Here is a 59,410-nt window from a genome sequence, read left to right as displayed (position 1 = left end):
TATACCATATGCTTATCCTAGAATTATTCAAAGATATCTGACAGTCTGTTACACTAGACAAAAATATCTTCTTTTGTGATCTGGCTCTTTGCGCTTTAAGAATCTTTTGCTGGCTAATGAGAAAATATCTCGGCTTCCACGGTGCCACGGTGGCAAAGTCAGAGCTCCGTCCCGTAAATGCAGGTGGTCTAGCTGTTTTATGCTCTCTCAGTTGTATACCAACAGAGAAACTGTAGAGTTCAACGTTTTTGTGCTAATTCTTCTCTGAAATAAACATGCGAGCAGCATATATATACTTGAATTTGTAGAACCGACCAAAGCGATTCGAAGACAACGCAAGGATTATGAGCCTCTCCAAACCAGCTCCAAAACTCATAAAATTTTTAGTCAGAGCTCCAAAACACACATGATGTCGTGGCACATATACTATTGTTTCAGGTATCATGGATGTGATTTCTTGTCCCAAGAATGATTAACTAATAAGATCATTCTATACATACACTAGCTCGTAGACACTTATCTCTAATCATACACTACTATATGCTTATTCCAAAATTATGCAAAGATAATTTAGTGTGTTAGGACACTTGCTTGGCGAAAATATCTTCTTCGTTTTCTCTGTAGCTTCAGGAATTGTTATGCTAGCACATGACAAAATCATGTCTCAGTTTAGTTTCCAGCATTGAGCTGAAGTCAGAGTAGTCCTGTTTGCAATTACCAGTTTGCTAGTTTTATTTACATTTATTCAGTCATGAAATGTTTTCGTGATGGTCATCCTAGCCTCTGCATCAACACATTACTCGATCTGAACCAAAATGGATCTATAGTTGCTCATGCTAATCAACACTATTAGTTAGCACCAACACACAGCAACACAAGAAGCAACATGGAGGTGGTGCGAGGGCTGACTGTGTTGAGGCGTGGCCCCATGTGACACTTGTGGCTTTCGAAGATTGCGTAGGATCGCTGGTAAAAGGGGCAAATCAAAGTTGTTAGTGGCCTTCCCGTTGCCCCTCCAACTCGGGCAAAGTTTGTTAGACTGACTTCAACAAGGATATGCAAATGCATATATCCTTCCGCCGCGGCACTGTGCATCGACGAACGGTGCTCCAACAGCACAGGCAAACGGCGAGCCATTTTGCTTCGCGAGGAGAGAGGAGAGCTAAAAATGAATCTCCTCTCTCCTCCTATGCATTTGTCCGCTGCAGCTCGGCAGGGCGGGGGCGGCGCGGGGACGGCGCGGGGGACGGCGACCAGAGGCCCTTGAGCGCGCGCCTGGCGCCGGCGTAGGAGCGGTTGAGCTGCGCCTGCTCGCGGCGGCGCTCGCGCGCCGCCATGGCGGCCTCCCGCTGCAGCTCGGCGGGCGTGGGGCGGCGCGGGGGACGGCGATCGGAGCCAGGCGAACTTCCATCGTATCCGCGACGACGTGGACGAGCACCGGCTGAGGCGGGGTGGCGCACCGTGGTGGTGCGGGGACGGCAACGGCCCAAACCCCGCGGGGGGCGGCGCCGTAGAGCGCGGCGCTGGTGGGCGTGAGCGGCCTCGCCCCCTCCCTTGCTTGATGGCCAGCCCCGTGGAGGAGCGGAGTGGAGCTCCGCGGCGCGGGCCAGCCCCGCCGCGGCCGGTGGGCGCGAGCTGGAGCTCCCATGCTCCACCGCCGAGCTCGAGGCCGAGCCCGAGGCCGCACGCCGGCCAAGCTTGAGGCAGGGCCCCCGCACGCGCTCTGCTGGCCCGGCCGCCGCCACCGCCGAGCTCGAGGGAGGAGGGCTGCCGCGCCGCGCCGCCCACGACGGAGGAGGGAGCAGGGGCGCCACGAGGGACGGATGGGCGTGCCGCCATGCCTCCGTGGCCCGCCTATCTGCGACCGACATCCGCCGCCGGGAGCCTTGCGCGGAGCAGGGGGAGAGAGGCCGGGCCGCTGCCGCCTTCGCCTCGCCGTCGCAGCATCAGCTGGAGCCTGGCGCGGCGAAGCAGGGGAGGCGGAGCCGGGCGCGTCGTCCAACTCGTCGTCATCCAGCGCGCCAGCGAAGGAGTGGGGAGGACGACGGGAAGGTGGAGCTTCGGCCTGTCGAGATCTGGCGAGCAGGGGTCCGGCCGCCGTCCTTTAGGGGCTCCGGCGCGATTGGAGAGAAGGGGGGAGGGATGCGCCGGGGGGAGTGAGCCGCGGAGGGAGGTGGCCGGTGGCGGAGGACGAGGCACGACGAGGAGGCCGAGGCCGGAGGAGGAGGTGGCCGGCGGCGCCGGAGCTCGAGTGGGCGAGCCTCGCCCTCTCCCCACGAGCTCGCCGGATTCGGATTTTGCATCAGCTCTGTTGGAGACCGGAATTTTTGCGTGCTCCATCCAACTACTGTACACGAAGCAAACTCCTAATTGCCTCTCCGATTTTGCGTTGCATCGTTGGAGTCAGTTAGACTGACCCCAACAGCTCATGCAAAGGGATAGGCAAATGAAAAAATGTCTCTTCAGGCGACACTGTGCACAATGCATCGCTCTCCAACAACAGAGGAGGCAAAGCGTGAGCCATTTTGACTTTGAGGAGAGAGGGGATGCAAAAATAGATTCACTCTCTCCTCTAATGCATCTTGCCGGCCCCGCGGGCAGGGGAGTGATGGCGAGCGGCGCTGGTGGCGGAGGTCCATTTGCCTCTCGGAATTGGCACTGCTATTGGAGTCGTCTATAAAAATTATCTCTTCTCATCACTGTTCACGTCAGGCAAACTCGGTTTGCCTCTCCAAAATGCCTCTTGGCTGTTGGAGTCGGTCTTAGATGTGGGCTTTGCTTGACACCCCGTTCCACGATCCGCTGTTACCTGGGCAGACCGGGCCACTTGTGCGGCGTGGGTTCTTTTTCTCAAATACCAGAGCCAATTTCAGCATCGAAATTGTAAGGTAGATAGAGATAACTCAGTGGTTGGAAGAACAACAAAAAAAAACAGCTCTTTAGAATCCGATTAATGGCCCGAAAGGTTTATTATTAGCAACGTCAAATTACTAATAATCAAATGTGCAGGATCTCCTCGGTGTCAAGAGGCATTACGTCATCAAATTCGCGCTGAATGGAATGCTGCCCGTGCCTGACCTGATGACCTGATGAGGAGATGGAGTCTAGGGATGGTACCCTGCCTAAGGTTGGGCGGCCAACTGGCTAGCCTAGTCCGATGGCACTCCCACTCGAGGTCGCTGGTTCAATTCCCAGTCGGGACGAATTTTTTCGTGGGCAAAAAAATCCCCCTCACTGTGCTTGCCGCAAAACTTGGCCCTCTCGGGCATGGGCCAGAGTTCGGGGGATTTTTCCGCGGCCGGGTGAAGCCGTGTTACTTCCTCTTAATGAAAAACGGTTGGGGTCCGTTCACCCCTCCGGCTGCGTTTTTTTAGGATGGTGCCCTATCCCTAGAACCTCACCTAGACGGCTAGACGTTGGCCCAGCTAATTGCAGTGGCAACCTGCCAGCCTTCAACTCAATTACTCGAGTATTGTTTACATCTCAGCTACTCTTTTTTTTCTACGCCGTGTTTAGTTTCCTGCCGTGTAAACACAAAAAATTTTTACGATGGAATCTTACTAATTTGAAGTATTAAATGAAGTTTATTTACAAAATTTTTTGCACAGATGTGCTGTAAATCGCGAGACGAATCTAATTATGCTAATTAATCTATGATTAATCAATAATTAGCGGATGGTTACTGTAGTATCACTGTTGCAAATTATGGATTAAGTAGGCTCATTAGATTCGTCTCGCGATTTACATGCTATCTATGTAAAAAGTTTTATAAATAGACTCCATTTAGTACTTCAAATTAGTAAGATTCTTTCGTAAAATTTTGCGTTTTTGCGTTTACAGGGTGGGAACTAAACATGACCGAAGTTTTGATTTGAGATTTTGTAGATAGGCAGGTGTACATGTATTAGCAATGCTGTGACCTTTTTCATGATTCTTTTTCAGGGCCTTGGGAGGGCTGTACCTGGCTGGGAGGCTGAGAGCTGAGATGTTGGTCTTGACTACCCTATCAGCAGCCTCCCACTTCCATGATTTTAGGATATGCACAGGTAGGCACCAGCAGTAGGCAGCCATTGGGATGGAAGGTCCAAGGCAATGACGTGGGCCTTTCTTCCTTCCCCAACTATATAAGCCAACAAGATGCGCTCGCCTGACCACACCACGGCAGCAGCAGAGATGCAGATCCGGCGATAGCGGCGGCGGGAGCCCTGGTGCTCGGGTTACCCACCCTCCGTGCCTCTGTTCATCCATCCGGGAAAAATAATCCGGGATGATGAACAAGCCGAGGGGTGGCCAGGAGAAGCGCGGGGGGGGGGGGGGGGGGGGGGGGACTCGGCAGGGTGCTGAGGAAGCAGGTGGCCAGGCTCTGCATCATCCGGGAGTGCGTCATCATGCTCCTCTTCTACCATGACTGATCCACTGATGCCTTTGCGGTTCCTCCTGGCCATTGACTACTTTGATTGGTTCTATCGGTTGGTTCCTTGATGTACCCATGTACATTGGGTCCTTCAGATATGTATCTGTACCATCTTTAACTTTTCTGGGTTTGTTGTTACTTTCTACTCCTAAGTCCGACAATGGCAAGGATGTACCGCGAAATGTTGGCATGTATCTTTTTGTGTGTTTGCTCTATGAGAAATGCAAAACAGAAAACTTGTGTCCTACCTTTTTGGCTTTCTCGTTCGGTTTATTGTTCATACACTTGTCTGAAAATTAGCTAACAAAATAGCTTTGCAATGCTGCGTGCCGTACTCTGAAAAATGCTAACAATGCAGATCCAGGATTTTGTCTTTGGGTCAAGTTTTCTTTTCTAGCATATTGATAATTGATCCTTTTGCGGGAACGGAAAAGGAAGCTGTTCCCCGCATAAGCTCTGAAAAATGGCATGAGAAGTTACTGCTACGTAAAAGTCAGTTCGGCATCTCCTCAACCCTCCAGCCTGAAACTAGCGAGTCTGCACGAAGCTTTGTTTATTTAAGTTCAGAGATAACTTACTAGATTAATGCAAACTGACCCGGTTTCAGGATTCATGGAATCCATGATTTTTTAAACTACCTGGTCGGCGCGACAGGTATTTTTTTGTCGAGATCGGAGACAGAGCTCACGGTAGGGATGCAAATCCGGCATCCACTTGGTGTTCTTGCTTCAGGATTCATGGAATCCATGTCCACTTGGTGGCAGTATCGTGATGAAACTTGAAAGTAAGAAGTTTTGGTCGTTTTTTTCGGATAAGGAAAATAGGGATTCAGCTGATGGCCCATGGAACCAGATGCGTCACTTCTTCGTGGGCTCGGCCCGTTGTCAGCTCGTGTCACATGGGAATTTTTTCTTTTTTATATTTAAAAAAAATTAAAATTTCAAAAATATAAGTCGGTTTTGGAAAATTTCAAAAATATACCCCGGTCGCCCTATGGGGGGCGACAGGGCTCAAATGTTTTTTTTTTCTTCAAATTTGCAACGAAATCCCTGGAGAAAAAAAAAGAGGGGGCCTGTCGCCCCCCCAACGGGCGACAGGCCCTGTCGCCCGTTGGGGGGGCGACAGGATCCTGTGTTTGGCCAACAAAGCCTATTGAATTGCATAAAATTCCTCCAGCGTCCGAAGATTTATTGTGATATATTTGCAGAAGGATTTGGAAATCGAGTTCGAATTATCATGAAATTTACGGAAGGTGTCGGATGTCAATTTTGGTGGGTGATGCGGCCTCTAAAGGATGACACTAGAGAAACTACTTTTCATGTGATTTCGAACTATAAACTTTTTTGTCAGCGCGGATGTCTGGTAGATGCAGATTTCACGTTGATTTACACAAACCTATAATGATTAGAAACTAAAAACGAGATCTCGAAGCAATTCGGACGATTTCGATTATCATTTATTTGTACTTATTAGTTACTTCTACCAATAGAGCTTAGAAGTTCGAAGTAATAATTTCTTGGTTGATTGTATCCTTAACCATTTCTTTTTTTTTACACGAGGAACTCAACATGAATCCACTAATTGCTGCTGCTTCCGTTATTGCTTAAACCCTGGCCACCATTTGCCGCCATTCCCTTTGTCATTTGAGCCTAAAAATTCAGAAAAAAAGAGAGGGGTGAGGATAAGAAAAGCGGCGAAGCTCTGCCGAATTGCGTACTCCTGATCTACAGGTAACTTAAAAGCACACATGTAATTAATATAACGATAAGAAATAAGAACTAAGAAATGCATTACGTAATGTGAACCACCAAATTTTACATCATAATACAACGATAATGAAACACACATCACACATGCAGTGGCATGTCAGAACCCGTTGCAAACTACGGTAAACAGATTCCTAACTAACCTAACATGCCTTAGGTAATTTAAAAAAACAGAATAAACACAATGATACAGCATGTCACTAGCACTAGGGTAGTCCTAGTAGCCGTACCCCCACGTAGCAAACTGCGTTGAGCCTTCTCCGCAGTATCCACCCATTGCAGGTGGTGCAGGAGGTGGTGCCGGAGGCGCATGGCCCTTCTTCTTGTGACAAGGGCAGTTGCAGTAAGGAATAGTACATGGTTCATCCTGTGAAATGGCTGCATTGCTGATATCATCAACTTCGTCATCTTTGTTACCCTCGCTCACTTCCTCATAATGGTTCACCTTACATTCCAGATCAAAGATCTTTATCTGGAGGTACTCGATGAACTCCTGAACAGAATCAATTGGTGCAGGATCTATTGTCTTATACTGCAATAACAATAAGGTACTATCATAATTCTATTCTAATGTATAATTATTTTATTTGAAAAAGTCCGTAATAGTACTCAAATTGTAATACTAAACCAGTGTTCTAAAGCACCAAATCTAATTCAGCTAATATGCTAATTAAATTAAATTGTTATACAATATCAACGAATTTATACGAAAGTTACCGGTAATTCACAAGTGCGAAATTCGGCAGAGCTTCGCTGCTTCCCTTCTTCTCACCCCTCTCTATTTTCTGGATTTTTTGAGGTCAAATGAGAGGAGGGAATGAGGGGGAGGCCTTATATAGGCGGGCTGACCCGGTCGCCCGTGGGGGGGGGGGGGGCGACAGGACCCCCTATCGCCCGCAGGAGGGGCGACCGGCCCCCCTGGCGGGCCCACTGGCCTGTCGCCCCTGGGGTGGGCGACAGGGTCCTGTCGCCCGTTGGTGGGGCGACAGGCCCCCCTCTTTTTTTTTTCTCCAGGGACTTCGTTGCAAATTTGAAGAAAAAAAATTACATTTGAGCCCTGTCGCCCCCCAATAGGGCGACCGGGGTATATTTTTGAAATTTTCCAAAACCGACATATATTTTTGAAATTTTATTTTTTTTTAAATATAAAAAAAAATTCCTGTCACATGGCTGGGCCGGCACACCAAGCGGGCCATGTGACGTGCGAACGCTCCGGCAGTCGACCCGGCACCGGTCACCTGGTAATTACGCCGAAGTTGTTTGCGCAAAAAACTTGTATTGTTTTGGTGGAGATGCTACGAGAGTATTATGAGTATTAAATTTTTTGATATGATAGATAAGAAAGAAGAGAGAGTGTCATAAAAATATGAGAGAAATATCATCTTCATAAAAGCAGCTGATTAGGAAAGTTTCTTGCAATTAATAGGGCTGCCACGTATGTATTTCGGTGACGTGGTGAGACAGTGAATGAGGAGAGAGAAGGAAAACATTTCTTGATTGAGAAACCGTGTCGGCGTGCGCAACGAGGAGGCAAGAAACCACCAGTTCCGCGCTGGGGCGAACATCCCGTTTCCACCATTGTGGGCTCACGTTGCAGCCTTCGCCGCCGTAGCCTAGATTGGGAGAGGAGAAGAGTGGCCAGAATTTGTTTGGGGACTACATAGAGAAACGCTGCGTTGGGTGGAGTAGTTTCATGATAGAGTTTCTAGCTGATTTGGCAGCTATAGAAACGGGGAAGTGATTTCAAGGTTGGGACTGCCCTAACGCTTCTCTGCCTCGGTTATCTAGTTCACAGTTTTGGTAACTGCGCGATGACACTCCATATTGGGACTGACCTTCTCAATGCAAGTGTCATATGAGTTTCATTCTCATTAAATGACATGCCAAATAGACAAAAGTGATGACATGACATAAAATTGAAGAAGAAAGAGAAGAATGGAGTTTCATGGATATAAACTTGGTGGGCATAGTTACCAAGTGCCATGAAACTAGAATGAAACTCCATGAAGAGCATTTAAATTTCATCAACACACATTCATCTATTGGTCACATGGTATACTTGATCATTAATACCAATCAACAATTAAATATGATAATTTATCTATGAAACTGTGTGACGAAACTATGCATTGAGAGAGGTAGTTTCATTTTAGTGTCAAGATGACATAACATTTTTTTGTAACCATGTGATGAAACTATGCTCTAAAATTGGCAGTGGTCCTGTTGACCACTGTTGTGTGGGGAAAAGTGTTAACCTCTGCTGCCTAGGGAAAGGAAGTGGAGAATGCTGCAATTAGACCTATACAGAAAACCAAAATCGAGGAACCGATCGGACCAAATCCAAATAAACCGAAATCGAATGTCTCAGTTCCTAAGGCCAGTCTCAGTGCACAGTTTCATGGCACAGTTATCTAGACTGAAAACTAGATAACTGTGCCAGATAAGTTTCATGGTGATGAAACTCTTCTCACATCTCATGAAACTCCAACTTTCTCTATCCTTGCCATATCAGCAAATTTGATGATATTTAATGCTATGAAACTCTCTATAAAACCCCCATTAAGACTGACCTAATTCGTTCTCCGCAACCAAGTGACCAAATTTTCCTTGGGTATTTCGGTTAGTAGCCTCGGTTAAGCGAAATGCATGAGAAACCTAAACTAACCATTAAATCCCATAAGACATTTCCGGTCCAAACCCAATAGCTCAACCCCGAAGCTAACCCTAGGTATTTAAATAAACTGCTTCCCATCCAACCCGGGCACCAAGCTTGAGCAACAACAACATATATAGACCAACTGGTCTTTACGGTGGTTCTAGACAAAGTAGTCTATAGACTACAACAAACTTCACAATGTGTACTCACTTGAAACAATAACAATTGGGCTCCATGAACATTAACAAAAGTCCTACAGGTCCCATCTTCTCCAACCATCTTCCACCAGCGCACACAAGTGAGAAAGAAAAGTAATTTTTTATTTCTTACAGTCCGGCCATTGCGCTATGGTCGACCACGAGAGAATCTTTCCTATAGACCGGTTATGTAGTGTTTTGTGTTTATGAACAAGCCATAGGATAGCATTTAGGTCCTGTTTGGCAGGGCTCCAAAAGGAGCTCCAGCTCCGGCTCCATGCGGAGCCTTGCCAAACGGGATGGAGCACCGCGGCTCTGGGGATGGAGCCCCGAAATTTCCGCTCTCTGAAGCAGAATGGTGGAGATAGAGCCACAAAATCGTGGCTCCACGCGGCTCCACGGAGCTCCTCCCGCCTTGACCACCTTGCCCTCACCAGGGCTCAGGAGGCGGCGGCTCGGGCGGACGCCGGGAGGCGCCGGATCAAGTGGAGGCCGGCAGCGGCTCGGACGGAGGTCGGGAGGCGGGAGGCACGAGCGGAGGCGAGGGGGCGGACGCGGCGCAGAGAGGAAGGAGAGGAGTGGGCGACTGGATAAGGAGGAGAGGAGGAAAAAAGAAGAGGGAGAGAAAAAGAAAAGGAGAGGAAAAAAATGAAGAGAATGAAAATGGAAAAGGAAAGAAAAAATAAAAGAAAAATATAGGGAAGGACAATTTAGACATTTCAAAATTTCAATCCAATATGTAAAGCCATTTTCCCAAACATTTTCCAAAACAGCTCCAGCTCCACTAGAGAAGCCACTCCACTAAAAGAGCCGGAGCTCTGCCAAAATCATAATAGTTATCAAGATCATAAACTAGATAATCATGACACTTCATATTCTCTCTCTTCATAAAATTTGATGTCAGCAAATTTAATATTCATGATACTACTATGAAATTTTCATTGAAACTGATCTATGTTCGGTCACGACACGAGACCGAACCGAAATAACCGAGATCGAATTAACTCGGTCTCCATAATTTGAACTAACCGACCGGTTCGGTCAAACCAAATACCCACCGTAGCTGCAATGAAACACCACCGCCTTGGTAATAGTGGGGATTGAGGCCACGCGTGCTAGCTGCCCGAACTGGTGCTGCTCGTTTCAGTTCACACTTCACACATTTATCCACCACCATGCCGGCATGCCGGCCAGTCTCCCCAATCTCAGGACGTGCATGGCCTTGACCCCAAGGCGCCGTCAGACCCGCAACCCGGCCGGAGCGCGCCGGGGAGGTCGTAGGTGGATGGAATGGAAGCCCAAGCGCTCTGCCGATTTTCCCTCCGCCGTTCTGTTCAAACGAAACGAAGCTCCGTTGGAAAAAAGATTCGAATTCCGCGCCAGCATTCATATCTCAACGAACCCGCACCGCACCGCATGCGTCTCCGCGTCCCGCCTCCCGAAGTGCCCGCCCGCGTCCCGCCTCCTTTAAAAGGCAGCCCCGGCCGCCGTCGCGGCAGATCCCATCCATTGTTCCAGACCACCATTGCCGAGAGTCCGAGACCTAGTCCTCGGGCCTCGGCCAGTCATGCCTTGGTCCAAACACTACTACTCCGCGGCAGATCCGCCGCGGCAGACCACCGGCGGCGGCGGCGGCAGCGCTAGCGGCGAGGCGAAGGGCGATGACGACAGCCTCCTCTCGCTCTCGCTCGGCGACATCTACAGCCGCAAGGCGCCCGCGGCGAGGGCGACTGCCGATGCCGGCGGCCTCCGCTCGCCAGTGGTGGAGGCACCGATGGTGGCCGCGGCTGCACCCGTGTGGCCCGCGGATGTGCTGGGCCCGACGTCCGCCGCCGCCGCGGCGGCGGTCCACTACCCGCCGCTGCGCTTTGATGCCCTAGTGGGCGAAAGCAGCGGCGCCTTCCCAGCAGCGAGTACTGTCCCGGCGCTGGCTCGGATCGCGACGATGTTGTTTCCCCGCGACGGCAATGGCGTCGTCCCCGCCCCGGCGGGGCATGGCGACGGCGACGGCGACGGCACTCCGCCTGCAGCATCCACGAAGCGCCCCGCGAAGCGTTCGCGCTCTGGTCGCCGCCGCTCGAGCGCCACCTCCGGCCATTCAGGAGCGGGCGCGTCCGCCCACGCCGCCAAACAGGCGGGCGACGACGACGCGACGATCGAGGTCGAGGGCGGCCGCCACGTGGTCCCGCCGTACCCGTGGTCCACGGAGCGCGTGGGCGTGCACCACTCCCTCGCCGAGCTGTCGAGGCGGGGCGTCGAGGCCGTCACCGGCGAGCTGCAGTGCAAGCGCTGCCACGACCTCCGCGTCGTGACGCTCGACGCCAGGGCCAGGTTCAACGAGCTGCACGGCTACATCTCGCGCAACGTCCAGGCCATGGACGACCGCGCGCCGCGGAGGTGGAAGGAGCCGGCGCTGCCGGACTGCGAGAGGTGCGGGCAGAGGGGCAGCATGCGCCCGGTGATCCCGGCGGACAAGCACCGGATCAACTGGGTGTTCCTGCTGCTCAGCGAGATGCTGGGGGTGTGCACCCTAGAGCAGCTGAAGCACCTCTGCGAGCACACCCACCAGCACCGCACCGGCGCCAAGGACAGGGTGCTCTACTCGACCTACATGGAGCTGTGCAACCAGCTGCTGCCTAATGGGCTGTTCGACATGGAAGCGGAGAGGAGGAAGAGGGGCCGTCCAAATATTGTTTAAGTTTCGTATATGTAATACATGTAATGTTCCTCCTGGTAGGATTTATGAATTTATAACCAATATATATATATATATATATATATATATATATATGTAAATAGTAGTGGCTTTTTCCCCCTTTCTATCACAAAAAATGTGTCTTGGTTTATCTATGGACTTCTTTTTTTTGACGGAATATCTATGGACTTCTCATGATTGATTGTAAGTATAAGGTAATTATACACCTGTGCCTTAAATTGCCATGTAACATTCCTCGGTTAGTTTTTTTCCACCTTTTCAGGTGCTCTAAAAATCAAATGCCGCTAGAAAATCAACACGGCATGTGCGCCGTGAACCATTCACGTGGCAGCTCTCTTGTTTTTCAATCTCAAAAGACAGGCCTTTCTTTGCACCGCTGTTGAGAGTGAATTTCTAAATATGTTGTTATAAGAATTTTTTTTGACACGTTTATCCCATCATGATAGTAACAAAATGCCTCGAGTAGTCGAGTACTTCTTGTTCCATCGGCGGATAGTAGACAGTGCAGCCAGCCCGTAACGTGCGTAAGCCGAAATGTCGGCCCAACTGCGCTAATAAAAAAGAAATGTCGGCCCAACCAGCCCAAACAAGCTGGCAATCGGCCCACCCCGCCGTATCCTCTTGCGGTCAAAGACGACCCGTGATTGTTCAGCTCAGAACCGCGTGGTATAAAATCACCGGCGGCGATGCGGATTCTCTCCGGCGTCCTCGATTCCTCGTCCGCGCTTCTCTCCGGCGTCGTGGGCTCCGCGTCTGCCGCGTGCGCCCGCCTCGGGTTCTCGCGCGTGTCCTTCGTTCGGGCGGACCCCTCAAGCATGCCGGCTCCCGCTTGTAAAGCCGCCGCCGCCACTTCCTCGTCTGCCGCAGCCGACGACGGCGCCCAGAAACCGTGGCTCTTCGTCGGTCTGGGGAATCCCGGAAGGATGTACAAAGGGACTCGCCACAACGTAAGCTCGCAGGCTCCCTCCAATTCTTTATCCATCCCGTCGTGGGTAGGATAGGATAAATCTAGCTAAGACGGTGATGCGCGAGGGGGGCAGCCTTGTCTGCTCCAGTTACTATTTGGGGGAACGCCAGTCGATAATCTTAGAATAGAGCTGTACTTCGATAAGGATGGGCTGTCGATGATATAGGATTCAGCGGATGCGGTAGTGGGGAATCAGGTCAAGAGTTGGGGGAAAGATAGGTTGCACAGCTCCGACACTGGGCGTATTTGTTTGGCCGGCCTTTGATTGACAACAGCTGCTGTTGACTGTGGTGCTAAGATGGTATTCGCATCAAGCGATTTATCTATCACGACTAGCTTGGCACCCAAATCCTGCTTGCATAGCTGACTTGAGAGGGGAGTAAGGTTTGCGATACCTTTTTAATTTGCTAACACAGACCATTTGTTTTTCCCACTGGCGGTTGACACTTGACAATAAAAATTATTTCCTTATAGGCTCTTTTTCTCTTGGTGCTCATAGCATGTATCCCGTATTGGACAGAACTTTGCTCTTCTAAGGAATTATGCTGTTTTAGCTTTTATAAACCATAACCTCCATAACCTTGTTGGAGCTAACCACTTAAAACTAGTCGACCATGAGTAAAATTCATGAAAGATAAAGCTCTAGTCCAAAAGTTACAATTTTGCATTTCACAAAATTATGGACTAGAATAACCAGGCTAGCATGCTAGATTTGGAAGGCTGCCATTTATTTAAGCTGTTTTTCATTTTTTGTTGCTCTATACTACTTGATAGAACGTTTTGACAGTTGGGCATCTTGGATTTGGTTTGCATTGGGTGTATTGAGCACATTGGAACTTCCATGTAAATATGTAATTCTTGTTGGTTTGCTTCAACGTTCAAAGGCAGGCATAAATATATCATGTTTCATTCAAAAAAATGCATCTTTAATAATGAACCAGGATTCAGACTTTTAGTAGAGCATACTGTGAATTGGGTAGTAAAGTATGTACCTTGCAGTATCATGTTGTAACTATAGCATGTTGTTATCTAGGTTGGGTTTGAGATGATTGATGCTATCGCAGAAGCTGAAGGAATTTCAGTCAGCAGTAAGCAATTTAAGGCAATTGTCGGGAAAGGTAATTCTGTGTATTTCACTGATATTAACATTGATTTTTGCTATTTCGACCTTGCTCAGCATTTACCTCAGTATTTATGTATCAACTAGAACATAATAAAGGAAGGTGTAGTCTTTCTTGCCATTGGTCTTTCTAAGATTTTTCGTGCTTCTTGCAAACTTTCCTATTAAGCAGTAAAATGAAGTGCTGTACTGCCTTTTCTGGTGCTTTTGAGTACTATCGAAGGTACTGATTTCAAGTAGATGAATGTGAACCCGCTTTCTGAAGTTTCTCTGTTTTTATTTTTCTGTAGCCATTCTTCTGATTTATATTTTGCATTTACCCAATGTTCTGAGTGTCTGCATTATAAGAAGTACCGGGTAGCCACTTTGTTTGGATTTTCTCAATTATATGCAGCCAAACAAAACCTATGGATGGACAATTTTTTATTAAATTTGTATCTGGGTGGAATCAAAGTATGCTTACATGTTTTTGAAAATACAATGCTTCTTTCTATTTAGGCCTCATTGGTGATGTCCCTGTAATGCTTGCCAAACCACAGACTTTTATGAATGCAAGTGGTGAGTCTGTAAGTAAAATACTCTACTGTAGCTTCAAATTAGTTATGCTTTGCTAGTCCTTTGCCCTTACTACCACTCAGATTTATCGTGCTTCAAATTTATGTAGGTTGGACAGCTAGTTTCATATTTCAAGATACCACTCAATCATTTAGTTGTGGTAAATGTTATTCTTGAGCTGGTACTTTATCATGTTTACATAATATTTGTTTCCCATAAATTGTTCTCCTATCCTTTATAGATATACGATGATCTTGATCTACCCTTTGCGAAATTGCGTCTGCTGCCAAAGGGGGGACATGGTGGGCATAATGGGTATTCAGTCCTTTTCCAGAATCCCTTTCCCTTTTACAAAACTACACCTTCATGGCCGAACATGAAAGGGACTTGAATAAATGCTGCAAATCTTTTGTTATGAAATGATTGTTACATGCTTAGACAAGGAGGATTCTCAGTTACAAGTCTCACCTGCACTCAGATTGATTGTTTTGCCTCTCTTTTTTCCTCCCAAATGGAACTTGGAACTTGAATCGTTGTGAACCCTTTATCTTGTTCAATATGTTAATACACCACATAGTTATACTAATAACTCTAACGCCTCAAAACTATCAGGCTTAGTTATTAGACCTAATAACTTGATACATTGCAGGATGAGGAGTATTATCGACCATTTGAAACAGAGCCGCAATTTTCCACGTCTAAGGATTGGTACTGCGATTATTTGCTTCCTTTTGTTTTCATCCAGGCGAATGTCAGAAATATTATTCCCCAAAACTGTTGTGCAGGCATTGGACGGCCATCTGAGGAGATGGGTGCTATCAGTTTTGTTCTGGGGTCATTCAGCAACCAAGAAAAGGAAGAGGTTTGTAATTTTGATGCATGCAAATTTGATTGAGCACTATGCCTTTTTCCTTTAGCAGACCTTGGTATCACCTTGAAGCAAGCTTATGCCACATTAAGCAGAACATCAGTAACTATTCGCTCCACTTTCTGCAGCTTGAGGTGACGTTCCAAAGAGGCTTGCAGGCAGTAAGGATCATGGTCCGGGAAGGATTCAACAAGAGCGCAACATTTGTGAACACTCCCCAGCCATTAGAAATGTTGAATAGATGAAAATTATCCCCATAATGTATCCAAACGGCGTGTAGGTTATTAGATCCACATAGTTGCTGACACAAGGGCCATTTGCCCCTGAAGATTCACTCAGATTCTGTAAAGATGTGATCGCACAGGCCACAGCAGCAAGTATTGTACACATTGGATTCACATGACTATTTCCAGGTTATGGTGGATTATTTGAGTTTCTATTTCTTGTGCTATTACTCGATGTTCGATATATATACTGCTGCAGTTGTTTTGTGGCGTATCAAACACCAAATGTTTATCACTAGATTCAGATTATCAACTATAGTTTTTTCTTTAAATTTTCGTTCATTCTAAGGACATATGCTGTTCCTCCCTGACAGATTGCTGGTATGTGGTATTTTTCACTCGATCAAACAGTCTGTATACAGCGCTGTGCCGACTTCAGGGTGCCGACTAGTGGACGCAACATTTATCCCCCCTCTATAACCACTCACTCTCGATCGTGATCGTCCAGAAAACCGCCTCCATTCTCTAGTTGGATCACCACCGTCCGCGCATACCTTCAGCTTTCCACCACCCCCCGTCACGCGTCCAGATCCACCTCCCTAAAACCCTCCCATCCACATCACTCATCCCCCTCCTCTGGCCTCCCCTAATCCCACTACGCCGCCGCCGCGCCGCCAGCTCACCCCACCATGGCGGCGACTGCCCACGCCTCCTCCATGTCTTTCCTGCTCTCCCACCCCCAGCCACGCTCCGCCACCCCAGGCACCCGCCTCCCGCTCCGCCCGGCCGCCCGGCGCGTCCGTTGCGCCACCGATGCCGCCGTCCCCACGGCCCAGCCCGCCGCCGCCGCCAGCACCAAGCACCGGCGCGCGGCGGATGAGAACATCCGGGAGGAGGCGGCGCGGCACCCCGCCCCGAAGCAGGGCCTCTCCGCGTGGTACGAGCCCTTCCCGCCCGCCCCCAACGGCGACCCCAACGAGCGCTACTCCCTAGACGAGATCGTCTACCGCTCCAGCTCGGGGGGCCTCCTCGACGTGCGCCACGACATGGAGGCGCTCGCCCGCTTCTCGGGCGCCTACTGGCGGGACCTCTTCGACTCCCGCGTCGGCCGCACCACCTGGCCCTACGGCTCCGGCGTCTGGTCCAAGAAGGAGTTCGTCCTCCCCGAGATCGACCCCGACCACATCGTCTCCCTCTTCGAGGGCAACTCCAACCTCTTCTGGGCCGAGCGCCTCGGCCGGGACCGCCTCGGCGGGATGAACGACCTCTGGGTCAAGCACTGCGGCATCTCCCACACGGGGTCCTTCAAGGACCTCGGCATGACCGTGCTCGTCAGCCAGGTCAACCGCCTCCGCCGCGCGCCGCTCTCGCGCCCCATCGCCGGCGTCGGGTGCGCGTCCACGGGGGACACCTCCGCCGCGCTCTCCGCCTACTGCGCCGCCGCGGGTATACCGGCCATTGTCTTCCTCCCGGCCAATCGCATCTCGCTGGAGCAGCTCATCCAGCCGATTGCCAACGGCGCCACTGTGCTCTCGCTGGACACCGACTTCGACGGCTGCATGCGGCTCATCAGGGAGGTGACTGCCGAGCTGCCTATTTACCTTGCCAATTCGCTCAATTCTCTTCGGCTCGAGGGGCAGAAGACGGCGGCTATTGAGATACTGCAGCAGTTCGATTGGGAGGTGCCGGATTGGGTTATTGTTCCAGGAGGCAATCTTGGGAACATCTATGCCTTCTACAAGGGATTCGAGATGTGCCGCGTTCTTGGGCTTGCTGATCGTGTGCCACGGCTTGTCTGCGCACAGGCTGCCAATGCCAACCCGCTGTATAGTTATTACAAGTCGGGTTGGACTGAGTTCCAGCCACAGGTAGCCAAGCCGACCTTTGCATCAGCGATCCAGATTGGTGACCCGGTGTCTGTCGACCGAGCTGTGGTTGCACTCAAGGCGACAAACGGCATTGTTGAGGAGGCCACAGAGGAAGAGCTCATGAACGCAATGTCACTAGCTGATCGCACTGGAATGTTTGCCTGCCCGCATACTGGTGTTGCGCTTGCTGCCCTGTTCAAGCTCAGGGATCAGCGTGTCATCGGGTCGAATGAGCGTGTTGTGGTTGTCAGCACAGCCCATGGTCTGAAGTTCTCTCAGTCCAAGATCGACTACCATGATAGCAAGATTGAGGACATGGCTTGCAAGTATGCCAACCCACCAGTGAGTGTGAAGGCTGACTTTGGTGCTGTCATGGATGTCCTGAAGAAGAGGCTCAAGGGTAAGCTCTGAGCCTCTGTTTTGCTAACTCTACCAATTGGTTGCTGTGGGTCAATTGTGTTTTGCATCTGATTCAAATGCGGTGGGTGACTATGGAGCAACGATTCATCAATTACTAGTCCTTTAGTTCATTGGCCTCATTCAGGCTTCAATTGGGATTGGGGGTAGGCTATCTGTTTGAGGAATTTAGCAAGACTTGGAGGGGGTATCTCTTGTACTACCATGTGTTCTATGGATAATAAGTGATGGTGTTGCAGTCGGATCGAATAATCTTACCCCACTCCTCTGTCATCTGTGCATGAACTTGTCAAATATTATTTTGGCTGTTGCTATATGGATTGTTGTTGTCTGATCACTTGCTGTTGCTGACTGACAACTAAAATCAAATCCGGTGTGTACTGGTGATAGTTAATGGCAGCCTGATGGTTTTGCCTCAATTCTGTTGAGAGTTTCTGTTGCAGATTTGATGCCTGATTTTTTAGGTGGTCCGTGACAATTATTTGCTGCAATCAACGTGGTCCAAAGTAGATTTTCTTGTGTATCACTGCCTAGATTCGCTTGTGCACATATAACGACAGGCCGAAAATAGCACCAATAAGCTCTAATCAAACGTGGTCCAAAAGTTGATATTTGAAGCCGGCTGATTTATTCAATAGTATTCTGTGAAAGAGAATAAGCTGGAACATGCCGAAATAAACCGAAAGTAGACAAGCTAAAATAACATCAGAATTTATACACATGATCCTTTTCTATTTCTGTTTGTTTTTCTTTTTTTGTTAGCGGCCAATTGGTGGTCTTTTTCAATAAATTTAGTTCGGCAAACCCACATATTGGAACTGGAATTCTATTGTCTCATACCGTGGGGCAGAAACAGCATGACTCGCTAGTTTTTATTGTTTTTTTTTTGACTCACTAGTTGGAAGAAGGGTTGACCCCTGTTTTTCGATTCGGCCACACAAAATCTTATAAAAGCACAGGGATACGTAACAAGGAAGATAAAAACACTGGGCTGGACCGAATCGAGCCCACAAGAGGCCTTGCTCGAAGATTTGCACGGCCTGGGCACCCTCAGCTGCACTGGTGCGGCATGTAGCGTACACGGCCCAACACATGGACCGCGAGATTTCTCATGCTAGAGAGGCCCATTGGATCGGCCGGATCGGCGCCGTTCTGACCTGCTGAGTAGCCAAGTTTTTTTCTCTAAAGAAAAGGAGTAGCCAATTTCGGCGCATCAGGAATCTCCTCCAAAGATCAGAGTCAGCTGCTATAAATAAAATATAGTGGGAGAGATACATCTCCTGACAGTTGAAGTCTGACACTAGCTTATATACACGTAAAAAGACCAACATATCAATCTCACTAGCTGACCTCTCCTAAAGTTGCATTCCGGCAGTGGGACGAACTACAGTAGAAATTGGTCGGCAGCCGCGGCCCAAACAACGGCCATGGGCACACGAAGGTTGTCGAATGTCGTCATCTGCTAGTGACACAGAGCTGACTCTGATCTGGTCGGTCGGTCAATGCAGCCATCGCCCATCCAGCTGATCCTCGAGGCCCGCCCGATTACCCGACAATTCAGTTACCAGTACTACTCCGTATTTTTCTAAAGAAATGTACGCAGAAATGATTACCATGAGGGTTGCTTTATACCTGATCACTGATCACTGATCACGGATCACCCGACGCAATCCGGCTGAAAAAAATCCGACCCAATCCAACCCGATTAATGTGTGAGCCAGCTCGGGCTTAATTTTTTTGACGTGACAAAAAAAACAAGCCGGGCTCGGGCCGAACTTTTTAACCCAAAATCCAACCCAACTTGAATTTTATACAAAAAAAATCAGATTTGACCAAACCTGATACGAACTCGACCCGACCCGACCATGTGACGGATCGGGCTCGGGCCAAAAAATTTAGCCCGATGGTTGGGTCGGGCTGGATACGGGCCGAAGAAAAATGTTGAGTTTTTTTACCCTGTCGGTACTCTGTAGCAGAGGTACCCACTTCTACTGGAGCAAGGCAGGACTCGCGTAGTCATCCGTAACTACGCCATAAGGGGCGGAGCAGCCGGGGCCCACGGGTCAGGCTCCTACCTCACCGGGCCAACGGCCCCGGACCCGCTTCCCGCTCTGGGACGGGTCCGGTGACGCCACGTGTCCCTGAGGAGGGGAAGCTCCGAGCCAACAGCCGAGGCCTCGGACCCCCCATAAGGGTCCGGGACCTCCCGCGTCCATCCGGACCTCCCACGCGCGTAGAACCAACATACCGCCGGGGGGGGGGGTCCGGAGCCGCCACGTGTCCCGCAGGCGCGGGCGCGGGCGCGGGTCTTCCGCTGGAAGACTCGCCCACCCACCGCATTCAATGCGGGTGGTTGAGGCGTGCTCTGCCGCCGCGGCACGCGGGGCAGCCTTTGTCAGGCCTCACTGTAGACCGCATATTACCGAGGTACACAGTGCAGCCGCATGCGCCACATCCGCGCAGAGCCCGTCTGCCGCATTAAATGGATACGATGGCACGACACTTTTCCATCATACCGCCTACGCCGTAAGCTACAAGGCCGTTCAGCTACGCTGCTAGCGACGCTGCTAGCGACGCCGCAAGCTACGCCTGGCACCGTTTCGACAAGACAGCGCATGGATATGCTGGACGGAGGATTCCCGCGGGCAGGTAAGGAAATCCAGGGATGAGATCTCCTTCGCCTGCAACGCCATAATGTCTGTACAGTATGTTGTTATATACTACATCGATTGGGCCCACCTGTCGGGGACCCAACGGCCATGTATGCACCTCCCTTGAGATATAAAAGGGAGGCGCTCGCTGCACGCACGGGGCACGCCCAGGCTCCCTCAAGCACTCTCAGACTCAGCTTCACAACACAAGCAATTCAACACACAGTGGACGTAGGGTATTACGCTCCGGCGGCCCGAACCACTCTAAACCTGCTCATCGTGTTCTTCCAGCGAGATCGAACTAGTCCTAGCTAACCCCCGAGTACTCACCCTCTGGGTTTAGGTGGGTGCATTACGCCACCCGGCTGTGGGTTTCCACTCCACGACAGACCCGATCCGACCCGACCCGAAAAATAATCAGGTCATGATTGCTTGCTCTTCTTCCTCCTCAAATTTGGGGAAAGGGGGAGGGAGGGGAGAGAGGAGGTTAGGAGGAGGAGCTAAATCACGACGATAGGAAGGACTTGAGCCCCTTCCTGCTCCCGCCCCACCACTAGATCCACCACTGATTAGATAAAAAAAATGTACATAAGAATATAAATACGTATGATAAGAATATAAGGATAGTTGCTCCAACCAAATTGCAAAGGAGTCCCTAAAAAAAGAAAAAAATACAACAAGACTCTGAACTCCTCTGATTGCCATTTTCGCCGGAGCTCGCCGCCGCCGGTGACTGTCGTAATCTCCTCTGCCATGCGGCCCTGTTTAGTTACTAAAAATTTTCACCCAAAATTTTTTGCCACCCCTTTGGACACATGAAATATTAAATGTAGTTAAAAAACAAAACTAATTGCATAGTTTGGATGGACACGACGAGACGAATCTTTTAAGCCTAAATAGTATATGGTTAGTCATAAGTGCTACAGTACCCATATGTGGCAAAGACCTCAGAAGATTCGTCTCGCGGTTTCCAAACGAGTTCTGAAATTAGTTTTTTTTAATTAATGTCTGAAAAACTCTCTCAATACCTGATCAAACATTCGATGTGACATTTAAACCAAAAATTTTGATCAACTAAACAGGGACTCTCCAACACCACACATGTCCACTTACGCGCGGCCATTGCAGCCGCGGCCTGTCCATACGTCACCGACGCTAGCTGCAGCGCGGTGCATGTGTCTACCTGTCCTCTACCAACGTTGCCATGTCGAGCCGGCGTCAAACTTGATCGAAGAATTTAAGTACCCAAAAAACAAAACGAATGATTTATATTATATTAAAAAAACTTAATACACAATTTAAGTATCACGGCACCTCCGGTTCCCTTATCTGACAGACTTTTACATGGAACAGGCAGTACATAGAAGACGCATCCCGGTGCGACATATTTGCCGCGACCAGGGCAAACGATCCAAAATGCTGTTTGCAAACACAAATGCACAATTCAGCCCCCAAACATTGCGTTTGTTTTGTTCTTTATGTCTTGTTTAGTTCATTTTGTATTTTATATTTTTACATTTTTGGAAGAAAATCTTCAACATTTGAAGTATTAAATGTAGACTAATCACAAAACTAATTACAGATCTCGTCTGTAAACTACGAGACGAATCTAATGAGCAAGACAACCCTCTGGAACATTCTCCACTAAGCAAGAGTGAGATATTTTTCATCGAGTACTCTAGAATTGGTAAAATGTTAAAATATTTTGGAATTCTCTAGAAGGGGGACACTTGTCCTAATACCATGGCTCCCCTTGGCCTATAAATAGAGCCCCCCTCCTTGCCATGGCATCCATCCATGAGCAAGGTAGATGAGTTGTGGTAGGGCTAGAAGGGTGAGTGCTAGGCTAGCCACTTAAAGGTGTGTGTTCCTTTGTAACTTTGTTGCTCCAATAAGGTAAGTGTCTTTATAAGTGTTAGTCTCCCGATTAAATTTAAGTACTTAGTGTATAATTTGTGATCCATCGAAGGTTGGCTCTGCCACCCGGGATCACAAAAGGGTCTGGACTTCATCGAATGTTGGCTCTGTCACCTGGAAGCCAGCTTCATCTGTTGATAGGCTCTGCCTCCCGGAAGCAAAAGGCGGCTCTGCCGTCAAAAGGACCCGGTACACTAAGTAACTAGAAGCTGACCGACTTTGAATTGAGTTGGTGTGTCATAAGGGTAGATCCTCAACTTAGTGGGTATTAGGGCCACCTCAATTTCCAACAATCACTAAAATAAAACTTATGTTGCAATTAAACTAGTAACGTAAAATAATACTAACGTATTATGAGGTATTACATAACTACTAGGCAAACTATTTTATACTCTTGTCTTGCGTTAGTACATTCGTTCCCTTCAGTAACCAGCATACGCATGCTTGCACTTACGACAAAAATCATCTCGTCTCTTTCCATAGAAGCCTCTCGAGTCACCGTACCACGCCATAATTCCCAGACAATCATGACAGCGTCTACCTCCTTCGCCATAACTTCATCATCCCCTGGAAGCCACAGAGTACCCACACCATTGACCTTGAAATGACCCGTCATGGCAGCACTCACTCCATTTCCTGGAAGCCGGCAAGAGTGCTCACAATATTAAATAACCCGTCATGCAAATATGGCGGCACCCACCTCGCCATAAATCGGGGTCGTCGCGCACAGTGCCGGCCTAGATTTTTTTCTCCGCCGCACGAACCGCCTCACCTCGTCTATAAAAGAAGCCGACGCCCCCTCACTGCCGTCCTCACCCGCGCTCGCTCTCGCTTGCGCACGCGCGACACGCCGGCCCCACGACAGGACCGCGCACTGCCGTCGGCACCACGCCGTGCCGCCCACCTCCGCGTCCCACCTCGCCCACGCCGCTGCAGCTTTCTCGCCGGCTAATTCACCTCGACGCTCGCGCCTTCAGCGCTGCCACTGTTCGCGTTGACGACGAGCTGCCGCAGCCCACGCCGTCGCCCGTCCCTGCGCGACACCACTGCTGCTCTCCTCGCCTATAAAAGGAGCGAGGCCGTGACGAGCCCCATCATCAGCCCAAGCACACCGAGCCGCTTCGCTCCACTAGCTGAACCACTCCTCACGAGCCCAGTTCACTCACGAGATGAAGCCCCAACAGCTGACCCTCTTCCTCGAGCTGTTCCGCGCCAAGGTGAGATGGCAGGCAGCTCCCCGACCATTAACTCCGCAATACTAATAAAGGCCCAAAACACCCATCAGGCCGTGAGCACTTAATCCAAATCATTCTATTTTCAAAATTGAATACCAACCAATACTGTAAACTCAATATCTCCTTCATATCAACTCTTTTTCCTAAACTCTCCTCAAATCATATACTATCTATTCCTCCTATTTTCATCTCCATTTGAACTTATTTTATAGTTTGCTTGTGTTTGTTTGCCGGTTGTGCCGTTTTCGCCCGTAGATCACGGAGTGACCGAGGAGGAGCCTGCCAAGGAGTACGAAGGCCAGTACCGCGAGCCGGAGCCAGAAGACCCGTACCGCGAGAAGGAAGCCGCCGCCGCCGCCGCGTACGTAAGCGAAGGCAAGTTTCATCGACCCCTACGTGAGCGGTTGCATCCATGTGAGGACGTCTAGTTGTAGCCCTGATTTAGGATCGATTACATATACCGGTACTTGAGTGATTGAGTGTGCTCATACATGCATATGAGTAGTTATGCATATCCAGAGTTGAGACTAGGATATGAAGGGTTTTGGCTGAGGCTAGGGCAGCTGGGTATGCTGGAGCCGGCGCTACCGTGGTGGTAGACTGGCAGGTGAGTGCTACCGTGGTGGTAGGCTCGAGTTGACATGTTGAGGGATGGTTGCTGCCCTGGTGAACCATAAGGACCGAGTTGTTTTGACATCTCACCTAGCTTACTTTAGTACGACCACAGGTTCCGGTATGGGCTGGACTTAGCCTAATCCCACTGGTTAGCTTGACGGTCGCAGGGATGGTTTACGGGTATGGACCATTGGGGTCAGGGCCCGAGGGTTTGTGCGGCCGGGCTGGGGCGTGACCACGGCTGGGTGTCGGCTATGTCGGTTGTCCGTTCGGGCAGTCGAGCGTGTGGGTACAGTGTACGATCTCTGTAGAGTGTATAATCCATTCGAATGGTCCGTGTCCACGGTATGGATATGCTACGGTGTGGTCCTGACAACTAGTGAGCTACCTACTGTGGGTTGTGTCGGGAAGTGTTGCATACCATGAGTTGCATTGCTAATGCATTGTGCTTAATATGTGTCGTGCATGTCATCTCCCCTCCCGTAGGGCGAGGTGGAGTTTGTTGAGTACTTTTGTACTCACCCCTGTTGATTTTCTCCAAAGGATCCTGACTTTGTGCCGGAAGACTGCGAGTAGATCGTGTCCGCACCCAAGCTTTTCGAGTGGAGCCGTGATGGATGAAGAGCTAGTCCTGCATGTCGTTATGCTAGTTGTTATCTTATGGTTGTTCTGTGTAGCTTTGTGTTGTCACTTTACTCCTCATGTACGTGTTAAATAAAGCTCTGTATGACTCTGGACTCCACTTGATGTAACATGTATTGTGCCGGAGACTTAATTCGGTAAATAATACATGGTTTAGCCTTGATCTTTGGGTCGGGGCGCTTCAAGTGGTATCAAAGCCATGCTTGGCTGTAGGACACGCACCGGTAGTAACGATGACCGTAGGAGCCCTAGGATGGTCAATCCTTGAAACCCTATTACTCCTTAAAACTTTATCCTTATTATGTTAACCCTACCTTTGTAAGTCAGATGGCGGATGACTGGACCACCACCTACTGCATCAACGAAGATGGATTCCCCAGGGTGCTTTATGCTGCCATGGTGCGACTTGGTATTCCGGAACGACCGGAGTACGTGGGTCGCAAGTTCATGGAGCATGGCACCGAAAGCTGTGAGGTCACCATCCATATTGGCGCCAGTGATAAGTACTTGGAGATGCAACCCTGGAGTGTCACTGCCACTGGAGCCCGCATGCCTGACACCATTCAACTTGTAGCTCGCAAGGCATTGCGGTACCTGTGCCAGATGTTTGAATGGCACTTGGGTTCTACCCCCATGAAGTACTTTCCCCCGCTGGATCGTAACCGTCCTGCTTGGCCGGCGAGGATCCACAACCTGGAAAGCCCCGCAGGGCCAGAGAAGAACCCCACATTTGTCACTATGTCTGGCTATTTGCTTAGCCTCGAAGATTTGTGCGACCAACTGCATCAGCGTGTGAGAGATTTAATCCAGCGTGCTGAGGGAGCGGAGTCCCGTTGGCGTAGGGCTAAACTGGCCGTAGCCCAGGCAGAAGCCCGAGCAGCCAAAGCTGAAAGCCGCCTTGCCGTGGCCGAAGAGAACCTTAGGGAGCAGGCAGATCGCCACAGTCAGCTCCTTAGGGGTGTCTACCTAGTGGACCATGCCAAGCGTAAGGAACGCCATCCCAAGACTACCGCGGAGCCGCTAATCCTAGAGGGAATCCCGCTGTGTTCCTCGTCCCAACCACGCAGGAGGATTTGTGAATCAGTGCCGCCCACGCCTCCCGCGTCTCCCCGAGATCCCAGAAACAGTGACCCCGAAGACCGTGTTGTAGGGTTCAGTAGTCGAGTCGTCCCGTCCGACCCTTAAAAGTCGAGCCGCGTTATTGTAATCCGTCGTGTCATGTATCCCTGCTTGTTTGAATGAATGCTTGTGTGGTGCTTGAATGATTCGCTTGTGTTGTGTGCTATTATATATACAAATCTACCCCAGTAATAAATTAGGAGAGCCACCTAATCTTACCTTATCCCTCATTGACCGTAGATGTCCCATCGTTCGAGCCAAATCCAGGGACTCCATGCTCAGGAAGACGGTGACGAGGTCAACCCGAGAAACCAGGCCCCTCTGAATGTAGCCCCAGAAGCACCAGAAAATGGACACCTACCGCCGCCACCTCCCCGTGCCCCAGCACCCATTGATCTGGCAGCCATACTGCAGCAGCAGAACCAACTCCTTCAAGTTCTTGTGACTACTCTCATAGCTCAAGCTCAAGGCTATCTTGGCAACAATAGACCTGCAATGCATCATAATGGCAATGGCAGCATAATTGCAGATTTCAACCGCTTGCAGCCACCTAAGTTTGGAGGATCTGATAACCCTATTGTCGGTGTCCCGACCCAGGGGGCCCGAATCCCAACTAGTAAATGCTGCGTGCTTCCTCGTCCCAGATGATGATGCAAGAGGCAACATAGTAATACACGGTTTATCCTGGTTCCGACCGCGGGGCCGTACGTACAGCAAAGGGGGTGTGCGATGGCACTGTATTATCTTGCACCCGGAGTGCTTGTAGCAGGGGATACAAGCAAGGCAAGAGAGGGAGGGAAGCTCCCGAGTCTCTGCTAGGGGTGGAGTCGGTTGAGATGAATGTTCAGTAGTCCCTGAACGTCCTCTTGGAAAAGAGAAACCGGAGAAGGTCCAGCCAGAGTCCAGAGAGGGCTTAAAGGGAGTCCGCCTCCTCCTTTTATAGTCACAAGGAGGGGGCGGCGTACACGAGTGTAGGGGCGCGGAAGTCGTCGTTTCCCCCTGAATCGTAGGGTACAATGGTCGGACACTGTAGGAAGTACACTGTGGGAAGGCGGCGTGCGTCGCAGTCGTCCTGGATATCGTCCTTCATCCTGTGAAGACTGCGCCAGTCGCCGAGTCAGTCCCTGCAGTCGGCGTGGTCATTGCTGGTGCATGGTCCTCTATATATGGTGCGGTGGCGTTCAGTGGGCCCTACGGATTAGGGTCCTGGACACACCAGCGGTAGTGGTGGCATACGACGGCCCCGGACCCCCTGGTCGGAGTGCGGGCGTGCACACTAGAAGGTCCGGGGGACACGTGGAAGTCCTGGACCCCTAAAGGGGAAGGTCCAGGACTCTGTCCATTTTGTACTGGGCACCCCTCCCGGAAGGACACGTGACGTCGCCGGACCCCTTCCCCAGTGGGAGGCGAGTCCGGATGGTCGGTGTCGGCAGAACAGTAACGGGAGCAGTGTCGAGCCTGTCTTGTCCCGCGTTGCAGGTCCCAAGGTGCTGCTACAGCATCCGGGATGGTGGAATGGTGACCAAAGTCAGCGGATGGGACCCCGGTCATATCTACTGTGGGAGTGGCAGCCTAAAGCCGCCCGTCCTTTGAGCCGTGGCGGAGTGGCTGGCTTTTAATGCCTTCGTACGGCGAGCGGTTGGGCGGCGGGGTTGTTTGTCCCTTGTGCCGAGGGGTGGCCTCGAGCGAGGCGGAGATGAGCTACTCCCTCGAGGGTAGGTTCGCTACCCTCGAGCGAGGCGGAGATGAGTCACCCGCTCGAGGGTAGATCCGCTACACTCGAGCGAGGCGGAGATTGTCCAGCGGGCCCGAGAGGGACCCTCAAGCGAGGCGGAGATCATTCCGCGGGTTCGAGGGTGATGCGAATGGGCCGCACGCTGGACTTCTTTGAGTCCTTTCCTTTCTTCCGGATGGGAAGCAGGCCGTGGGCCTTTGTGGGCCCAGTTGCCTCAACAGGTGTTTGCGTTTTTAAAGAGATCTTAGTACCCCGATTAGGGTGTCCCTAATCGTGGTACCCGACAGTAGCCCCCGAGGCTTTGGTCGAGTCAATGGATTCGGCCAAAGGGTGAGTCGGCGATTTCCCCTTTGATGTGATCGGTCAATGCTGCGCACCTGCCAGACGCGCCTGAGCGCCAGCCCGGCGGATGTGGCAACTCACCGGTCGGGGTAGTACGCCCGTGGGAGGAGTACTTCGAGGCGCGCGCCTCTTTGTTTGTTTGAAGGACAAGACGTGTCCACGCGCTGAGGGGGGCTAGGGCGACGGTGACGCCCGCTGCTTGGCAGCTGGTGCTTTCATCGCGATGTCCCGCACGTAGGGCCTTGGCCCCGGTGTTCCTGGTTGCTTTGCAGCGCGCCGTTCGAGGGCAGCCAGCCAGAGCCGACGCTGCCCTGCTTAGTGTCCAGGGGCTCAGCTCCGCTTTATTTCGTTCGGTCGTGTCTCGGTGCGGTGACCGAGGACCTTCTTTGCTCGTGGAGTGCTGCGTCGTCACGGGTGATACAAGCCTCGGCTCTTCGCCAAGCTTGAAGCTTTGTGCCCGGCGCAGCTATAAATAGGGGTCGTGGGGTTCCCTTTCCTCTCCAACCTCCCAACTCTTTCTTCCAGCATCGCCCAAATCTCGTAATGTTTCCTTTGCCTTTTTGTGATCGGCCCCCAGATGGGGTGGCCTGGCTTTTTTAGGCTTTTGGCGATAGAAGAATGCTTGCGAGCGGTAGGGGAAGACCGGAGTGGGCGTGCGCTCCATCCCTCAGGTTAAGTGGGATCAGCAGAAGAGCATTGGGCCCGTGGGGTCCTGCTCCTGCGATGTCCCCTAGCCTGAAGGGGGATGGAGATGCCTGACCGTGGCGCTGGCGCCAGGTCCGGCGGCTGTTTTTCGCATCGTCCCCCCCCCCCCCCCGGCGACAAGGTTGCTCTCGGGGAGACGATGCGGAGGGCACTGTCCACCAGCTCGACCCCCCGCGTGGTCTTCGGTGGAGGAGACGCTAGAAGAAGGCTTGCGAGGAGAGCGTCCCGCTAGACCCGTGAGATCTGGGGGCTGCTTCTCGCATCCCTAGCAGCCTGGCCGTTGCGTCAGCCAAGGGCTCGGTGCCTTTCTTTGTCGCTTGTTCCTCCCCAAGACAGGGAAAATTGCCACGTAGGTGGCAACGTGTTTGTATCTTTCGATGGCTTCGCGCCGGTAACCCTTTGTAATCTTTATTTGTATTTGGGCAATAAAGTCCCCTTTCTCCTGTACGGGGAGGATTACCGAGGGTATAGGGGTGTACAGGGAGTTATGACCCTTGAATATGTGTGAAGTCTCCTTCGCGGGGGCTCATCAGCGCACCCGTGGGTGTAGCCCCCGAGGCCTTGGAGGAGGGTTTGTGCTCGTCCAAGGGCTATAAACGTTGTCCCACTGGGTAGCTTTACTGGGGCGGCTGCCCGGCACCTTTTTCAGCCGGCATCGGCACTCTTTCAGCCGGCCTCGGCACTCTTAGTGCTGGTACAGCAGCCCGACGTTCAGCCTAACCATCAGGAGAGCACACGTCAATAGCGGAGGGTTTGTTTAGACACGTGGAGCTTCACGATTAAAGGTCATTGACTTATTCGAGGGTGCGGTTTGAACCGTGGTGTGCGAGGAGCCCCCGAGCCTAGGCCCGTGTGAAGGTGTTCAGGGGAACCCTCGACTTCGATTACGACCCTCGTCGCCCTTCCGCAGGGAGGAGGGGTGAAGCGCACCATGCTACCCAAGCCCGGGCCGCGAGCCATGGCTGCTTCATTGAGCTATTAGCGGGTTGTTCAAGTGGACGTCCGTGCCCCGTTCGATGAGGGTCGGCTCGTGGTCCATAGACACGTCACATAAAGCGCTTGCGAAGGTTCGCTAGGCGGGGCTCGGACCCATTCGATAGGGTCCGAGGGCTCGATGCTCTCCCTCGATGGGATCCCCCTTCTAGGCACCCTCGACTGGCCTTGAACACTGCGTAGGATGTCTCGAACTCCGCGTTCGAGGGTAGCTTGTACGACACATCCATGCAGTCCATGACTCTGGTGATCTGGGGCGCCTGTCGAACCTCCGAAAGGCCAGGCCTCGAACCCCTGATCAGTGAGGCTTCGAAATGCGGTTCCTTCGAGGGTAAAGAGGCCCCTTGAAGGAATATTCCGTCGTGATCTGAAAATGTCTCAGAGTCGCGAGCCACGCGCGCAGGTCTTCTGCTGGTGGGGGGCGACGTGGCCCGATTCGTGCGGTGCGGTGTGGGCGCGCCTTTTCAGGCGACAGCCTCGGGCAGACAAAGCGGTGTGGGCGGCAGCTGACGGATGGGATAGCGCAACAGTCGCGCCGCGCCCGACGGTTACCGTGCCGCATTTATTGCTGCGTGCGCGCGTGGGAGACTCCGCGGTCGTGGGGCCCAGCCGTCAGCGATAGCGGAATCTACCGCATTCAATGCGGTAGATTTGGGCCGTTGTTGCGACTGCGCCCGTCATGATGAATAAAAATGAAGAGAAAGGGGGTGTTTGGGCTCACCTGGCCATTTGCCTTCATCCTGCTTTGCCTTCTCCGCCTCCCCTTCATCCTGAGGCCGTAGCCAAGAGCGGAAAGAGGAAGAGGAAGGAGAGAGGGAGAGAAAAAGGGAGAAAGAGCACCTTAGCCCGCCCAGAGCCTTCGTTCCCACATTCCCCCTTGAATTGAAGACATGTCGGACATCCAGGAGCCTTTGCCATGGGGGAAGTCCTCCGCCACCGTGGCGGTCCTGCAGCAGTTGGTCGCCGACCGGCTGCTGCCACGGATCACCGACTCGGGGGCACCGGCGTGGATTTCCCCACATCCGGACGAGACCGAGCCGAAGCCCCTGCAAGGCTACGTCGTGAGCTTCGTGCGCCTTCACGAGCGAGGCTTCGGCGTCCCCATCAGCAGGTTCATGAGGGCTTTGTGCGAGTACTACGGAGTGGAGCTGCACAACTTCAGCCCCAACTCCATCTCGCAGGCGGTGGTCTTCGTCGCCGTCTGCGAGGGGTACCTCGGCATCGAAGCCCACTGGGACCTCTGGATTCATCTGTTCCACGTCCGCCCGACCCGGAGGAATTTTTACATCTCGAGCAAGATGACGACGAACAACGCCTGGTGGAGTCGAGGGTGGTTCTACGTTCGGAACTACAGGGGCGCGCTTACGGCGTTCACTAACAGAGTTCTTCGGGAGCGACCGCCGAAGTGGGACTAGGGGGTGTCGCCCCCATCACAACAAGCCAGGCTCGAGGGCCTCACCAACGCGCTGGTGCGTCTGGCAAAGAAGGGGCTGACGGCAGCGGCCATCGTCGCGAACTTCCACCGGCAGAGGGTTATCCCTCTCGTGGAAAGGGCCCTGCCGATTTTCGAGCTCACCCCCGGGAGCCAGGTGGAGGGCTCAAGGACGTCGAACAAGCTCCTTTCCCACACCACCGCCGCCCGGAGGGCGAAGTACGCGGTGGCGGAGTTCCCTCAAAATCCCGAGGATCTCTGGAGGATCAAGATGCGCCCCGAGCCGGGGTACATTTCTCTGGTAAGTTCTGGTTTCGAATTCGCTGTGTGTTGTGTAGTCCCCTTTTCCTGACCCCATCCCGGGCGTGCTTCGCAGGGGTTGAGGTGCGGCTCCTCGAAGCCCCCGGTCCCAGAACAACGCCTGATCAATCGCCTCCACGCGGAGAAGATGAAAAGGCGGAAGGACGCGGCGGAGGCAAAGGTCGAGAGGAAGAGGAAAAGGAAGGCGAGGCACGACAAAGCGTGCAAACTCGCTCGCGCGGAGGGGAAGCCGCAGCCCGCCACGCCCGAGTCCTCGGAGGAGGACGAAGAGGAGGTCTCGGATGCCGAGGACCACGCTCTGAGGGGCGACGGGGAAGGTGCGGGCGCGAGCCCCCCACCGTTCTACCTGTGGGACGAGGACGAGGGGAGCCGGCGGCGCCGGAAGAGACGAGGGCCGTAGCCTTGGTGCACCCATCCCTCGAGGGGGCGGACCGGGAGTCGTCGCCTCCGGCAGGCGGTGAGGAGATGCCCGAGCCCGAGGTGCCGATCCGTGGTGATGAGGCTGCGGCGGGCGCGTAGTTGTCCGCGCTGCCGGCCTTGAGTCACCAGGCCGACACGAGGGGGGCGCCCTCGAGGCTGTCTTCGAGGGGTGGCTCGGTGACCCGGGCTCGAAGAAGCGCCACGAGGAAGCGGAGCATGAGTGCTCGAACTGGGTAAGTGAATTGGATTTCGTTTTCGTTGCGTGTTTGGTGAATTTTCTCGATCTCGTCGTCCTCAACTCGTGTCTCTTGATTTCCAGCCCCGGGGCCGTTCCCAAAGATGCGGTGCAGCTTGCCCCGGCCAAGGCTCTCAATACCGGGGCACGCAGGACGCCGCACACGGCGCCGCAGCCCCTGCCTGCTGTGGATCTCGAGGCAGCGGCCGCGAGGCTACAGGAGGCCATGGCTCGAGGTGCCCAGGCGGCGCAGCAAGCTCGGGCACAGGAGGAGGAGGGTGACGCCGGCCAGAGCGGTGCCAAAGCAGCCGCTCCGGCTGCCGACGCCGGGGAGACTGGCAAGGGCGGCGTGGACGGCGCCGCCCTGGTAGTTACTGAAGTTGAGGCCAGTCAGGGCAATGCGGCTAGCGCCGCCCGACCGGACACAGGAGGAGAGACCGACGGGGGCGCGCAGGAGCGCCCTGCCGACCGTGTGGAGGAGGAGACCCTCGTCTTCGAGCCCTCGAGGGCCGAGGGCGAGGGCATCGCAGAGGAGGAGACGGCGCAAGAGGTGCCGATGGTGGAAGGAGCCCCCGTCCCGGGGCCCGCGGAGGCCCGGTACGAGGGTACTGTCGCAGTAGTACCCGTGCCAACGGCGCAAGGGGGTGTGACGGCGGTGGTGGAGCTGCCGGACAGCAGCGAGGAGTACGGGGACTCGATGGACATCGACCCCGCTCCTGCGGCGAGCGCCGCCGCGCACATCGCCGAGTTCGCGTCAGCCAGCGCGGGCATGCTCGAGGCGGGGACGTCCGAGGGGGGCCATCTCGGGGCGATCGTCCCGTCCGGTGTCCCCTCGGAGTTCCTCCGCAAGGAGCAAGAGGAGGAGGAAGCCTGGAACAAGCAGATGGGCGTGGGTCGCGAGATCTTGCAAGCCCTCGACCGCGCCTTCCAGCTCCACCAGAATGCGGATTACCAGGTCAGCCAGGTAAACACTTCCCCCCGAAAATTGCTCGGATTCGGCTTAACTTTTACGCGTCTTCACCCACGTCCTCCCCTCTGCAGCAGCTGAGGGAAATCTCGCGCGAAAAGAGCGCCGAGATGACCCGGCTGTACTCCCAGATGAGCCAGCTCGGGCAGCGCAACGCCGAGCTGGTGCTCAAGAACATTGACGCCAATACAAAAATGGCGGATCTGGGGGCGCGTCAGCAGGCGCTGGAGGAGGAATTGGCACGGGTTGCCGATGAGCGGGACGCCCAGAAGGCGGCAGCGGAGCAGAAGGCCCGGGAGGCCGAGGCGCAAGCTACCGAGCTGCAACACCTTCGGACGGTGCTCGAGGAGAGAGCTCGGGAGGCTGAGGAGCAGAGCGCCGAGCTGCAGCGCCTCAGCACAACGCTCGAGCAGCAGAAGGCCGAACTCTTCCACAAGGAGGTGGCCGTGGTTGCGCTCACCGGGACCCTCCGGGAACAGGGCGAGGCCCTCGAGGGGAAGGAGGTGGCCCTCCAGAACATGGGGGCTACCCTTAAGGAGAAGGAAGCCTCCTTGTCCTCGCTCGAAGAGGCCGCTCGAGCCCAGAGGGAGGAGGCACAAAGGAACATCACGGGTGAGTACCTTCGAGTTTTTCATTGATTTGTTTCTTTTCGTAGCTGACGTTGATATCCTTTGCTCAGAGCTGAGGCAGTAGGTGGCGGACGAGACCGCGGCGAAGGAAGCGGTCCACACCGCGCTCACGGCGGCGCAGATGGAGTTTGCTGAGCTGGAGCAGACAGCCGTGAGCGTGTGTCAAGAGCTCGAGGGGGAGGGTGCCGTCTCGGGTAGTTCGGTGATCAGCCGCCTGCGCGCGCTAGGCGGCCGGATTGCCGAACACGCCAAGAGCACCTTCCGTCTCGGTGTCCTGCGGGCTCTCGCCGTGGCCTCAACGCATTACCTCATGGATCTCCAGAGGGTGTCGTCGGGGTACGTCGTTCCCGATGATGCTGATGCGGACGCCGCGTCGGTCATTATGGACGAAGCCGATGCAGCCGCGGAGGAGTTCGCCACCGTCCTCGCCGAGAAGCTCGAAGCAGACATCCCTCCCATCGCCGAATTTGACGCCCCTGAGGGCCTGCAAGGGGGGGTGACAGCCTGTAGGAAAACTGGACCTCGAAGCCCATGTAAATAGATTAGTGTTTATATCATAGTCGCGCTTTGTAATAGCATCCTATGGATATATGAGTTTTTATTTTGTTGAATTGACTGCGTGGCCCGTCGAGGCCTTGTGCGTTCGAGCCTATGTTTCTTTACTTTATTTCCGTGTTCTTCGTATGCGACTTAGATAAACATATGCGAGGAAGTTTGCGTTCGTAAGCAACGTAGGCGTAGGGTGGTGAGGGGGGTGCCGTATCCCGGAGGCGTAGGCGGCCCCATGACTCGGCCGGCCCCGTACCGTAGTTGCTTACTCCTCGCGTCCGTTTTTTCCAAGGATACGAGAAGCTTAGGGTCGAGACGGAAATATTTCAAAAAACATTGGCGACCTTTTAGGGACGTTCGGGGGTCCCCCCCCCCCCCCCGTAGTAGCCCCCGAGGGAGGCTTGGCTTTGCCGAGGGTAAAGCCGAGCGTACGTCAGTGTTAGTGCGCATCCGATCCCTCGAGGGTCCGGAAGGTTCCCAAAAATAAACAAGTAATGTGTACTTCTTTATTATTTCGGGGAAACTAAACTGTGAGTACAAACGATGTACAAATAGCTTGAAATGCTAGGGATAGAAGCGACGTAGCTGTTGTATGTTCCAAGCATTGGTGAGGACTTCGCCTTTTTCGTTTGCCAGCTTGTACGTGCCGGGTTTGAGCACCTCGGCGATTATGTACGGTCCTTCCCATGGAGGTGAGAGCTTGTGGCGGCCCCTGTTGTCCTGTCGAAGCCTCAGCACCAAGCCCCCTTCATTGAGGTCTCGGCGCCGGACCCTCTGCGCTTGATACCTTCGTAAGGACTGCTGGTAGAGCGCAGAGTGGAGGAGCGCAATGTCTCGAGCCTCGTCCACTTGGTCCAGCGAGTCTTCGCGAGCTCGCTGGTTTCGTTGCTCTTGGTATGCCTTGAGCCTCGGCGATCCGTACTCCAAGTCAGTGGGGAGAATGGCCTCGGCGCCATAGACGAGGAAGAACGGGGAAAAGCCCATAGCTCTGCTTGGGGTCATCCTCAGGCTCCAAATGACCGAGGGCAGCTCCGTGAGCCACCTCCGGCCAAATTTGTTCAGCTTGTTGAAGATCCTTGGCTTTAGTCCTTGGAGGATTATGCCATTGGCACGCTCCACTTGCCCGTTCATCTGTGGGTGTGCCACAGCCGACCAGTCCACACGTATGTGGAAGCTGTCGCAGAACGCCAAGAACTTCTTGCCTGTGAACTGGGTGCCATTGTCGGTGATGATCGAGTTTGGGACCCCGAACCTGAAGACGATGTCGGTGAAGAACAGAACTGCTTGCTCGGATTTGATCTTGCCGATGGGTCGAGCCTCGATCCACTTGGAAAACTTGTCGACCGCCACCAGCAAGTGGGTGAAGCCCCCGGGCGCCTTCTTCAGCGGACCGACGAGGTCTAGTCCCCACACGGCGAACGGCCACGTGATGGGGATGGTCTGCAGAGCATGGGCCGGGAGGTGTGTTTTTCGAGCATAGAACTGGCAACCCTCGCAGGTCCGCACAACGTCGGTGGCGTCGGCGACCGCGGTGGGCCAGTAAAAGCCTTGCCGAAACGCGTTACCCACGAGGGTGCGCGGCGCGGCGTGATGGCCGCAGATGCCGGCATGGATGTCGCGGATCAGCTCCTTGCCCTCGGGGATGGGGATGCATCGTTGCAGGACACCCGAGGGACTGCGCTTGTGTAGCTCGTTGTCGATTAGGACGAAGGACTTGGCCCGCCTGGCGAGGCGCCGCGCCTGAGCACGGTTCGAGGGTAGGGCCCCTCGAATCATCCAGTCAAGGTGCTGGACACGCCAATCTCGCGAGGTGGGGGCCTCGTCGACTTCCATTGCTTCGGCCTCCTCCGCAGAGGTGGTCCCGAAGCCAATGTCCATGGGCTCGACCTTGTCCGCCGAGGAGTTCCCGCCGGAGGGCCCAGCGGACGAGGGGCCTGGCTCCGTCAGATCTTTGAACTCGACGGAGGGCTTGGTGATGTCGCGAGCGAAGATGTTCGGGGGGACGGTGGTTCGTCCCGACACGATCTTGGCTAATTCGTTGGCGTCCTCGTTGTACTTGCGCGGGACATGATTGAGCTCTAGGCCGTCGAACTTGTCTTCGAGGCGGCGCACTGCACTGCAGTATGCCTCCATCTTCGGGTCGTGACAGCTAGACTCCTTCATTACTTGGTCGACGACGAGTTGAGAGTCGCCGCGCGCGTCGAGGCGTTTGACGCCAAGCTCGATGGCGATGCGGAGGCCACTGAGGAGGGCCTCGTACTCCGCCATGTTGTTAGAGGCGGGGAAATGCAAATGTATCATCACCGATCCGTCGAAGTACACTGTCCAGCATTCGCCCTGGATTTGCGGTGGAGGTAGCTGAGTGTCAGTCCACTCAGCTACGAAGTCGGCCAAGATTTAGGACTTGATCGCCTTGCGGGGGGCATAGGTGAGCGTTTCTCCTATCAGCTCCACAGACCATTTGGCAATTCTACCCTCGGCTTTCCGGTTGTGGGCTATCTCTCCCAAGGGGAAAGACGAGACCACGGTGACGGGATGAGCCCCAAAGTAGTGGCGCAGCTTGCGCCGAGCCAAAACCACTGCATAGAGCAGCTTTTGAATCTGCGGATAGCATGTCTTAGTTTCAGACAACACCTCGCTGATGTAGTACACCGGTCGTTGGACGGGCAGAGCATGACCCTCCTCTTGTCTTTCGACCACGATCACCACGCTGACCACTTGGGTCGTCGCAGCTACGTACAGATAGAGGGACTCGCCGTCCGTAGGTGGTGTGAGGATGGGGGCACGGGTGAGTGATGCCTTCAGCCTTTCGAGGGCTTCTTGAGCTTCGGGGGTCCATGTGAAGCGCAAAGTTTTCCTCAAGAGTCGATACAGGGGTAAGCCTTTCTCGCCGAGACGCGAGATGAAACGGCTAAGGGACGCTAGGCATCCCATGACCCTCTGTACCCCCTTTAGGTCTCGGATCGGTCCCATCCGAGTGATGGCCGAGACTTTGTCAGGGTTGGGTGCAATGCCCCACTGGGAGACAATGAAGCCCAAGAGCATGCCTCGAGGCACCCCGAACAGGTACTTCTCGGGGTTAAGTTTTACCTCTTTGGCTCGTAGGCAATAGAATGCGATCCTGAGATCAGCAAACAGGTCGTTCGCCTTCCTGGATTTCACAACGATGTCATCGACGTATGCCTCTACGCTGCGCCCGAGATGGTCTCCGAAAACGTGGAGCATACACCGCTGGTATGTGACTCCGGCGTTTCTGAGGCCAAAGGGCATCGTAACGTAGCAGTACATGCCGAAGGGTGTGATAAAAGAAGTCGCGAGCTGGTCGGACTCTTTCATCTTGATTTGGTGGTAACAGGAATAAGCATCAAGAAAGGATAGGAGTTCACATCCCGCAGTAGTATCTACAATCTGATCAATTTGTGGCAAAGGAAAGGGAACCTTCGGACATGTCTTATTTAAACTAGTGTAATCTACACACATCCTCCAGTTTCCACACTTTTTCTTCACTAAAACCGGATTAGCTAGCCACTCGGGATGGTATACCTCTTTGATGAATCCGGCCGCCAGAAGTTTCTGCAACTCCTCGCCGATCGCCCGGCGCTTGAGCTCGTCGAAGCGTCGTAGGCGCTGCTTCACCGGCTTCGAGTTGGATCGGACATCAAGGGAGTGCTCGGCGACCTCCCTCGGTATGCCAGGCATGTCCGAGGGGCTCCACGCAAAGATGTCTGCGTTGGAGCGGAGGAAATCGACGAGCACCACTTCCTATTTGCCGTCGAGGTTGGCGCTGATCTGCAACGCCTTGTCGTTGGGGTGACTCGGGTCGAGGGGCACCTTCTTGATACCCTCGGCTGGTTCGAAGCTCCCGGCGTGTCGGTGCGTGGAGTCCAAGGCCTCGCTTGCCATTTTGTCGAGGGTGGCTGCGAGGGCCTCGTCCTCCATTTGAGCTTCCGCGCGCTCAACGCACTCAACGTCGCACTCGTAGGCGTGCTCGAACGAAGAGCCGATGGTGATGACACCCTTTGGACCCGGCGTTTTGAGCTTGAGGTAGGTGTAGTTGGGTACGACCATGAACTTGGCGTAGTAAGGACGACCAAGGATGGCATGATAGGATCCTTGAAACCCCACCACCTCAAAAGTGAGTACCTCCTTGCGAAAGTTAGCTGCCGTGCCGAAGCAGACAGGCAGATCGATCTGGCCGAGGGGTTGGACTCGCTTCCCCGGCGCAACGCCATGGAATGGCGACTTGCTGGGGCGGAGCTTGTCCAGTTCGATCCCAATGAGCTCCAAGGTGTGGGCGTACATGATGTTGAGGCTGCTGCCCCGTCCATGAGCACCTTGGAGAAGCGTGTGTTGCCGATGATGGGATCAACAACGAGCGGATACCGTCCCGGATGCGGGACGTAGTCGGGGTGGTCCTCGCGGCCAAAGGAGATGGTCTCCTTCGACCAATCAAGATAGGATGGCATGGCTTTGGTGACGGAATAGACTTCGCGGCGCTCACGCTTGCGCCGCCGAGAAGTCATATTCGTAGTTGCTCCTCCAAAGATGAAGAAGGCATTCTCCATTGGGGGGAACTCTTCATCTCCACCTTTTGTCGCCAGCGTCCTTCTTCTTATCTTCGTCGCGATATGCGACACGGTTGTAGTATTTCTTGAGCATTTCGCACTGCTCGAGGGTATGATTGACCGGGCCCTTGTGGTAAGGGCACGGCTTGTTGAGCATGTCGTTGAATTGGCCACCACCGCCTCGAGGGGGGCCTCGAGGTCCTTTGCGGTCTGGGGCGGCGGCGAAGGCCTCCTCGGAGTCCTCTGCTTGCCCCGACCCATGCTGGTTCGGTGGGACCGGCTTCTTTCCCTTCCCTTCCTCCCCCGCTTCTGTTTTTTGGCGGGGGCGTTGGGCTTGGCGTTGCTGCCCTCCGCGGGCGCATCGTCCTTGCGCTTGCTCGATTTGTCGTCGAAGATGGCACCAACAGCCTCCTCGCCGGCGGTGTAGTTGGTGGCGGCGTCGAACCACTCATTAGTGTTGACGGGTCGGCTTCTCGCAAGCTCGTGCATCAGGTTCCTGCACGTCGTACCCTCGTGGAAAGCGTTGATGACCTCGACGTGGGTGACGCTAGGGAGCTCGGTGCACTGCTTGGAGAAGCGTCGCACGTAGTCATGCAGGGACTCGCGGGGCTTCTGGCGACACCCTTTGAGATCCCAGGAGTTCCCAGGGCGCACGTACGTGCCTTGGAAATTGCCCACGAAGATGTGGACCAAGTCGGCCCAGTTGTCGATCTGATCCGCAGGCAGGTGCTCGAGCCACGTTCGTGTGGCGTCAGCAAGATGAAGAGGAAGGTTGCGGATGACGACTGCGTCCTCTGTCACGCTGCCTAGCTAACACGCTAGGTGGTAGTCGTTGAGCCAGACTGCAGGATCAGTCTCGCCCGAGTACTTGACGAGGGTGTTGGGTTGTCGAAAGCGCGGGGGAAAAGATGCAGTTCGAATCTCCCGGCTGAATACCCGGGTGCCCGGAGGCTCCGGGGACTCACCCCTGTCGTGCTCGGGGTCGAAGCGTCGACCCCGTCGAGGGGTGTACCTCCTGCCATCGATGACGTTGCGGGCGTCGCCGTCGCCAACGTGCCCACGAGTGTCGCGGATTCGCTCCCTTACGGGAACTCTCCCGATGCGATAGTGCACCGAGGGCGCCTTCGCACCGGGCTGCCTTGCCCTTCCCTGCTGGGGGTGTGTGCACAGAAACCTCGCGGTCCTAGTGCGCAGTCCCATCACGCTGCTCCGGGGCCTGCTGCACTGCAGCTTGCTCGATGAGCTCCTGTGCCTCGCGGCGCAGGTTGCGGCCTGAAGGCGTCAATGGCTCGGGCATAGCTTGAAGTAGATAGGCCACAGTGACGAGTTTTTCGCCAGCCATTTGCAGTTCCGGAGATTTGTCGACGTTGTCGTCGGCCAGGATGCACTCCCGGGCAACACGTCCCGCCGCCTGGGCGTGTGCACCATGCGCGGTACGCTGCTGCTCGAGTGCGGCGCGTAGCTCCTGGGTTTGTTGACGCTGCTCGTCGAGCTTGGCTTGAAGCTGGTGGAGCTGCGCCTGTTGAGCCTGTCGCTCCGCCGAGCTTGACGAGGAAGGGGCTGTAGACGGAACCACTGGTCGGTTTGCCTGCGTGTCCGCCCCGCCGTCCCCGTCGTTGCTCGGGGCGTTGTCGTTTTGCTCGTCCGCAAGGTCCGCCATGAAGCACTCCCGGGAAGGATCGAAATCCCCCTCGCTGGAGCCTTCGGAGCAGGTGAGGCAGTAAGCCGTCGCCAGCTGGAACGAGTGAAGGGCATCGAGGTCGCGAACCCCGGAGTAGTCCTCGGCCTCCTCGGCCGTGAAGTTGTTCATGAAGAAGTTGACGTCGTCGGCGATCGAGGTCGCCGTCTCGGGGTAGGATTCGTCAGGAGACGACGCGATGAGGTTGCGGATCGACAGAAGATGATGACCCGGCAGATCCTCACGCTCGATGAAGTTAGCGCTGGTTGACGAGACGCGGGCGGCAACGTTGCGCATCCCGAAAGGGAAGGGTGATGGCGAGGTCGAACCCCCCTAGGGAGCACTGGTGCTGCCGTAGAAGACGATGCCAGCGCAGATGACGCCGAGGCACGTGACGACGAGGCGGTGGCCCCATTGGCCGTGATGCTTAGTTGTGACACGCCAGCTTCGACCCACGCGGGGGAGCTGTGGCATGCCGCATGACGCCGCTCCGCGCGTGCTTGTCACGAACGCTGACCCGAGCGCCCGTCGCGCCGGGCTGGTGAAGTAGAAGCGATGGGGTTGCGTCCGGGGGAGAGGAGCTGCATGAGGTAACCGTTGCCGGTTGCTCTGAACTCGAGACTCCCGAACGAGATCACGCGTCCCGCTGGGAGCGGATCCGAAACACCCATAGGGTGCGGGTTGGATCTGCCCGCCATCCCTGGAGATCAAATGGGAAAAAGAGAGAAAAATGTCATGCCGCGTTCCCCTACCTGGTGCGCCAACTGTCGGTGTCCCGACCCAGGGGGCCCGGATCCCAACTAGTAAATGCGGCGTGCTTCCTCGTCTCAAATGATGATGCAAGAGGCAACACAGTAATACACGGTTTATCCTGGTTCCGGCCGCGGGGCCGTACGTCCAGCAAAGGGGGTGTGCGAGGGCACTGTATTATCTTGAACCGGAGTGCTTGTAGCAGGGGATACAAGCAAGGCGAGAGAGGGAGGGAAGATCCCGAGTCTCTGCTAGGGGTGGAGTCGGTTGAGATGAATGCTCAGTAGTCCCTGAATGTCCTCTTGGAAAAGAGAAACCGGAGAAGGTCCAGCCAGAGTCCAGAGAGGGCTTAAAGGGAGTCCGCCTCCTCCTTTTATAGTCACAAGGAGGGGGCGGCGTACACGAGTGTAGGGGCGCGGAAGTCATCGTTTCCCCCTGAATCGCGGGGTACAGTGGTCGGACACTGCAGGAAGTACACTGTGGGAAGGCGGCGTGCGTCGCAGTCGTCCTGGATATCGTCCTTCGTCCTGTGAAGACTGCGCCAGTCGCCGAGTCAGCCCCTGCAGTCGGCATGGTCGTTGCTGGTGCATGGTCCTCTATATATGGTGCGGTGGCATTCAGTGGGCCCTACGGATTAGGGTCCTGGACACACCAGCGGTAGTGGTGGCATACGACGGCCCCGGACCCCCTGGTCGGAGTGCGGACGTGCACACTAGAAGGTCCGGGGGACACGTGGAAGTCCTGGACCCCTAAAGGGGAAGGTCCAAGACTCTGTCCATTTTGTACTGGGTGCCCCTCCCGGAAGGACACGTGACGTCGCCGGACCCCTTCCCCAGTGGGAGGCGAGTCCGGATGGTCGGTGTCGGCAGAACAGTAACGGGAGCAGTGTCGAGCCTGTCTTGTCCCGCGTTGCAGGTCCCAAGGTGCTGCTACAGCATCCGGGATGGTGGAATGGTGACCAAAGTCAGCGGATGGGACCCCGGTCATATCTACTGTGGGAGTGGCAGCCTGACGCCGCCCGTCCTTTGAGCCGTGACGGAGTGGCTGGCTTTTAATGCCTTCGTACGGCGAGCGGTTGGGTGGCGGGGTTGTTTGTCCCTTGTGCCGAGGGGTGGCCTCGAGCGAGGCGGAGATGAGCTACTCCCTCGAGGGTAGGTTCGCTACCCTCGAGCGAGGCGGAGATGAGTCACCCGCTCGAGGGTAGATCCGCTACCCTCGAGCGAGGCGGAGATTGTCCAGCGGGCCCGAGAGGGACCCTCAAGCGAGGTGGAGATCATTCCGCGGGTTCGAGGGTGATGCGAATGGGCCGCACGCTGGACTTCTTTGAGTCATTTCCTTTCTTCCAGATGGGAAGCAGGCCGTGGGCCTTTGTGGGCCCAGTTGCCTCAACAGGTGTTTGCATTTTTAAAGAGATCTTAGTACCCCGATTAGGGTGTCCCTAATCGTGGTACTCGACAGTAGCCCCCGAGGCTTTGGTCGAGTCAATGGATTCGGCCAAAGGGTGAGTCGGCGATTTCCCCTTTGACGTGATCGGTCAATGCTGCGCACCTGCCAGACGCGCCTGAGCGCCAGCCCGGCGGATGTGGCAACTCACCGGTCGGGGTAGTACGCCCGTGGGAGGAGTACTTCAAGGCGCGCGCCTCTTTGTTTGTTTGAAGGACAAGACATGTCCACGCGCTGAGGGGGGCTAGGGCGACGGTGACACCCGCTGCTTGGCAGCTGGTGCTTTCATCGCGCTGTCCCGCACGTAGGGCCTTGGCCCCGGTGTTCCTGGTTGCTTTGCAGCGCGCCGTTTGAGGGCAGCCGGCCAGAGCCGACGCTGCCCTGCTTAGTGTCCAGGGGCTCAGCTCCGCTTTATTTCGTTCGGTCGTGTCTCGGCGCGGTGACCGAGGACCTCCTTTGCTCGTGGAGTGCCGCGTTGTCACGGGTGATACAAGCCTCCGCTCTTCGCCAAGCTTGAAGCTTTGTGCCCGGCGCAGCTATAAATAGGGGTCGTGGGGTTCCCTCTCCTCTCCAACCTCCCAACTCTTTCTTCCAGCATCGCCCAAATCTCGTAATGTTTCCTTTGCCTTTGCCCAAATCTCAAGTGGAGCCAGGGTGCCTTCTCATTCAAAACGCACCCCGGTTCTTTCCAGAAGCCAGTCCAGTCAGCTCCAGTTATGAAGATCCAGAATACCTTCCGCACCCAACCGACTGGTGGAAGTCAAATGACCAATGTGAAGACCTGTTTCCACTGCCGCGAGCCGGACACTACAAGGCCAACTGTCTGTATCTCAATCAGCCCGCCCCTTCTATTTTCTCCAACTCTGTTCAAGGACCAAAGCAGCCGACGGGAACTGACCGTACAACACCAGCTAGGAGCCAGCAGCAGTCCTTCGGCAAGGCAAAGGTGAACCATGTGTATGCTGAAGAAGCAGAGGATGCACCAGGAGTGATTTTCGGTGAGTTTCTGGTCCAATCAGCTCTAGCCTCAGTGCTCTTTGATTCTGGAGCATCGCATTCCTTTATATCCTCCCACTTTGTGGAAAAGCATGATATACCTATTATAGCCCTTAAGAGGTCGCTAATGACACGTTCGCCTGGAGGTCATATACCTTGCCACTTTGGTGTCTTATATATCCCTATAAACCTAAGTGGGGTAGTATTCCTTGCCAACCTAGTAGTCCTTGCTTCCAAAGGGATAGATGTCATACTCGGTATGGACTGGCTCACCAAGCACCGAGGAAACATAGCCTGTGCTGAGAGAACAGTGACAGTCACCAACCACCAAGGGTTAACAGTCACATGCCTAATCCAGTCTAGCCTATCAGACTCCATGGTGAACCACATTCAAGCAGAATCCCCAGAAGATGTGCCAGTAGTTCAGGAATTTGCAGATGTGTTTCCAGATAAATTACCCGGTATGCCTCCAGAGACAGATGTAGAGTTCACTATTGACTTAGTCCCTGGAACCAAGCCTATAGCAAAGAATGTCTATCAGTTAGCAGCCCCAGAGCTTGCCGAGTTGAAGAAGGAGCTTGAGGAGCTTCAACAAAAAGGATTTATTAGACCTGCTACTTCTCCGTGGGGAGCCCCAGTGCTCTTTGTGAAGAAGAAAGATGGAAGCATGAGACTTTGTGTGGACTACCGTGACCTGAATGCAGTCACCATCAAGAACAAGTACCTTCTGCCTCGGATTAATGACATGTTTGATCAGCTGAAGGGAGCTAAGTTCTTCTCCAAGATAGATCTGAGGTCAGGTTATCATCAGCTCAGAGTGCGACAAGAGGACATCTCTAAGACAGCCTTCAGGACCCGTTATGGCCAGTATGAGTTCACAGTGATGCCTTTTGGTCTAACTAATGCCCTTGCCTTTTTCATGACCCTCATTAATAAGGTGTTTATGGAGGAGTTAGATTGGTTTGTCGTGGTATTCATAGACGACATACTGGTCTACTCTAAGAGTGCTGAGGAGCATGGACAACATCTCAGAGTTGTGCTGGGAAAGCTCAGAAAACACCAGTTGTATGCCAAGTTTAGTAAGTGTGAATTCTGGTTGTAGAGAGTCAGTTTTCTGGGTCATGTCTTAACAGCTGAAGGTGTTGAAGTGGACCCAGAAAAGGTCAAGGCAGTATCAGAATGGAAGCAACCAACCTCAGCCTCGGAGATCAGGAGTTTCTTGGGATTAACCGGCTGTTACCGGAGATTCATAGAAGGTTTCTCTAAGATAGCCCGTCCTATGACCGAGTTGCTCCGGAAGGACACGAAGTTTGTCTGGTCTGAAGCTTGCGAGAGAAGTTTTCAAGAGTTGAAGAGGCGACTAACTTCTGCCCCGGTGCTAGTCTTTTCAGATAATCAGAAAAGCTTTGTCGTTTATTGCGATGCATCCCGACAAGAATTGGGTTGTGTGCTTATGCAAGAAGGAAGAGTTGTATCTTACGCCTCAAGACAGTTGAGAACACATGAGCAGAACTACCCCACCCATGACTTGGAGTTAGCCGTAGTGGTGCATTCCCTTAAGACTTGGAGTTAGCTTGAAGTACATTTTCACCCAGTCAGATCTCAACCTTAGACATAGAAGATGGTTGGAGTTGATTTAGAAATTCATTACCACCCTGGAAAAGCTAATGTGGTGGCTGATGCGCTCAGTCGTAAAGCGTATTGCCATCACCTAGTTACGCAAGCCCCAGAGCTGAGTGAAGAAATGAGGAAGTTGAACCTAAGGGTTATACACCGCTCCTGCAACCACAATCTTAGTGTTCATCCCATCCTGGATGACAAGATCAAGGAAGCTCAGATGGAGGATGAAAATGTAACGACCTGAAAAATTCACCAAATAAATCACACGCTAAATTTTTTTCAAAACTCTTTTTCGTCGTTGAGCTCATAAACCTGAACCTGGACTCTAACTCCCGAAAATCTTTTCTCTGTCCCGAATACCCGATTCCCAACTCCCGATTCTATTCGTCGATGCCACCTTTTCTTTTTCGCCGACCATACCTCGCTCTCTCCCTCTTTTTCCTCGCCACTGTCTCATCGCGCGACCGCCGATCGCGATTAGCGCCAGCCGCACGCGCATACCTCCCCTGGCCCGCGCACCCGGCCGCGCACACCTCCCCTGGCCCGCGCACCCCGCGCACCCCGCGATCGCCGCCGGCGCGCACTCACTCCCCTCTCCCCCTTTTTTTTCTTTTCCCCATTTTATTTCCCTTTTTCCCCTTTTCCCTATTTTCTTCTCTTTTTCTCCATTCCTTTTTCCCTTTTTCCTTTTCTTTTCTCCTTTTTCCTTTTTCTCTTTTCCCTCTTTTCTTTCCCTCTCCTTCCTTCCCTCCCGCTCTCCTCCCCCGAGCGCGACGCTCAGCTCGGTCTGCATCGCTCCCGCGTGCCCACCTCCCCTGCTCCGCACGACCGGCCCGGCCCAACTCCCCTTCGCCTCCCACGAGCAAGCCGCACGCTGCACCGCTCGCGCACACCCCCTGCTCGCCTGCCCCGCTCCCCACTCGCGCGCACACACACGCCGCAACGTCACGGCCTCCCTCTGCTCGCGCTCAAGCCGCGCCACCCAGTCCCGCTCGCCCCACGTGCACCGCCGCGCCGCTCGCCGCTGCCCCCTCTGCTCGAGCCGCTGTGCGCGCCCGCGCTCACAGCGCTCACGCCGAGCCGTGCGCGCCACGCCGGCCCCGCCCCTCACACAGACACGCGCACACTCACACCCACGTGCCCACGTGCACGCACGCTTGCACCGCCGCTGTCCCCTCCGCTCACGCCGCACAAGCCTCTGTTGTGCGCGCGAACGCGTCGTTCCGCTCGGCGCCGCCCACGCGCACGCGTCCGCGCCGCTTGCCGCCGGCCTGCCCACGCGCGCGCTCCTGTCCGCGCCACGCGCAGGGCCGCCGCCGAGCCACTGCACTGCGAACTCACCCCGCGTCGAGCCGCGCCGCGACAGGCCCCGCGTGCACGCGTGCCGCGTTGGCCGTCGCTGTGCACGGACACAGTGCTACCACGCCCCGCCTCCGCGTGCCCGCGCCGTCCGCCGAGCCGTACCCGCGCCGCTCGCTGTGCCCCGCCCTCACCGCATGCGCCGTCAACCACACTGACGCTGGCCGACGCGTCCCATCCCACCTCGCCGCCCGCGCCGCGCCTATAAAAGGCACCTCAGGCTGCTCTCCACCACCATCCCAAACTCGGCGAACCACCTAACCACACCGCTCGTCTTCCTTCTTGCTCTAATTCCGCCTGATGCGTTTTTCCCCAAAAGCATAGCACTCTCGTCGATCTCCTCCGCGAGGCCATCGCAGCTCGATTGCTTCGACGGTGAGCACCCCCATACCCTCCTCTACCTCACCCAAGCCGCGCCTAACCCTCTCGTTGCCCAAGCAGAGCTCCCCACGAGCTCGCAGGCCGCCATCCATGGCCGCCCGTGGCACCCTCCTTCTTCAGCAGCAACCCCCATCGGGAAGCCCCAAGATTGAACCCCCTTGCCCTCCTGTCTCTCACCATACCCTTGGCTTCGAGAATGGAGGCCGGTAGCGCCGTTCCCGTGGAGCTCAGAGAGCTCGGGCATGCTGCCATGGCGGCACTGGGAAAACGGGGACGAAGTTCCTGTTCGTTCCCGTGACCCTCTCTCCCACCCTGTTTTGTTTAGACTAGCAAGCCTATTAAGTAAATTAGGTACCAGCCCACTAAACACGAAGCCCAAACCAGCAGCCCATGCGCCAGTTCGAGAGACACAAGCAAAACCAAAACCCACCCCGGCCAATCCCGTGGAAGCTAGGCTCCAAATCATTTTCGGAATTAAATAATAGCTACACACTATACAGCCATATCTCACACATATAAACTCCGATTCCATTGATTCTTTCCCCTAAATTCCTATAAAATCATATACTACCCGCTCATCTTATTTTAGACTCTCCCTAACCACGGTTCAGCCCTTAAACGCCTCCTTAACCTATCATTTCATGCATCAAAAATCTCCCGAGTGCCTCCAAATCCGACCACGCCATTTCTAATAAAATTTTGGCCATGCCATTAGGAAACCGCCCGAAAATATTACTCCGAGCTCCATATCTTAATTATTTCCGATTCAAGCTCAACGATAAAACTTTTATTTCTTTTTCTTGATTGTGTGTTTGTCTGTACGTGTCGTAGACCACGGTGTGAACGAAGGAGAGCCCGTTGACGAGCAGTACTGCGAGCTCGTGAACGAGGACCAGTTCCGCGACCCCGAGCCCGAAGGATAGTGCTTCGACCAGGACCTCCCCGAAGGCTTCGAAGACGGCAAGTTCAATCCCACCCTTTGATGCATGTTTTTGTCCTAGTTTTTTAAACACAACCTATTGGCCTGTTTTATAAACTTGCATATGTTTACTTGCTAAAAACACGGTTGGATAGCCACCCCTTGATTTGTTATGACCATTCCTTGACCACCTAGATTAATGTCTGTTTTTGCTTGGACGTTAATCGATTCTAGAACGCTTAGGACTTGCGACTTTGTACAACTTGTTTTATAAAGAAAAGGTGTGTGTGGGAAGGGATAAAAGTGGATTTTTGAAAGATCAGTCTAGACGGGATGGATGGCATTTCTGTGTGATTTGCCGATTTGGTGTGCTCGTGCCTGTGTGGCAGGGCAAGGAAGGGAGGTATCCATCTTGTCACCCCAAAGGACCGAGTTGGTGTTACATCTCACCTAACTCCACTTTCGTGCAAACCACTCGACCGTTGTATGGGCAACGGCTTAGCATAAACCCCACTAGTTAGTCTGATAGCCATCAGGAGAGCTGAGAGCAACGGGTGACCAAGGAGAAGGGATATGTTCAGTGTGACTTAGGCCCCGGTTAAATCTCAGAGATAGGTCAATGGCCCCTTGGTGGATCCCGTGGTGGCTAGTCAGGTCTAGCAAAGGTGGGTAATGACTTTGTTGGGATCTGCACCGACACTAAGGTGATCGTGTTGTGGTACCCCACTTGTGGGTAAAGTTGCACAACTCTGCAGAGTTAAAACCTATTCGAATAGTCCGTGCCCACGGTACTGGGCGAGTTACGGTGTGGTCTCACAACTAGTGTTTATTCTGGGATGGGATGGCATGAGTTGTTTTGGAAATGTATCCGGCAGTTGTGCCGTGTGCTACGGCGGATGAGGAGTCCGGTAGCAGCCTAAAACTTGGATCATGTGAGGATCAACCCTTTGTGATACTCGATACAAGAAAACTGGTTTTGAAAATGCTTTCTTTCAACTGAATCCCTGCATAAAATCTAGCTTTTCGCAAAAAGAACCTTAACCTTATCCTTGACTTACCCTATGCATTATATTCTATTTATACCCCCTCCGTGGGTGTGGTTGGACTTGCTGAGTACATTTGTGCTCACCCCATTCTTTATTTTTACAGAAGAAGATCCAGATTTTGTACCTAACGACGTTGAGTAGGGGTACCATCATGCACCCAGCCTTGCCTGTGGATTAGGGTCACCCGCAGGAGATACCGCATGGCGCAAGACTCTGATGACTTTCTTTTTATATTTAATATTGTTGCGTGTGTGTGGATTGTAATCCTCGCGATAGTGGCGCTTCTCTGCTCACTACCGCGTAGAGTTGTACGGTAATAAACCATCTGATGTAATAAATGTGTCATCAGCCTCCTGGGACTGATGTTTGTAACACATTTAAGTCTTCTCTTATGAGGGGACGTTTCAAAAGATTGGTTTGGATTAAAGATCGCAACAGTGAAGGCAAAGCCCCAGATTTCAAGATAGATAAGGATGGAGTCTTGTGGTTCAAGAAAATATTATGTGTGCCTAAGCAAGGTCATTTTCGTTGGACCATCTTGGATGAAGCCCATAACTCCACTTATTCCATTCACCCCGGCACTACGAAAATGTACCTGGACCTTAAGGAGAAGTATTGGTGGATTGGTATGAAGGGGGATATGGCTCGATTCGTCGCTCCTTGTGATGTGTGCAAAAGAGTTAAAGCAGAAACCCAGAAGCCCAGTGGATTACTTCAGCCGTTGCCAATTCCAGTATGGAAGTGGGATGAAGTTAGTATGGATTTTATCACCGGTCTACCAAGAACCCAGAGCGGCCATGACTCAGTTTGGGTAATTGTCGATCGACTCACTAAAGTGGCACACTTCATCCCAGTGCCTACCAATTATGGAGGTGATAAATTAGCCAAGCTATATATTGAGCGTATTGTGAAGTTGCATGGAGTACCTAAGAGGATTGTGTCAGATAGAGGCACCCAGTTCACTTCGAGATTCTGGAGCAGGTTACATGAAGCACTTGGTATAAGTTGCACTTCAGTTCAGCCTATCATCCTCAGACTGATGGCCAAACCGAAAGAATTAATCAGATCCTTGAAGACATGCTAAGAGACTGTGTTCTTACTTATGGCAAAAATTGGGAAGACAGATTGTCATATGTGGAGTTCTCTTACAACAACAGCTACCAGTCCAGTTTGAAGATGTCATCGTTTGAAGCCCTCTACGGGAGGAAGTGTCGCCCACCTCTCATGTGGACCGAAGTCGGTGACCGCATTATTGAGGGCCCAGATTTTATTAAAGAAGCAAAAGACAAGATAGCAGAAATCAGAGAGAATCTAAAGGCAGCTCAATCCCGCCAGAAAAATTATGCCGATAAAAGAAGACGTACTCTCAGCTTCGAAGTTGGAGACTATGTGTACCTTAAAGTTTCCCCAATTCGCAGCACACGCAGATTCCAGGTACGAGGAAAGTTGGCTCCACGTTACATTGGACCTTTCCCAATTATGAAGAAAGTGGGAGCGGTAGCCTATAAGCTTCAATTGCCAGTAGAGATGTCAGATGTGCACGATGTATTACATGTGTCCCAACTCAGAAAGTGTCTGCGAGTACCAGAAGAACAAGTGGCCCCAGAAACAATCGACCTGCAGGATGATCTCAGATACCAAGAAGTACCAGTAAAAATTCTAGATACTGTGACGCGAAGAACCCGCAACTCAGCAGTCAAAATTTGTCGAGTCTAGTGGAGTAGACATTCGGAAGCAGAAGCAACTTGGGAGAGAGAAGACGCGCTCCGAGCCGAGTTCCCCAGTCTCTTTAGTAGTGAAGCTGAATCTCGGGGACGAGATTCAACCTAAGTGGGGTAGGTTTGTAACATCCCAGTTTTCATCACTATTGAAAGAAATGCAAGGCAACCCTCTAGAACATTCTCCACTAAGCAAAAGTGAGATATTTTCCATGGAGTACTCTAGAATTGGTAAAATGTTAGAATATTTTGGAATTCTCTAAAATGGGGACACTTGTCCTAATACCATGGCTCCCCTTGGACTATAAATAGAGCCCCCCCCTCCTTGCCCTGGTATCCATCCATGAGCAAGGTAGATGAGTTGTGGTAGGGCTAGAAGGGTGAGTGCTAGGCTAGCCACTTAAAGGTGTGTGTTCCTTTGTAACTTTGTTGCTCTAATAAGATAAGTGTCTTTATAAGTGTTAGTCTCCCAGATAAATTTAAGTACTTAGTGTATAAGTTGTGATCCATCGAAGGTTGGCTCTGTCACCCGGGATCACAAAAGTGTCTGGGCTTCATCGAAGGTTGGCTCTGTCACCCGGAAGCCAGCTTCATCTGTTGGTAGGCTCTGAAGTAACTAGAAGCTGACCGACTCTGAAGTGAGTTGGTGTGTCATAGGGGTAGATCCTCAACTTAGTGGGTATTAGGGCCACCTCAATTTCCAACAATCACTAAAACAAAACTTATGTTGCAATTAAACTAGTAACGTAAAATAATACTAACGTTATATGAGGTATTACATATGAAGCATCCCCTCATAAGAGAATACTTAAATGTGATACCAACATCAGTCCCAGGAGGCTGATGACACATTTATTACATCAGATGGTTCATTACCGTACAACTCTACGCGGTAATGGGCACAGAAGCGCCACTATCGCGAGGATAACAACCCATACCCACACAACGATATTAATTATAAAAAGGGGGTCATCAGAGTCTTACGCCATGGGTATCTCCTGCGGGTGACCCTAATCCACAGGCAAGGCTGGGTGCAGGACGGTACCCCTACTCAGCGTCGTCCGGAACGAAGTCTGGATCTTCTTCTGTAAAAATAAAGAATGGGGTGAGTACAAACGTACTCAGCAAGTCCAACCATATCCACGGAGGGGGTATAAATAGAATATAATGCACATGGTAAATCAAGGGTAAGGCTAGGGTTTAATTTGCGGAAAGCAATATTTTATGCAGGGGTTCATTTGAAAGAAAGCATTTCCAAAACCAGTTTTCTTTTGCCGAGTAACACGAAGGGTTGATCCACACAGGATCCAAGTTTTAAGCTGCTACCGGACTCCTCATCCGCCGTAGCACACGGCACAACTGCCGGACACTTATCCAAAACAACTCACGCCAACCCATCCCAAAATAAACACTAGTTATGTGACCACACCGTAACTCTCCCAGTACCATGGGCACGGCTATTCGAATAGGTTTTGACTCTGCAGAGGTGTGCAACTTTACCCACAAGCGGGGTACTGCAACTCGATCACCTTAGTGTCGTTGCAGATCCCAACAAAGCCATTACCCACCTTAGCTAGACCTGACTAGCCATCACGAGATGCACCAAGGGGTCATTGACCTATCACACAAAGGTTTTAACCGGGGCATAAGTCACACAGAGCTAATCCCTTCTCCTTGATCACCCGTTGCTCTCAGCTCTCCTGATGGCTATCAGACTAACTAGTGGGGTTTATGCTAAGCCGTTGCCCATTCAACGGTCGAGTGGTTTGCACGATAGTGGAGTTAGGTGAGATGACACACCAACTCGGTCCTTAATTGTGACAAGATGGATATCTCCCTTCCTTGCTCTGCCACACAGGCATGAGCACACCAAACGGCAAATCACACAGAAATGCCATCCATCCCGTCTAAACTCATCTTTCAAAATTCCACTTTTCTCCCTTCCCACACACACATTTTCTTTATAAACAAGTTGTAATGTGTATGAGGTCCTAAGCGTACTAGCAATGATTAACGTCCAAACAACACATTTAGACATTAATCTAGGTGGTCAAGGAATGGTTATAACAAATCAAGGGGTGACTATCCAACCGTGTTTTCAGCAGGCAAAACATATGCAATTTTCTAAAACAAGCCAAAAGGTTGTGTTTATAAAAACTGGAACAAAAGTATGCATCAAAGGTTCACCTACTCCTCGTTCACCTCCTCGCAGTACTGCTCGTCGACAGGCTCTCCTTCGTTCACACCGTGGTCTATGACGCACACAACCAAACACACAATCAAGAAAAGAAATACAGGCTTTATCATTGAGCTCGATTCGGAAACAATTAAGATATGGAGATAGAAGTGATATTTTTGGGTGGTTTCCTAATGGTTCGGCCAAAACTATATTAGAAATGGCGTGATAAAGTTTCGGGTCGATCAGAGATGTTTTGGCGCATGAAATGATAAGTTAATGGAGTGTTTATGGCCTAAACAAGGGTTCAGGGACTTGTTTGTAATTAGTGGAAGGACCTGTTTAAAATTTCGGGAAAGGTTCGGGTTACTCGGAAAAAGGGTAGGGTTTTATTTATAAATAAGTTTGTATAGTGGGGGGGTTTGTAAATATTATAAAGGACAGGGCTTGATTAGCAAAATGGCCAAAGGGTGGAGGGGTTCTTAAAGGAATAAGGAGAAGGGGAGGGGCTTTTGGGCAAAAAGCCCTTTCTTTCCCCTTCCTCCGCAGAGCAGGGGAGGCGCGCCCAGTGCGTCGGCGGCGGCCCTCACCGGCGACCCAAGGCACGGCGTGGCTCGGGACCGAGGGAAAAGGGAGAGGGGCCCCTGGGAGACCCAATCCCCCTCCCAATTTGTGCAGAGGTGACCCATGGGGAAGTCCCCACGGCGGCGCGCGGTGGCGGCCAACGGCGTCCCTGGGGGTGGTGCTGCGGCCACGGGAAAGGGGCTAGGGGCGGCGGGTGCGCTCAAGGGAGTGGCGGGGGTTCTACCTGGGCTCTGGGCTCGAGGAAGGAGGCGATGGAGCGGGCCAGCCACGGGAGTAGGCGGCGCCGGTCAGCAAAATGCGTGGCGGCGGAGCAGCGAGTTGGGAGAGAGGGAGCTGGAGGTGGCGGGGTGTTTGTGGGGCGGAAGAGCGACGCGGGGTCCCTTTATAGCCGAGGAGATGCGGTGGAGGCTTGGCGGGACGCGGTGGAGGCCGGCGAGCGGTGCGGGGCGCGTTAATGGCGTCGCGACGCGGCGGTGCGAGCAGCGATGCGGCACAGCGGCGTTGTGATGGCACGGGCAGGCGTGTGGCACGTGGGGGGGCCGGGCGCTGTGCGGCACTGGGGCGACGGCGCGAGCGGCGATGGCGGGGCACCAGCGGCGGGCGGCACGGCGCGCGACGTCGCGGCTCGGGCGTCGGTCACGGCGAGCGCGCGCAGAGAGGCAGCGGCGGTGCGGGGGCGCGTGCATCGCGGCGTCGTTAGGCGCGCACGTGGGCCGAGCAGGGGAGCGGGTGCGCGAGCGCGTGCGCGCGGGCGGCGCCGAGTTGAGCGGCGAGCTCTTGCGCGCGGCGGCGGCCTTTGCGGCGAGGCAGAGGGTGGCAGGCGGTGGAGCACACGCGCGCATGCGTGTGCGGGCCGTGCGTGGGCCGGCCGGGGTGGGGCGCGCGTGCAGGGGTGGGCCGGGAGCGGGGGCGTGCGGGGCAGGCGGCCGAGGCGAGCGTGGAGGAGAGGCGGCGCGGGCTGAGCAGCGCTCGGGGGAGGAGAGAGGAGAGGAAGGGAGGAGGAGAGAAGAAAATGGAGAAGAAAAAAGAAAGAAAAAGAAAAAGAAAAAGAAAAGGAGGGAGAGAGGAAAAGAGAGATTCGCGGCGAACCTTTCGGCGGCGACCACAACGCCGGTCAGGCACGCGCGGCGGTCGCGGCCGCCTGCCGCGGCTTTGGCGGGAAGTGGCGTGCGCGGATCGAGGGGAACAGAGGGACGGAATGGAGACTGGATCCGGGTGTCGGGACAGGGAAAAGATTTCGGGAGTTAGGGTTCAGGTTTTAGGAGGTTTTGAGCTCAACGACGAAAATAATTTCAAAGGAATATTTTAGCGAGTGATTTATTTTTTGATAGATTTTCGAGATGTCACAACATAACTACTAGGCAAACTATTTTATACGCCGCTGCTGCTCTCCTCGCCTATAAAAAGAGCGAGGCCGTGACGAGCCCCATCATCAGCCCAAGCACACCGAGCCGCTTCGCTCCGCTTCGCTCCGCTAGTTGAACCACTCCTCACGAGCCCAGCTCACTCACGAGACGAAGCCCCAACAGCTGACCCTCTTCCTCGAGCTGTTCCGCGCCAAGGTGAGATGGCAGGTAGCTCCCCGACCATTAACTCCGCAATACTAATAAAAGCTCAAAATACCCATCAGGCCGTGAACACTTAATCCAAATCATTCTATTTTCAGAATTGAATACCAACCAATACTGTAAACTCAATATCTCCTTCATATCAACTCTTTTTCATGTAACTCTTTTTCCTAAACTCTCCTCAAATCATATACTATCTATTCCTCCTATTTTCATCTCCATTTGAGCTTATTTTATAGCTTGCTTGTGTTTGTTTGCCGGTTGTGCCGTTTACGCCCGTAGATCATGGAGTGACCGAGGAGGAGCCTGCCAAGGAGTACGAAGACCAGTACCGCGAGCCGGAACCAGAAGACCAGTACCGCGAGCCGGAACCAGAAGACCCGTACCGCGAGCAGGAAGCCGCCGCCGTCGACGCGTACATAAGCGAAGGCAAGTTTCATCGACCCCTACGTGAGCGGTTGCATCCATGTGAGGACGTCTAATTGTAGCCCTGGTTTAGGATCGATTACATATACCGGTACTTGGGTGATTGAGTGTGCTCATACATGCATATGAGTAGTTATGCATATCCAGAGTTGAGACTAGGATATAAAGGGTTTTGGCTGAGGCTAGGGCAGCTGGGTATGCTGGAGCCGGCGCTACCGTGGTGGTAGACTGGCAGGTGAGTGCTACCGTGGTGGTAGACTCGAGTTGACATGTTGAGGGATGGTTGCTGCCCTGGTGAACCATCAGGACCGAGTTGTTTTGACATCTCACCTAGCTTACTTTAGTACGACCACAGGTTCCGATATGGGCCGGACTTAGCCTAATCCCACTGGTTAGCCTGACGGTCGCAGGGATGGTTTACGGGTATGGACCATTGGGGTCAGGGCCCGAGGGTTTGTGCGGCCGGGCTGGGGCGTGACCACGGCTGGGTGTCGGCTATGTCGGTTGTCCGTTCGGGCAGTCGAGCGTGTGGGTACAGTGTACGACCTCTGCAGAATGTATAATCCATTCGAATGGTCCGTGTCCACGGTATGGACAAGCTACGGTGTGGTCCTGACAACTAGTGAGCTACCTACTGTGGGTTGTGTCGGGAAGAGTTGCATACCATGAGTTGCATTGCTAATGCATTGTGCTTAATATGTGTCGTGCATGTCATCTCCCCTCCCGTAGGGCGAGGTGGAGCTTGCTGAGTACTTTTGTACTCACCTCTGTTGATTTTCTCCAGAGGATCCTGACTTTGTGCCGGAAGACTGCGAGTAGATCGTATCCGCACCCAAGCTTTTCGAGTGGAGCCGTGATGGATGAAGAGCTAGTCCTGTATGTCGTTATGCTAGTTGTTATCTTATGATTGTTCTGTGTAGCTTTGTGTTGTCACTTTACTCCTCATGTACGTGTTAAATAAAGCTCTGTATGACTCTGGACTCCACTTAATGTAACATGTATTGTGCCGGAGACTTAATTCGGTAAATAATACATGGTTTAGCCTTGATCTTTGGGTCGGGGCGCTTCAGTGGCGGTATATGCATGGAGAGGGTTGGCTAAAGCCGCTATAGCGGGGAATTTAGTGGGATTTTAAATTACTACCGCTAAATTCTATAATCCACTATTTTAGAACTTTGGCTACTGTTTATGAATATTTTTATTCTAAAATAATGAGTTGTGGCAAAGTATATACACACAATATCTATTTTAATGTAAGTGTACGTATTTTAACATAGTTGAGCCTATGACTCATGGGCCCCACTTCTCTCCTTGTTTCTAGAAGAGTTTAATGTACGTGTACGTATTAGGAATTTAGGATGATGAGTTAATTCAGTTTGGGTTCTCCGGATGTCGGTGCGCCTGTAACCCCCACCCATATTTTTTTGGGAAAATTCGATTCATGCCACCACAACTCCGTGAAATTGGGTGTCATGTTGAAAATCATGCCACTCAATGGCATGATTTTCAATATGAGATCCAATTTCAAGAAATTGGAGTGGCATGGATCCAACTGACCCTATTTTTTTATACTCCATACATTGTATATAGACGATCAGCAGATGATCTGACAATGACCATAAAGCGTAGCTTAATCGGAGATTTTCTGTACACTCGCTCTACATATGTACTCCCTAAGAAGTTGTTTAGGACGACGACACACGCTGTGTTTGATTGGCTGTGGCTGGTTGGCTGAAAAGCCAAGCGAACACAGCGACAGTCTCTAAAACATAATTTTGATCTCTTGTTGTTATAAAGATATTTATAGAAAAGTGAGATATGTATACTTTTATGAAAGTATTTTTCAAGACAAATATATTTCATATAATTTTCACATTTGCAAACTCAACAATTTAAAAGTTATTGATGATTTATATTCCTAATATTTAACTCAAAACATGTCCAAAATAAATTTTTTTACCAATACGAAGGGAGTAATTAACCGGCCATGCCTAATAGGCTCCGAGAATCAGCGAACTACACAATATCTACGAGTTAGACCTTCCTTAAACATCGACGCAGAAGACAGAAGAAGACGAGTTGTAGTGAGTCATGTATTCATCAATTTTGTAAATATCAAAATTAATAAAAATATGTGTTCTCGCAAATGTGTGCGTATATCCCTTGCACATGTGTGCGTATATCCCTTGTGTGCAAGTTTTATTTATTTCCTCGCCCCTTCCTTTTATTTTCGCGAACAGCTGCTAATCCGTTTCCCCGAATCCGCTGTGCCATTAGCATGCCCCAACTCTTTTGTTTTTTCCCTCTTCGATTTTTCTTTTCTTTTGTATATAATATAAAAGGAGGAACGCATTAAACCACATGGCGTGGCTGCAATTATTATCACCAAAAGAAAATGAAAAATCCTCATGAGTCATGAGCCATGACGGTGAAGTGAGCCATCATGCGTGCGTGCTCCATCACTCCATGTGCAAAGGAAATACATTGACATTGCTATGGTAGAAGATAGATAGAGAGCGGGGTAGAGAGAATGACAGCAGAAGTAGAGTATTTGAGCACCAGGACAAAGATGCACCAACAGTAATAAAAGGGATCAAGAACTGTTGAAGTAGAGAGTTTCAATTTTTATAAGGTATACAGTTGTAAAAGACAAGCCAGAGGTCCAGTCCATGTTTGGTGAAAGGAAAGGGAAAGGAACCTGAAATCTGATGTGGAGGTAAACCCCTCACCAAACCTCCGTCCATGGCTCTGCTGGCCTGCTAGGTAAGCAGAAAATCTGGCGCAAAAGCTTCCCCTCGCCTTGCCTACTGGGCGGCGGGCATTGACTATTGAGGGAGGGGAACTTGCCACCCACCACCTCCTCTGCTCCGCCGACAGCGAGAGCCCGCGAGCAAGCGGCGGCTACCACCACCGCCTCCCAGGTTCCCACGTCCCTGCCATCCTTTTTGACTCCGGGATCCCCCTCCTCCCCGCCTGCCGAGGATCCCACAACCTTCCTACTACTTTCCCCATACCTTCCGATCTCGCCACATTCCTAGCCGAGCGTGAAGTGGTAGGGAGGGGAGGGAGGCGGCGGCGCGGGTGAGGACCGATGGGGAAGGGGAGCGGGCGGGGGCTGGCCCTGGCGCTCGCCGTGCTCCTCGCCTGCTCCGGCGTCGTTGTCGTCACGGCGCAGGACACCGAGCGGATCGAAGGTACGCGGGGCGATTTGTGTTTGTTTCCATCTTGCTTCTGATCTTGATAGCACATTCTTGTCAGTTTCTATAACTCCAGCTATTTGTTTTGTAGTACATCTTGTCGCCTGTAGCACATCTTGCAAATTGGTAAAGCAACAATTTTGGCATGTATTAGTATGTCAGTTTGATCTGCTAGGCCTCTGAATCTTGAATTCATGGGAATTCCATCCTGATTTCATATGCTAATGGGTTAGCAGATAAGCTGAATGCAGGTGGATCCTTTGGCATTCAATGATACATGATGATAACCAATTAATCATGATTAGTTCAGTTTAGCACAGGTGCAAAATTCACTTTGGAGCTTTATTTTGCTTAGCTAGCATACCTTACTTTTTGAGTTTTGAATTTTTGATTAGTATATGCTTTGTCATCCTGTGATCCCTAGCATGGTTCTACAACTAGGTATATTCTTTTCCCCATTTCTGTGCATCCCTAATGCTGTGGCTAATAAAATGCAGGAAGTGCTGGCGATGTGCTGGAAGATAACCCTGTTGGGAGGCTCAAGGTCTTTGTCTATGATCTCCCTAGCAAATACAACAAGAAACTGCTGAAGAAGGACCCTAGGTGCCTGAACCACATGTTTGCTGCTGAGATCTTCATGCACTGGTTCCTGTTGTCAAGCGCTGTTCGAACTTTTAATCCCGAGGAAGCAGATTGGTTCTACACACC

The 59,410-nt window shown here is 52.8% G+C and overlaps 4 protein-coding genes across 6 annotated transcripts in view; all 4 read left to right on the top strand.

Moving 5' to 3' along the window:
* Nucleotides 1–10,600: 10,600 nt before the first annotated feature.
* Nucleotides 10,601–11,731, top strand: LOC120667620. Its single transcript, XM_039947660.1, has one exon. The coding sequence runs from the start codon at nt 10,601–10,603 to the stop codon at nt 11,729–11,731; it is 1,131 nt and encodes a 376-aa protein (XP_039803594.1).
* Nucleotides 11,732–12,408: 677 nt separating this feature from the next.
* On the top strand, nt 12,409–15,741 carry LOC120664743 (peptidyl-tRNA hydrolase, mitochondrial-like). 2 transcript variants are annotated; one of them, XM_039944058.1, is made up of 8 exons: nt 12,414–12,696; nt 13,750–13,834; nt 14,335–14,402; nt 14,501–14,551; nt 14,633–14,706; nt 15,041–15,099; nt 15,177–15,253; nt 15,388–15,741. In XM_039944058.1, exons 1-8 carry the CDS (start codon nt 12,436–12,438, stop codon nt 15,502–15,504), a joined length of 792 nt encoding a protein of 263 aa, XP_039799992.1. In that variant the 5' UTR covers nt 12,414–12,435; the 3' UTR covers nt 15,505–15,741. The 2 variants fall into 2 exon arrangements, with proteins under 2 accessions (XP_039799991.1, XP_039799992.1); XM_039944057.1 differs by lacking the exon at nt 14,633–14,706 and having other exon boundaries at nt 12,409–12,696; nt 15,041–15,253.
* Nucleotides 15,742–16,080: 339 nt separating this feature from the next.
* Nucleotides 16,081–18,187, top strand: LOC120664741 (threonine synthase, chloroplastic-like). Its single transcript, XM_039944056.1, has one exon. It carries the CDS (start codon nt 16,173–16,175, stop codon nt 17,760–17,762), a length of 1,590 nt encoding a protein of 529 aa, XP_039799990.1. The 5' UTR covers nt 16,081–16,172; the 3' UTR covers nt 17,763–18,187.
* A 40,060-nt stretch (nt 18,188–58,247) lies between these two features.
* Nucleotides 58,248–59,410, top strand: part of LOC120664739 (probable glucuronosyltransferase Os01g0926700) — a 2,884-nt gene continuing 1,721 nt past the window's right edge. Inside the window, exons 1-4 of one of the 2 annotated variants that reach the window (XM_039944055.1) lie at nt 58,314–58,699; nt 58,794–58,828; nt 58,939–59,022; nt 59,200–59,410. The exon at nt 59,200–59,410 is cut by the window's right edge and continues 178 nt beyond it. In XM_039944055.1, coding sequence (XP_039799989.1) covers nt 59,319–59,410 — 92 coding nt within the window. In that variant the 5' untranslated portion in view covers nt 58,314–58,699; nt 58,794–58,828; nt 58,939–59,022; nt 59,200–59,318. Of the gene's footprint in view, nt 58,700–58,793; nt 58,829–58,938; nt 59,023–59,199 lie in introns of both variants that reach the window. The other variant, XM_039944054.1, reaches the window with a different exon arrangement.

The sequence above is a fragment of the Panicum virgatum genome, chromosome 3N, assembly GCF_016808335.1.
Source record: "Panicum virgatum strain AP13 chromosome 3N, P.virgatum_v5, whole genome shotgun sequence".
Classification (NCBI taxonomy): Eukaryota; Viridiplantae; Streptophyta; class Magnoliopsida; order Poales; family Poaceae; genus Panicum; species Panicum virgatum.
This window is presented reverse-complemented; position numbering and strand designations above follow the sequence as displayed.

Excerpts from the sequence above, each read along its gene's own strand:
- LOC120664741 (XM_039944056.1), top strand. The coding sequence starts at position 16,173 with ATGGCGGCGACTGCCCACGCCTCCTCCATGTCTTTCCTGCTCTCCCAC.
- LOC120667620 (XM_039947660.1), top strand. The coding sequence starts at position 10,601 with ATGCCTTGGTCCAAACACTACTACTCCGCGGCAGATCCGCCGCGGCAG.
- LOC120664743 (XM_039944057.1), top strand. The coding sequence starts at position 12,436 with ATGCGGATTCTCTCCGGCGTCCTCGATTCCTCGTCCGCGCTTCTCTCC. Across the intron at positions 14,403-14,500 it reads TGAATGCAAGTGGTGAGTCT|GTTGGACAGCTAGTTTCATA; the intron begins GTAAGTAAAATA and ends AAATTTATGTAG. Across the intron at positions 14,552-15,040 it reads CACTCAATCATTTAGTTGTG|GATGAGGAGTATTATCGACC; the intron begins GTAAATGTTATT and ends GATACATTGCAG.